The sequence below is a fragment of the Ptychodera flava genome, chromosome 2 (assembly GCF_041260155.1).
Source record: "Ptychodera flava strain L36383 chromosome 2, AS_Pfla_20210202, whole genome shotgun sequence".
Classification (NCBI taxonomy): domain Eukaryota; kingdom Metazoa; phylum Hemichordata; class Enteropneusta; family Ptychoderidae; genus Ptychodera; species Ptychodera flava.
In genome coordinates, this window is record NC_091929.1 from 28,164,771 (window position 1) to 28,236,859 (window position 72,089).

A 72,089-nucleotide genomic window follows, 5' to 3' on the forward strand; every position below is an offset into this window, starting at 1 on the left:
GAGACAACACGTTCCTAACATGCACACTGTAATGTTCCTATTTGTTCGTTTATTAAACAGTTAAAAATCACCTTCCAAGAACAAGTATTCTGTTTACTGCTGAACAACGACAGTTGACGCCTGTTTTGTATTCCGTTGATAAGTTTCAATGCTACAAAATACGATATGCTCTTCTTGGTTCACGAGCAAACGATCCTTCGCCACTGCGGCACACAATGCAATTCTTCAAGTTGTTTACGACAAACTGAAAATCACCAAGAATTCTTCAACGCTCCCCGAGCTATGCACTGATCATTTATGCTTGTTCGCGACTGTGTGTCCCAGAACGGGTAATTATTTCACAAGTTTGAGACACGCACACTATTACCTTAAGGTAGTACGCAGCTCGAAAGGGAAAAACTTAAATTTGTTCAAACTTTCCTCGGGGAATCTTTCAATCACACTCTTTCAAAATCAAGAATAAAAATCGGGGTCACCGTGCAAATTTTGGTACCAGAGAAACAAATTACCCAAGATTTACCGATATTTAAAATTCAAAATGGCCGCCATCACTGTGTTAACTCTATGGAGAAAAATAACATTTTCGATTTTCAAAAAACTGAGACGATAAAAATTCTTCTTACACCAAGAGCTTTAAAATGAACCCCCATAAGTGGTAGATTAGAACAGAATTGTGAAAGTTTGAGAGTCCAAATATCTGTCCCCAAGGCGCATTGTACAATACGCAGGATGTTTTTATAAGATTCAACGATGCTCTGGTTGCAGTGGGAATGTTGTCTTCACGATGAAAAGCGATCACTACGGAGACATTGCTCTACCGGTGACCTAAAGCCCAACTATAGGCCTATCTGTATCTTTTTCTCATCGTTTTTCGAAAAGATACTTAGAAATTAAATGCAACTTGTGAAAAAGCGATACCGAAGTATGGCCACACAGGTCGTTTTTTCAAACATTGGCGCCAAACGCACAACTTGGATTTTAACAACTAAATGATTTTCCGAGTTGCAACTCAAATACGGCCATTGCAAACATACGAGTATGAGTCCAAATTTGCCGATTAAATCCACCACCACGGATTGAAATACTGACATATTCAAAGGCAGTATGGCTTAAAACGGGATCTGAAGAACCTCCTGTGGAAGATTGGATGGTATTTTATGTTGAGCAAAATCCAAAAAGACTGAACTGATGGAGCTTTAAGGTAGAATGCGCCACGGGGACAGACATTTGGACTCTTATTTTTTTACAATACCCAGTCATATTTATATGAAAATAAAAAATCCTTAAAATTTTCTCATAGAGTTAATCATGGATGGTAGCCTACCGTGGCCATTTTGAATTTCAATTTTTGGTAAATTTAAGGTAATTTGTTTCTCCGGTACCAAACTTAACGCGGCGACCCTTGATTTATTCCTGGCATTAAAGAGAGAGTGTTTGAAAGTTTCTCTGAGGAAAGTATAAGCAAAAGCGGAAGGTTTTCACTTTCGAGACGCATACTACCTTAAGTTAGAACGCGCCTCGGGGACAGATATTCGGACTCTCAAACTTTTACAATTCTTTTCTGATATACCACAGGTGGGGTTTATTTTAAAGCTCTTGGTGTGCGAAAAATTTTAGCTGCTTAGTTTTTCGAAATTCGAAAATTTTATTTTTCTCCATAGAGTTAACACAGGGATGCCGGCCATTTTGAATTTCAAATATCGGTAAATCTTGGCTTATTTGTTTCTCTAGTACCAAAATTTGCGCGGTGACCCCCGATATTTATTCTTGATTTTGAAAGAGAATGGTTGGAAGGTTTCTTAAGGAAAGTTTGAGCAAAAGTTTAAGTCTTTCACTTTCGAGGCGCATACTACCTTAACACAGAATTCTCACCTGTTGCATTGCGGTTCTGCAGCTGTCGCGGTTGTTAACCTCAGACGAGCTTTATTGTTCTCGTTCGCCCTTTCATGTTTTTCTCATCTTTTTTATTTTTCCCTCTCCGTAATCACTGAGCTGGCATTTTCACATAGCATGTATTTCTAAAGTCGCGGATAAGAACTCTTTTTAAAACGTTTTATTTGAACAATATGCAAAATGTCAGTAAACATCTTCATGCATGTTGAACCAAATTTAACTCGTTTGTGAAAATATGTATCTCGTATAAGTTTATACCATGTCGTCGATCTCTTCCTCGAACTCTTTCAACGGGGGATTCGGGGTCCGTGGAAGCCAATAAACATCCAATCGATAAGAGTTACATCCGTAGCGCCTGCGGATCAGCCCACACTGTCGCATGTACGTCCCTCCAGCCGGCATTGCAATGGATTGTTCGATAAATAATCCTATTCGGTGATTCACCTGTGTTCAAATCGAAACTGAAGTCTCAGTGAGAGTAAGGCTTAGACATAAACAAGGAAATATTTATGCCCTTTCCTGGAAATAGGTTTTTGTCGGTCGTGACTCAGGTTCTGTTACGCTCAGCTGTCATCATTAAACCGAGGAGGTGTATTTCACTGCTCACAGCGAAGCCAAGAAAGAGCAGGTACTACCTGTCTATAGGAGACTTCCTTTCTATCATCTCTGTCAATCACCCAGTTTATCTCCCTGTCCCTGTCTCTATTTGTCTCTCCGCCTGTTTCTGTCCCGTGCTCTCTCACATCCCTTGAAACATCCACGGCAAGAGCGCGTCAGGCCTGTAACCATGGTTGCGAAATAGATTGTGACGTTATTGCAATGAAATCTATCAAAGTCCCGGAGAATTTACAACCAATCTCAAATACGTCAAAATTTTAGATTGGTGTCCCATAAGAATTGTAGCGATCACCATGGCTTCTAGGTCAGTGTTATACTTATGCAAATTTTTTATATATATTTCGTCCTATATTCAAAGCCTGATACCGGAATGTCGAGACGATATGCTTCAAAAATGAGACTTGTTCTAGATAAGTAAGGAGGGTAAAACTGCTGTTTAGTTTACTGTTGAGTGAGCTCTGAAGAGGGCGGAAGATCGAAACACGAGCGATGATTCAGCATTTCAAGTGACAAGATGTGGTCCACTTAAAAAAAATCAGTGAATGACGTCATAGGTAACTCACTTGCAAGTGTAACCCCCATAACATTTCCTTCAGAATACGTTATTTGCTGAATAACTTCATCGATCATTCATCCCTCGTCGCTAAACTTAAAGCCAAGTAAAAAACGTGACGACAGTGAAATTACATCATTCCTGTAAAACTATTTCCCAGGAAATTGCATAAGGTGAAAGGTTACCGAACGGTCATGAAAGGACAGGGAAAATGGCGCGCAATGGCAGGGTTTTCATCGGAAAGGGTCGTCTGCTCACAGTTCTTGCAAACCATTCATTTTATGAAGGCAGCGTCGCGTAAATCTTGGAGCTGGTCATTAATGGAAAAATACGAAAAACCAGTGAAATAGGACATATAGACAGAGAGACAGAGACATAGACATAGAAACAGAGACAGAGAGACAGAGATAGAGTGGCTAGAGTTATAGACGGGGAAGATAGATTATGGAGAGAGAGAGAGAGAGAGAGAGAGAGAGAGAGAGAGAGAGAGAGAGAGAGAGAGAGAGAGAGAGACAGACGGACAGACAGGCATGGAGACAGACAGACAGACAGCCAGACAAACCGACAAGCACATATTGCGAATATTCACTAAGGGCTGTATTAAAAGTCATATACTGTACGTTAAATCTGTAGTTGCCTCTCTCACTTGATAAAGATGCGGAAAAAATGGTAAAATAACATAATTTTGGCATTGATTGCTTATATGTAGTGAGATGAAATATTACAAAGCTAAAACATACGCTTATTAGTGCTATGACGCAATGTATTTACATTCAACTTACGCTTTTATTTGGTGAGTTTTTGAACTGACGGAGTGTTGATTAGTCAATGAATAAAAAATACTTTTTGTATTTTGTTTGAAACATTTTACATGAGAAACGTTAGCTAAATCATTTCTTTATGTTCAAGATGCTAAACCAAAGTATATTAATATCTGACTTTTATGATTTCTCTATTCAAATGATAATGAACGTTTTAATATGACTCGAGCGAGTTATGTTTCAGAATGTTTCTCCTACGTTTGTTGGCTCCCTATTTCAGATACCATTCTAACACCCCCTTTAAACTCGTTTTTTCATCCCCCACATTATATAACGATGCTCCCTTAATAGCCCCTATCGAGGTGGCATCAAACGCGTCACTTAAGCTCATAAACGTGAGGAAGTTTAGGTGTAAAGTAAATTAAATATAGTATATCTGTTTATGTCTATCTCTCCGCCACTAGATCCCACTCTTGTCTGCATGTAAATTACTGTATTAAACACTTTTCAAGCTCACAAAGAAGTCTGAATTCCCGCCCCCAGTTTGATTTTAAATCGCCTTGGTGTCACTTTCTCAAACACATCGTGAATGTGTAGATTTCAGTGACGATAACCAGAGCCTGGTTTCGCTATCAGACTCTCTATGACTGACATTTCGATATCTCAAAGAGCTTGCGATTTTTCTTTTGAAAACCGTTCTACTCTTTCTCCCCCGGGACGTCGTGCAATAAATCTTCAAATCGGAAACGCAAGCATCTCAGACATGTTCCACTTTAAGCGGCGGTGCGTACAACAAATATATCACTTCCGACATACTTACGTGAAAGTATGTCTCGTATGCTAGGCATGCGCAACTGTGTGTGGCATGGATCGCGAAGTCCGAGTTACTATATGACTAGGTTATAAGAGTGTGGGTACAAATTTCGGAATTTCAGAAATAATAGTTAATAAGCAATCACCCTAATTTGTCAAAAAAAGTGTTATTAGTTTTTAGAATTCACAATTTTTAGTACGAAAATGCTATATGCCTACGACAGGACGTCGGTACCGCACCTCATCCTTCTGAGAGATAATTCCTCGGCGGCCGGTAGGCGCGATGTGCGTTCCCAGACCACCCTTGCCTGTTCGGCAGCCTCTTAGTCTGTTGTAATAACGAGCGACAATTTAGACGCCATGTCTGTTAAAATCTGCAACACGTGTCCGTCCAGACAGAAGTACTTACTGAAATACCTGACAAACACGTCGGGGGTCTAAGTAAAATAAGTATTGGCAATTGATGATTAATGGAGTTTCGCGGGAGGCACTTTCAAAGAGGCTAGAAAGCTGAAACGCGCGTTTCATTTCACGTATGTGTGTAAACGTCGCCTTTCAAATACTGAGTCAGCGAATCTATCGCTTTGCCAGCTCCGCTTTCAGAGTAGTAAGCTTATTCAGCTTCCAACCCGGGTCATTTTATAAATGATTTTATCATCAGTCTAAATCAAGTATATTTAACTTTTATAAACGATTTTTGTGTGCTTCTTTTACTTTATCAAATAACTGCAAAAAGCGAGATTTCGTAATTAATGTAGTTCGCGTCTCGAAAATGAAAAAAACTTCAACTTTTGCTCAAAGTGTCCTCATGCAAACTTTTAACCATTCTCTTTCAAGTTAAAGAATAAAAATCGGTGGTCACCGCGCAAATTTTGGGAAATAAATTACTCAATATTTACTGATAGTTGAAATTCAAAATTGTAGACATCCGTGAGTTGTCTCTACGGACGAAAATAAAATTCCCGATTTTCACAAAACTCAGCCGGTGAAAACTTTGTTTACTTCACAAAGCTTTAAAATGAGCCCCCACAAGTGGTGGACCGAAAGAATATGTAGATGTTCAAGAGTCCCGATATCTGCCCCAACGGCGCAATTTACCTTAACTGAGATGTGTATTACGTTTGGGCATTTTGCTTCCCAGACAAAATGCTGATGAATAAAGAAGTCCATTGTAGGTGCGGACCGGGAAACCGTCTTTGGCTCTGCAAGGAAACAGTGATGTGGACTCGCGTTCTCCCTAAAGGTAATGTGCGCCTCCAAAATGAAAGACTTAAACTTTTGCTCATACTTTCCTTAGGGAATATTTTTTAACCATTCTCTTTCAAAATCAAGAATAAAAATCAAGGGTCAAGTGCAAATTATGGCTCTAGAGAATCAATCAATCAATCAATCAATCAATCAATCAATCAATCAATCAATCAATCAATCAATCAATCAATCAATCAATCAATCAATCAATCAATCAATCAATACTTTATTCATCCCAAACACTGGGCAATTAAAATGGTGACTGAGAAAACTTACACGCACGAACGAGAAATCTACAAAAGAGAAATGAATAAAAACAATTTGAAACAACAGACAGACACTGGATAAAAAGCTTGACATCATTTCTTTTCATTTAAAAGCCGCACTGCGGTTGGAATAAAAGAATGTTTGCGCCGATTTGACCTGCAAGCCGGGACTGAAAACGTCGACCGGAAGGAAGTAAAACAAACTCTGAAGATAGAACATGGGTTTTACATGATATTATAGAGTGAGCCTTCCGGAGCACCTGCTGGTTATAAAAACAAAGCAAATTTCTCTCAGGAGTACCGATTATGTTGGAGCATATTGAAACGATCTTATCTAATGAGTTTTTATTTTTAACGGACAAATTATGCATCCAACAAATAAAGGAAAAAGTTAAAACACTTTCAATGAATGTTTTATAAAATAGGGATAAAATATTTCTATCAACTCTAAATGAATCCAGTTTTCTCAGAAAGTATAAGCGCTGCTGACCCTTTTTCACTATGGCATCAGTGTTGGAATCCCATTTTAATTTATCATCAAAAATAGAACCCAGATAAGCATAAATTGATACAATGTCAACTTCTTGATTATATATGATGGTCTTCTCCCTGCTGTGCCCACATCTCCTGAAATCGATGACCACTTCTTTTGTTTTCGTGATGTTCAAATTACCCAAGATTTACCGATATTTCATATCAAAATGGCTGCCATCCTTGTGTTAACTCTATGGAGAAAAATACAATTTTTGATTTTCGAGAAACTACGACGGTGTAAAGTTTTCTTACACAAAGAGCATTAAAACGAACCCCTCGAAGTGGTAGATCAGAAAAGAATTGTTAAAGTTTGAGAGTCAGAATATCTGTCCCCGAGGCGCGTTCCACCTTAATGTGATCTTACTATTAAGTTGTCCATCTCGTCGACCACTATATTGACGTCCTATATTTAACGTCATATCAAACCGCTACTGTGTAAATTTCATGTTACTTATTACTGCTAACTGCTCTAACCTTCGACGTCATATGAGAAAATTACTCCATGAACGGCTAACTTAAAAACGTCATAAATATTTTACGATCAGTTACAAGGGTTTTTGAACTTGGCTTGCCGTTTCTAGGACAAACTCAATGTTCACGAACGAAGCGTTTGCAAAGTCGCCCATTAAAATTCTTCGCGAGCAGATTTACAATAATATTTGCATATAAACGTTTGAAATATAAGGTACGTGAGCCTCAAAAGCGAGAGTTTTAAAGCTCTGCTCGAATTTCACTTCAATCCAGAAATTTCAAAAACTGTGCTCTTCGCGTGCAGAAGAATTATATAGGAAATATAGACTCCATGATCAACTAATTGTTTTGAGTCGGTACATAAAATTGTCTCGTTTTTGATTTACAAAATCATACCAGTCTTTTTCAACAGTGTTTACGATCTCTCGCTTTCATGCATATCATTAATCACGGCCGATCGAACGACCACTCGTTAAAGGGACAAAGTCGCCCATTTTTCATGAATTTTGTTTGATACTAGATACTACTTATATTGTTTGACATGTTGAAAGATACTGAATGAATTGGTGACCATGCATATATTCGACCCCGGTTTTAGACACGATGCACGAAACCATCGCGAAAATGAATTAATGGTCATGACCATCAATTCATTTTCGTGCTGGTTTCATTTAATTCGTCTAAAACTGGGGTCGAATATTTTTTTATGGTCACCCATTCATTCATTATCTTTCAACATGTCAAACAATATAAGTAGTATCTAATATCAACCAAAATTCATGAAAAATGTGTGACTTTGTCCCTTAAACGTCTTGTCGTTGGCGAATCGGAAAACAAAAACACGTATTTCGTATAATATCGTATCGTATATGCACAGCGCATCTTCGCCTGCCTTTACGAGTCAAATCACGAAAAATGAGCAGTTTTGTTTCTCAGGCCTGTTTCATGCGAACTCGCCGCCAAGAGCGACGATCCAATTTCTTGCAAATGAACTCTATACAGATCAAATCGTGGTAATTCAGCGAGGAAGCGCCCATAGGCTTTAATGATGTGTACACGCACCAGTGTTTAATAATTCATTTCCTGTGTCTTGTTATTGTCATTTGCCCCAGGCGGTTTATCAAGTCTATTTTTTTAAACAATTAGAACATTCTATGACATTTCGAGACAGGCACTTTCAGAGCATCGCTGGATATTAACTCGACTGGCAGCTACAAGCAATACCCAATTCCTAAGTTTTCTGACAAAATACATCCAGTTAATTTTAGCTATTTTTAAAATAAATATCATCATTATATATATTAACATTGACGCAGTCGTCTTCAATGTTCGTGGATATTTTTTTGACAATGTGAAATAGGCAAAATGAAGAATTTGGATTGTTGCCGTGACCGGACGAAAGTTTTAATCCTTTAATTCTGTAATAAATAGGGTGGGGATGATTATATCAACCTCTCCGATGAAAGTAATGTAATAACTATGCATCATCTAGTTTTTTTGTCGATATCTTGACGTCATCTGTCAACAAAAATTTATGTTCAAATCGTGCTTTACAGATTAGCGATAAACATATCAGCATTTTCAGACAAGGATAGTGAGGCAGGACTGGTGGGGACACTGATCGAGTGCGACGGAAATAGATGATTTAAGATCTGAAGACAGCATAACTGTGTAACAAAATTTCATTTGCGCGATATCGTAAAATGCAGTTAGTCAAAACCGAAATAAAATTTGATTCATCGCATTACTATCGATTTATCTCCTTCCTGTATCTCGAGGCAAACAACTGCTTCATCGTCACTGTATCTCCGAGTGTCCTTCCACCTGCTCGTCTCTGTAAGTTTGCCTCTATCTGTCTGCCTATCTCCGTCTTTGCTGTTTGTCTCTATCGGTTTTGTGTGCATGTATCCTTTTAACCTCTGTCTGACTGACTGTCTTTTCCCGTTTATATCTCTCTCAGTGGCTCCCGGCGTCGCTCTCTATCTCTGTCTGTCAACGATCCCTTTCTGTGTCTACTTCTGACCCGTCTGCAGGCCTGTCCTGAACTCTCTCTCTCTCTCTCTCTCTCTCTCTCTCTCTCTCTCTCTCTCTCTCTCTCTCTCTCTCTCTCTCTCTCTCTCTCTCTCTCTCTCTCTCTCTCTGCGTATTATTGCATAAGTCAAGAATGATCCACAACGTCGGAGATTTTTTGGACCATTGGCAAAGCAAGTGAAATATCTGGAGCTGGTGTGTCGTCACAAATTGTGTACCCATGATTCTCTATAACACTCAGGTTAAGAATAATGCATCTTGTTTGTCTTGTTTGCTCAAGTTCGTTATTTCTTTACTTTCTGATCAATCTCGATTTGAAGTTCTAACCACTTCTACATAATTAGTCATTGACAAGCAAAATGTCTTTTGTCGTTTACAAAATATTACAGAGTCGAATGTAGAGATAAACTAACCCTGCCAATAATTTGTATGAATATCTGAGCGGTTCTAAATAATGTAGTTTTAAGTTTCGAACCACGAAGCCAATTCTATATCGAGCCCAGTAAGGCCTGATCTGTTTCTAGTTTGGGTGCTTGTACGACAGATGGTGGGATTCTGTTTTCAGCTATCAAAACATATCATAAACAGTTAAATTTAAAACAGCGACGTCATCACTAAGTAATAAATACCTGCCTAGCTCGTTACCCAGGGGACGGTCTCTCTGACCACCAGGTCTGTTGTTTACCGTCGGAGGGTTTCTTTTTGCTATGACAATCGGTTGACGCTTAAGTGTGTATTTGTGTTGTTTGTCTGACTCGAGTGTGCTTTACAGTGTGTGCGCACGTGTTACGTTCTCTAAGGAAAGTCTCAAGTGCACCATTGTATAGTTCAAAGGTACGGTACTCTGGGAAATGCAGTCCTCCAGAGTCCAAAGACAACGAGCATATGCTAGGGTCGCACATGCTACGTCATAAGCGATTCGTTGAATGGTGCATCCGAGGCGTCGAGCCTACAATGGCTTGTATTTCTACAAGACAGCGCACATCACAAACCTGACGCGATTCCCTTTCTTCAGGAAGCAATAAAATAACTTTTTCCCTTCAAAAGATATTCCTGCAAGTTAGTGTAGCGCTTCGAAAGCAGAGCGCTCGACTCAGAGGACAACTGACGCCAAAATTTTATAAAGATAAATCGAGCTCTTACCACAAAAATCATTTCGTAACATGATACAATACAATCTTGAATAGAGTTTAGGATAAGAGAATCCCTGATGTTCGTTCGATTCGCATCTCTCTTGCCAGGCCTGCAAAATGTCTATCTGTTGTTGTCTATCTGTTGTCTGTCTGTCTGTTGTCTGTCTGTCTGTCTGTCTGTCTGTCTGTCTATATCTATATGTCTTTCTGTCAGGTCTCTCTCTCATCCTCTCTCACCCCTTCTCCAAGATAGTCAACACCGTTTACCCTAAAAGTGAATGGAATTCAACAAGTGGTTATTAAAAAAAAAAAAACTGTAACTTTGAAAGTCCGAATATATGTCCCCGAGGCGCATATTACTTTAAATAAGTGTGTTGCACTTTACAACAGCGTTTGCGTGCAATTTGTTTTAGGACTTTCTTCCTTTCCGTAGTCAAGAATACAAGTCAGGGATCATCACATTAATCTGTTCATTACAGGATCAAATCACCGGAAATTTTCTGAACATAAAATTCAAAATGGCCCTTAATCTCTTCAAGAACTCTATGGGAATAAAATTGGATGCTTTTTCTATATTTTTTTTACAAATCAAGATTGTCATAAGTTATAATCAAGTTTAACAACTAGTGTCAAATATGGGTATACATAAACTGTAGACGAGAGAACGGTGTAGATGTTTTGCAAGTCGGAAAAGCTGTCTCAAAGGAGGTATTTTGCCTCAAAATCGGCATTGACGTATCTTATTGCGTATCAACCTTCAAATTATACGACGAAGGCGCTTCGTCATTACCTCGGTTAACGAAACTCCATGGACTGTTTGTTTTGAAAGATTTGTGGAGGCCTTAATAATTTTTAAGTTGCATTTAAAACTTTCAAGGTATTATTCCCTGGTGATGACCGGTAATTTGCATGGGGCGTGCGTTGCAAGTAAACATATTTTTCAGTCATTTTAGTATTTTCGTCCTGAATCAGAACTATTTTGGGCATTGCCATCATAATCGTCACGCGTCATCATCGTCAGCATCAGCATCAGCATCAATACAATCATGTTTAATAACGCATGAATCAATTAATCCATGAATACATACCCATAAGTCAACGTTCACGAAAACACGTAACCAGGCCGGAAAAAATTCTTGTATAGCTTCTAAAATTCATGTAACCAGTGCAGTTAAAGGTATACAGTCACCTGTAATCTAAATATGCCCATATATGGTCAAAGGAGCGTCCCTTTGTATTCATAATGCCCATATGAGGGCGCTGTTTTTAAAAAGCGGCCACCCGCTTAAAATCTGTGATTGGTTAGATTTTCTCTTTCCATGGTAATTGTGGCAAAATTAAAACAGGTGACAGTATACCTTTAAGTCCAAACATGACTATGTACATCACTCTGAACGGTAAACAAATCATATAAATACTGTGGACCATACCCTTTCAAACATTTAAATGTTTCAATTGCGGTGAAGTAGAAATTAAGAACGAGCAAGTAAAACTTTTTTTTATCGAGTACTAAAGGCACACTCAATTTTTTAAAGGCGGGCGTCAGCGGTTCAAAGTGTCAACATACAAATACATTGTTACTCACGCAAGTTTTTACTCGAATTGTTTCCATGTATTAAATATGAGTGCCTATTCAAATATGAAAGCACAACATTCATTTTCACCTCATGATTTAAGTTGCAATGAGATATTCTGCAAGCAAGTAGGTGTTTCAGGCATATCTCACAAAATTTCAAGCATAGCTTCGTTGACAAAAGAGCAATAAGGTAAAGTTCTATTCAAATACACTGTGTTTTTCCCCTTAAAGCCTCTAAAAACCAACTCGGGTGGGCAAGCAAAAACAAAGAATTATATTACGTAGGTCTTACCATCTCTAACGAGCCTTGATTGTGTTTGAAGAAAGTGTCGAAATGCGACTGGCAACAAATGTGTGGATCCAATTTGACATCAATATAATTAAAGTACCCTCAGTTCAGCCGGGAATTAAAATAGCAACGCCCGTCCGCATAGTTGACCTTAATTTCTCTATTTTGAATGATGTAACCTATGTATCTGATCTAAGTTCAATTGGAAAATAGCGAACACTTGAATATGTCCTTGCGTGGATCGTCCTGTGTTTCTTTGGAAGGCATTCCGACTTACAAAACGGAAAGAATGTCGAATCGGTGTCTGCAAAATGGAAAAGTCTCGCGCTCAATTTCCACTGGTATGCCACTGAGAGAGTTATTTGAATAACCTTGTTGATTTCGGTCTGGTTCGGCTTTTATCTCCCGTCTGCCCGAGTTGTTTATTCGTTTAAAAAATTTCTCCCGTGGTTCTCCGTGTCTGGAGTTCACATACATGTATGTGTGTGTCCTGCATACACCGTGCTTTCGAAATGGTGCCTCACGATTTCATAATAACTGCGAACGATTTAAGTTTACTACTTTCTTCATAGACTGAATGTGTAAAATTAATAAAGTACCATTTTTATCTATTATCTGTCACTGATGATTCATTTTTCTTTTGGTTCTGTTCTGTTTATAAAAGCAGTTTATTGTAAAGATTCCTTCAATCACCAAACTATGTAGAAATGCCTTTCTTAAACTTGTCACAATGTTTTGTATGATTGGGTGTGCCGGTTATAACTAACGCTCCTACCCACAAACGGATTGAGTCTGGACTAGGGATGAATTTGTTGATAATGATATTGCATAGTGTACAAAATTCATTATTTGCGAGGTATTTCTAAGAAAATGTCAAATATTGCAGCTGTTATAATTTGTATCAAGGGTGACACATTTGGTGAACTCTGAGAAAAAGAGGGAAATTTCGCGGTCTAACGTGGTTGTCGAGCAAATATTCGCATTTAAATTTGATCATATAAAAAAACTGGCACCGATCATTTGCATACAGACGACAGAGAATATGGCTGACAACATAAACACAATTGAAACAATTTTGGGATAATTGGATGGTGAAGTAATGTTGTTAGGTAGGATCCTTTAGTCTAGATTTTAGCTTGCTTGATTTTATCGATTGTTTTTAATTACACTCTTTCCTCTGTGCGTTATTTTGTATTTTCTGCGTTTATTTTAGTTCTTCCAGTAATTTTCTGTAATGTACAGACCACTGAGACAAGATGTGTAGTGGTCTTTAAACAATAAATTATTATTAAATTATTAAATGTGGTCTCATCTGCTTTTCTTTTTACATTACACGCTTGTTTTTATAAGTAATTTGTATTATTGCAACATTAAACTCTCTGGCGCCTAAAACTTTTGAGAAATTAAAAGATTATGAATATGTAATTATCCCAAATTAGTTCTAATGGTGTTCATAGCTAACATTTCTTCCGATGCTTCGAAGGTCATATTCTCAGCTCATGACCTTGTATGAATTGCGACCTCTACCGGTGTGCCATTGATATTTGCTTTCTCCAAGTTCAAATGATTTTTATGACCAACTTTTCTGAATATTTTTTTGACAAATTTGGGCTGTTGAGAACCAAGCGAAATATTTGCAGGTTGTCCGGAGGATTTTGGAAAACGAAATTTACAACATTACACGAATCACCACCCGCCAAAAATATTTGTCGTTTGGCAATATGGGAAAACAAATCACGCGTACGGACAAAAGTTTGTAAATCATTCGCAAACTCGCCATCATATTTGCTACCTATTTACTAAAAATGGCATATTTGTCATGTCTTGCAAAAAAATTTTGGTATTCATTTGACACTGTCCTGTTTTGTTTGAATTGTCAGGACAAATAACGAAATGTAGGTCGTTCCATAACATTTTCGCACGACAAAGAAGCCATCATCCCTTCTTGTGACGTCATCAAACCCAACAAGCGGCAACCGAGGAACTTCATTTATTAAGCAAGGTCTTATATACGTATATCAGACATCACTAGCAATGGTACTTTTCGACAATCGTAGTATCAGACGATATCAAGTGATAATCATCAGTAATTTGAATTTTAGGCCCGCGTATATTTTTGATATATTTACTCATCTCCGCTAACAATCACGTGACTTCAGCTGGATGACAATTTCGCAAGTCAACCTACTGACAGTGATTACTAAATTCAATACAATCAAATTTTGAGAATACGTCGTAGGCAAACAAATAAAACGAGTTTATTTGAAGCACATTGCGTGACGTGAAATTGTGACCGGCGCAAATGCCATGCGCACGTGCTGCAGAACGTTGACGAAAGCAGTGCAGTTTATAATCCGTTCAGAAATCGAAGTCTAATACAGAATGGTCGTCTCAGCCACGCCGTATCGATAAATGCACACACACACGACTGGAAAATTCTCTTCACGTTTACATGCACTTTTATTCCGCTAATCCCAGCGTGCCTTCAAAAATGAGCTACCATGATTGTCGCTTAAATGCGCGCAATAACAAATCGCCTATCAAGTGAACCGGAAACGAAGTCGACCCCGTGGCCTGTGGTAATCCATCAGCCGTAAATATAGATGTCCTCCAGCTACAGACCAGCCAAGAGTTATTTAATCGTTTGGATGACTTGGCAAAGTTTCCTCTATTTAGCAGGCGAAGTCCCATTTACCTCATCCCTGGCGAGGCACGTTTAAATTGTCCTTTGATATTGACGTAGTCTGCAAGTTCTCGCACTGGCGGCCTTGGAGACTTTTTGAGACAGTCTACTGTATGTTTTGCAATGATCTTTCGCGAGTTCTTCATCTGATATGAATAAATTATTTTCCCCAAAGGCGCAACATCTAAAATAAAACTATATCTCCGGGTATATCTATGTCATGATATATTATCTATGATCTAGTGTGTATATGAGTTCCATACAGGGCCATCTCTCAGCTTGCAGTTCACGTGAAAAAGTGTTCGCAATCAATTTCATGGCGGGCTGGCAGTGAGTAGGGGTGGAGAAAGAGCGAACGGGCAATTTTTTATCATTAGGGGGTCAGCTTGCTGTTCGGACAACTTTTGAAAAGTCTACGGGTGTAGAGGAGTTCCAAAGATTTGCTAGGGAGGGGGTCGGGGTTGAGGGTTGGGTACAACATGCGTCGGAAAGAGTGCAGTGGAGAGGTTTCGTTATGAACAGGACCGGCAAGAAATTGGTACTCAGTGGAGAGAGGAAAATTATAAGGCGAAAGGAAACATAATTTTCAAAAAGTAACAGGTAGTTTGAAACAGCTTTTATTTTCACATACAAATTTCAACTTTGCTTATTAAAGATAGCATGCGTCTCAAGACTAAAGGAAGTTAAATTTTGCTCAAAGCTTTCCTCAGTGAAACTTTCAACCATTCTCGTTCAATGTCTATAATTAAAATCGGCGGGGAGGGGTCATCATGCACTTTTTTACCCTAATATTTTGAATTCAAAATGACCGCCATTTCTGTATGAACTTTACGGGAAAATATCCAAGTTTCGATTTCTAAAAGACTAAGTCGGTCTAGGTAGTATGCGCCTCGAAAGTGAAAGACTTAAACTTTTACTCAAACTTTCCTTAAGGAATCTCTCAACCGTTCTCTTTCAAAATCAAGAATAAAAATCAGGGGTCACATCGTGCAAATTTTAGTACTAGCGACACAAACAACCTAAGACTTACCGATATTTGAAATTCAAAATGGCCGCCATCCCTGTGTTAACTCCATGCAGGAAAAATAAAATTTTCGGTTTTCGAAAAACTGAGACGATGAAAGGTTTTCTTTCTCCAAGAGCTTCACGATGAGCCCCCACAAGGGGTAGATTAGAAAAGAATTGCAAAAGTTTGAGAGTCCGAATATATGTCCCCGATTCGCGATCTACCTAAAAACTTTTATTATTCGAAGACCCTCGCAAGTGGTAGACCAAAAAATGTATTTTTTATGTATTGTTTGAGAGTCAGAATATCTGTCCAAGAGGCCGATTCTACCTGAACGTTCCTAAAAAGGTGATATACGTAAACAAACTTTGGATATCTTTTCTCGGAATGTACTGTATGGATGCCGTGAGCAGTATGGATATCATGACCTTGAACATCATACATATTATGCTCAGGTATCTTCCATTGTCAATACTACACTGGGAATATCTGAAGGCATGTGCGACGAGAACACCGAGGACACTATATGACGTGTAGTGCAGACGTCAATGCCGGCACATCCGAGGATTCTAGATGTGGTTGAGCTTCAGAAGGGATTTCTGTATTGTCCGCTTTCAAGGCGCATAGGCAAGTGTGACGCGAGACTTTTCCAACGTTTGCATCGATGATTGCGACGCGACCTCACCCAGCGACCTTTTCTGTCTCGCGTCCATGGGGAGTACGTTTCCATCAATCCCTTAACGGTGAGAATCACGGTAACTTTAAAGGAACCATGAACTGCAACTCTGCGAAATTTGTCCAACCTCAAGGTACCTCCAATTTCCTCAGATACTCATTGCAATCTGCAAATTTAACGATACAGTCATTATCTATGCCTCAACAACGTTGCTTGTGGCAGAATAGGCAAGAAATTGAACAGATTTTTGTCCGTTTTAAATTTCCCGCCATTTTCAAAATCTTGCTATGTTATGTGAAAAACGGAGATTTTTTTGTCGTCGAGTGAATCCCTTTCCCGTCCTTTCATTGGGTTGCACCATGTTGTATTTGTAAAGATCCAAATGTGTACATGCACCATTTACACTGTTTATCATGTAGTTGCATGGAGGCGGCCATATTTGTGTGCGGCACCCGTTTATTATTTGTCTTACTGAAACCTCCCCATGCAGTCCCCCTCAGTGGATAATTATACTTGAGTAAACATCTCTGAGTAAGAACATTTCTATGAACTAATTTTAATCTAAATGTAAAATCATGAAATTAATGCAAAAAGTTGCAGCTCATGTGCCTTTAAAATAGTTCAATGCTGTCATATTTTGTATCTAGATTACGTAATTTTCAATTCTGTTACTCTCAATACCAGGGTAAGATTACAGTAGCTACTTCTCTACCGACGAATTAATCGAAACCCTTAATCAAGTGTTGTTCCGATGCAGGGCGCCCTCCAGAGAGCTCCGAGACTATCCTTGAGTCTGATCTGGCAGCTGGTACGAAGGGAAAAGGCGATGTTCTGGCTGCTATCATCGTCAACTCAGTGACCATGGACAAAGTTTTGTCCTCCTTTAACATTGTATATCGACTGACTTTCTTTGAGATCGACTGCAGAGACAAGAGACAAGACCGACCGACCGACCGACCGACCGACCGACCTTCCTACCTACCTTCCTACATACATACCTACCTACCTACCTACCTACCTACCTACCTACCTACCTACCTACCTATCTACTTACCTATAGCAACGTACACACTGTTTCCACCCGCTGACACATAACTTTATAATTTATAACACTCGCTGTGTAAATATAACGGTTTATATCACAGGATATATAGTATGCTATACCAAAAATTTTGTGGTATGCAGGACTAGATTTAACTGAAGACACATTCATCGTAGCCGCCGCTACTTTATACTCGACTGATTTACTCAAAGTCAGCTGCAAATCACGCCACGATGCAACATTTTCTGTTCTAGATCAGTAATCATTATATTGTCGTATCATTATATATAGTGAATGCTTTTGTTAGATTCAATACTCTGTGTTTTATGTCATCCTACGATAAAGTAAGTAGGTATAGAAGGTTTACAAAGATTTGCTGGATATATTTGTAGCAGCTTGATAAGAAAAACTCACCGCCAACTTTTCTTTGCGAGGGAAATTGGACAAAATGCCTACTTTAAAGTAGATAGTTCTAAACACAGGACCGTGTTCTATATAATAATTTTCACTGCAAAATGTGGTGTCGATAACTCTGGAAATTTATACTTAACGTTGTAACGGGGTCTACATAACCTACATCGGCAGTAAGATTGTTTCTAGAGATGTCGGGAGGAATGAAGTCATAATTAATGGCCACGACTGCACACTTTTGTGTCAAAGGTCGACCATATTCGTAAGGAGGAACACTCGAAGTCACTTCAAACTGATGTTACTCGATCGCTCTGCCGTAAGTTAGTATCGAAGCCATCGCCACGTCGTGTAGCTCCGATAACCCCGACTTTTTTCCCAGTCTTCCGCCTCGGGGAAAAGTGCTCGGTGGATTTTTTTTCAGAATTTTTACAGAGCGTCTCTTAGATTGAGGTCGATTCTGCTTGACTTGGAGAACGCAAACACAGTTATCAATCTTATAGCCGCCTGAATTGAGAATACAATAATTTGCTAGGACACCCTGGTGGGGTATAGGTCACGCGCCTGAGCTGAACTCGTGGTAATAAAGGAGAGATCAAGTTGTGTGTCCTATCTGATGTACAAAAGAGCAAAATGTGGGGGTGGCAGTCTTTTCTATACGAGTAAAGCTTTAGAAACGATACTTTTCTCAAAAAGATTAATGTTTCCCAGTTAGAAATGTTGAAATGTCATACAGTTTTGGAAAGCTTATATCTTATGAAAGTCCATGAGATATATTTCAGCCATATAAAAAGAAGTTAAAAAGCAATTGTAATCATTGAAAACCATGGCTATAAAGATGTCTTACAATTTCATGAAATGCTTGTCTAAAATTTAAGTAATCCCATCGACAAAAAACAAACTGTAGACGAACGTCACAAAAGTGTCTAAAAACGAGAAATATCGTCCCAGGTATATAGTAGTCTTTGACGGATAAGTAATTAATGACTATCCTGAAGGTATCTTAAAATTTCATGTCACGTAATCTTTTCTCATAAAAAATGACGGCGCGATGAGTAGCACCTGTGTACTTGGATATGTCCGCGTCAGTTGTTTGTGTATGTGTTTACACAGAGATATTCATGGAATACATTGAGATATTTATATAGTTAAGAACTAGACTACCAATACCTGAGTATGGGGGGGGAGAGAGAGAGAGAGAGAGAGAGAGAGAGAGAGAGAGAGAGAGAGAGAGAGAGAGAGAGAGAGAGAGAGAGAGAGAGAGAGAGAGAGAGAGAGAGAGAGAGAGAGAGACAGAGAGACAGACAGACAGAGAGACAGACAGACAGACAGACAGAGAGACACACACACACAGAGATAGAGACAGACAGACAGACAAACAGACAGACACAGACACACACACAGAGACAGATAGAGACAGACAGACAGACAGACAGAGAGAATGACAGATAGAGACAGAGAGACAGAGAGAAACAGAGACAGACAGACAGACAGACAGACAAATAGACAGACAATTAGAGGGAGATTTTGAGACCCAGACAGAAAGACACATAAACAGACAGAGGAAGTTCTCCGGAGGTAGCTAGCCTTTGTGGATTTGACGGTAATTTTGCACACGTGCCATGCGTCTTTGCTGACGTTCAGTCCCCAGAATGTGACTTAGAGATATCTTGACATCTCTGTGTACAGGGACACGTTAAGGTGCTATCGAAAGCAACACCGATGGGTGCGGAAATGGGGAAATCCAGTAAAAGATAAAGAGCAAGCAAAGTCGACTTCTTGACCTGCATAATAGCAGTCATTGACTTCTGTAGATATCGTATCGTCTATGTCTCTCCAACCAGTGCAAAACAATCCTTGATGGGAGCAGCGACGCGTAAAATTCAATCAAGCCACCCCGAGAGTGTTGACGTATTTGCGTTTATTGAAATATCGGTCTTTTAATTTGTGGAAGTATTGTATTTGTCTGGTGAGCTCATCATCCCGTTGGCATTTTTATCACACATAACGTCTGTCGGCCGTTCTCGAATGTTATCATGTATTCAGAATATTTTTGCATGGAACGGCTTGGGCCAATAATTGTCGTTATTGTGAGAGAGAGAGAGAGAGAGAGAGAGAGAGAGAGAGAGAGAGAGAGAGAGAGAGAGAGAGAGAGAGAGAGAGAGAGAGAGAGAGAGAATTGGAATGGCAAGAATAAGGTGTCACTATTCAAAGCCCTAACACATGCAGACAGCCAGAGTCAAGGGAAATGGAAGAGAAAGAGGTAGAGAGATGAGGCAAAAATTTCCGTTACTTCAAGGAGCGTTGTTTAAAGTTGAAACGACACAAGTTTCCATTATCATTTTACATCGTGTAAGGTGGCAAGATATTTCACTGAAGTTAGATGACTCCAAAAAAATCTTAAAATTCGTTTTTGTCGATTGTAAAGGCATTCCCTGACAGATTTTAGAACTGTTGGAGCTACAGTTGTCGAAGGCGAAATTATCATTTGAGTTTGTCTTAAGTTATTTGCACGGGAAAAGTTACAGCTGACATAGAAACTACATTTTCGGTTATATGTCTGTTTCTTTCCTCCATCATCGCCATGCAATTTTTCCAAAGCAGTTGACAATTGTGTTGATTTCTTTGAACACTGAAGTTGCCCTCCGCCCTGAAAATCAAATTTTGGCCAAAAACTTTATATCAATTCGTAACAGCCGCCTGTCTATAACTTGGCCAACACTATCTTATCTCATCCGAAATGTTCATAGAATTGAAGTAGTCTAGAAACGGGGAAGTGAATCGTAACGGTAGGTATGTCATGGTGGCTTGGTTCTTGGCCTGCCCATAATGCTGTTTCTGCTGAACTGCTTTACATTCAGGTGTGAGTCCCGCTGAGTAATTCCATCAGTCTATCCACCCGTCTACAGAATATATGTTTCCCATCTCATGGATTAGGAAAAAATTATAAACAGCAAGCACGAATGACCAACATACACACAACACCCCTCTCTCACTCACACACACACACTCTCTCTCTCTCTCTCTCTCTCTCTCTCTCTCTCTCTCTCTCTCTCTCTCTCTCTCTCTCTCTCTCTCATATTTACTCACACTTTCTATTTCGATCTCATCTAAATATTTAAAAGCTTCATTTGCTGTAACCTGTGGCAACATTCAGTTTCTTTTTCTTATTTGTGTTCTGCTTGTGAAAGGCTATTTCTTGTGCTTCTCCAGATTGTGTCGAAATACCAGGCGCGGAACTCACCATTGAGCACAGCCTGTGTAAAGGTAAAATGGTGTATTTGACTTGTGAATTTTGATCTAGATTTAAATTTGTCACACTGCACGATGCGTTGTACTAGTATTTTGGGTGGCCAACGATATTACTTAGTATTTAGACACACTTTATGAAGCAGGCAAAAATGTAGTTCTAAAACAAAACCCATAAAAGATCACGAGCGTTGCAGCTTTCCATCAAGTAAGAAGCTCGCTTTCTACAATGATGCGCTTATAAGTCAAACCCCTATATCACCCAATCGGTCGGTAACCCTGTACACAGAATTTTGGTCAGTCACGCTACGCATGCGTAAATGAAAGAGGCAAGTACGCATGTCAGACAGCGGGGCAACTCAAATATCCCCTCAACATTCTTTCCTTTGACAACGTATAATTATTAATAAATTTCCTTTCCTCTTTATTGAAAATCTTGAGAACAGAATATGCTGGTTATGAACATATATAAGTGGGATTTTTTACAGTACATATAAAACAGACTGGAGACAGATATTTCAACAGTGTCCGTGTAGGTTGATATCACATTGCTTCGTTCGGGATTCAATCACAACACAACTTGATAAGTCTTGTAGGCTCAGTAAAAAGAATAGATAGCTGATGCACTGCCTCTGTGAAGGGAGAATGCGGGAGTTGGAATGTCTCATCAACTTGAGCACAATTAATTGTCCATATTTCTTTGAGTGGAACTTGGGCGACGCATTCATTACGCCAATCGCGAACACACAGGGAGTTCCTCGTTGAAGTGAATACATTCGAAGTTGAGCTGATTAAAACGGGGAGAAGACGAAGAAGCTTCCGGCAAGCACTCCGTTTGTATCGAAGTCGTGACAATGGTGGACTTGTACTTGGTGCCAGTCTGTTTTATGGTCATGGCGACACAGCTTTGCGCGATTCAACAGAAACGTTTCTCTGTAGTCGTATTCAAACCTGTTGCATGTTGTCGCAGGGTGAGCTGTAGGTGTTTGATTCGTTCTTCAGGACTGTCACACATGTTGATTTGCAGACGAAACCGAAAGGCTGCGGTAGCTTGCAGCTGTCTACTAGTCGTGGAAATCGCCGTTCCCTGAACACTGTGCGTATACGATGCCGCGGATTCTTAGCGCTCAATTGGTAGCAGCCTTTACTCAAAGGCTGCAAACATTCATTCATTGTCCCGCGCCGTCTTTTTGTCACCCGCGGGAAACGTGCATCTGACGGAAGAATTCGACAGCTGTCTCCAAAGCACTCAGAACTGTCCCGTTGCAAAAGTTCGAGTTTTTGCATAGGTTTGACGATGTTAGTTGCGCATGCGTACGAGCTGTTGGTACCAAAACTGACCCAGTGGCCTCCAGTTCGTAAACTACTTCGAGATGCGTCCCTTGAATTTGCTGTGTCTAGTTGAGTTTTCTTATAAATTAAAAATAAATTTAGTATAACTGCCGTCGCGTTGTCAAACCACTTGACACAGTCAACAATTTTTAGAACTGCTCATCTGATGTAAAGTGTTTATCTGTTTTTTAAAAATAAACATTAGTTACATCTTCGTTCAACGTAATGATTCACCGATAAAATTAATATGTAAATCGGATTCGTTTTTTGTTCCCTAGAAGAGGGACGTTGGGAAGGTCTTTGGATAAAGTTCATTGCACATGCGTAAATTGAGAAGTTGCTGATAGTCTGGTTCCCTGACCCATTTCCCCGGTAGAGGGCGTGGGGAAATATAGGGTCAGGTACCGGCTAATGTAAACATGGACGCTATTGGGTTAAAACAAAACAAGCTGTGATTGGATGAAAGTAACAATTGTAACTTTTCTCATCTTTCTTGGGTTTCGCACTCTCAGGCTAACTTGACACCAACTTCTTGTTTGTACCACAAAGCCGTGGAGGTAGAAAGAAAGACTTTCTACCTTCATGATTTAGCCACTGTGATTTAGCACACCTCTTAATACTTTTAGAACGTCAACATGATGCATGGCATTTTTCACGAAATTCTGACACCATTCTATCCATCGAAATCAATCGTCGTTCGCAGTTCCAACAAAGTTTGCTTTCAATTAGCTGTGATATCGCAGCATTACTTGTGGCGTGTATCGAACGTGCTCGGGTCATTGGGGTCACGCCACAGTCGGCGATGACCTCAATGACCCTAGCGCGTTCGATGCACACAACAAGTACTGCTGCGATATCACAGCCAGCCTTCAATCACCTCTATTTCCCCGTACTTCTGGATTAATCCTTTAAGTTTATGTTTCCCATCTCGTGTGCCAATGTTTTTGGTTCGGATACCAGTGTTCGAACATAATTCTGATCCAGTCTAATTTTGACCGGCGTTTTCATGGTAGCAGCCATATTTGTTGTAGCACGTTCTGTCAGGTGACTAACCTCCGCCATCTTGAACAAAATTCTGTTCAAGATGGCTACCCGGTACCTGACCCTATATTTCCCCACGCCCTCTACCGGGGAAATGGGTCAGGGAACCAGACTAAAGTTGCTGACAGTGTGCCGGTGCGCATTTTTTGATTAACGATATGGTATGCTATTGCGCACTGTCAGTGACCTTTGACAACCAAGCTTACACTGCGCATGTTCAAATATATAAAGATGATATGACAGTGTGCACGAGAGCTAAGGATGAAAAATCGCGATGCACGAGCACCTTGCAGAGTTCCACAGAAACAGCGCACCCTCAGCGGCAGCATGGATGGCTCACGTGGTCTATTAGGTGCTGCCGTTATCTTTTTGATTAAGCAAAGAGAAGAAATTGTTGAGTTCACGCTGCCTCTCGGCGCAACAGTATGTCATCATTTTTTGTAAATTGCATCTTCTATAACAGCAGTCTTCAAGCAGTCCTCTTTTGACTATCGTGGGCACGCTCTTGGTAAAACTGCTGGCCTCTTCCTTCCCTATAAAAGCTGTAGGGGAATACAAGTAAAAGAATGTGAAAAGTTAAAGAAATCACACACTGGAAGTAGGCGAGGGGTCATTTAAGTAGCACGAGCCTCGAAAGGCTTTAACTTTTGCTCAAACTTTCCGTAGGATAACTTTAAACCATTTCCCTTAAGAAATCAAGAATAAAAATAAGGGATCACAGTACAAATGCGAAGCAAATCGCCCAATATTTCCCTAAACTTCAAATTCAAAACGGTCGCCATCCCTGTGTTAACATTATGGGGAAAATTAAGTCACGTTTTGTATGGGAAAACATTAATGGGTCAATATCAGGAAGTGAGATAATGTTTTAGTTATATGTATACTGTACAGACGTTGCCTTATTCTGTCAAAAATCAAAGTATTAACCCTGTGAGCGCCACGAATTGTGTGTAATATGCCATGACATTATTAATGAATGCATTGTCATCCGGATTGAAATTTCTTTGCCAACAGTAATTAGAGGTTATTACCCAATATCGCCTGTTCCTGTGTCGTATCAGCATGAGTGTCATTTGTGCTGCGTCAGACACGAGACGAAGTCGAGTGTCTGACGCAGCACAAATGACACGAATGCTGATACGACACAAGGAACAGGCGATATTGGGTAATAACCGATTTATCATATACCCATGCCCATAATTTTAGGGAATTTTTACTAATAGAACGAAAAACCTTAAATTTTGAGGCTTTACTTTATTACGCCTTGCGCATAAATATCAGAATGTTTATGTGAACAGGCTTCATTCATAAAGTATACGACGAAGATGTCAACATCACGCGCGACATCGCTGCAAGTCGTCCATATCTCAATGAAACCCAAGAAGAAAGACACCGGGATACAAAAATCGTCATACAGAAGGAACATTTTAAGGTGCAATATGCTACAACTGTAACCGATCAAAAACTGCTGCAGCTTTAAATCTATCCTGATTTCGGTCGTCGTACGGCACGGAACTCGCGCTGAGAGGGGACGCCATTTTGTTAGTTTACCTTTAGAGTTGCCATGTCAACAGTCGTCGCGCGCGCGACATCGCTGTCACGCCACGCGCTCACTACCTGTTTAGTGGAGACCGTGCACAGTGCCGGCGCCGTGCGAACGGCATAATGTTTGCTACAACTTGACCAAAAAATACCATGGGAAAACATTTCAAGACTCAACGTGATATTTCCGTATTTTGCAACCAGAAATACCCGTGTTCCTCGAAGCCCTTCAAGTTTTTACGTCGGCGACATCGCTTCGCAGGCGGGGAGCGGCAGCCATTTTGTTGTTTACGTTGTTTACCAACAAACTGCTAATGTAGTTCGGGAAAACTCTAAAACTGATGACGTTCATCGTGCATATCTAGACGTTTACCGTGAAATATCACGGCTGATATTTTACGTTGAACGTCACTAGGATGTAGCAATATGGGCATGGGTATATGATAACATTCAATATTAAACACGTACGTGCCGTACTGAAAAGTTAATCAGTCGGCACCGAGACGATTTCTGAAGTTGGGTAAGAAGCTGTTTTTCACTGGCAAAACTATTAAAATCAACGGAAGGTACGTCGAAAGTTAGGGCTACTGAAGTCATAGCTATCCTTCGATGCTATCGGTCAATGCTCCATTTAGCCAAATTACCTTGTAGTTTAGACGAAAAAAAATGTTAGAGGAGGGTAAACGATTTAGCCGTGGGACAAAATGGCGGTTGAGAAGCGATATCGTTTGAAGGGCGCCCCCATACTGCAATATCGACTCACCTTGACGTTCTGCTTCATTTGTTGACCTTTCACTTGGCTGTGCATAGCAACCGCGACATATACCCTGCATGGTTTCCACCGTCCTCCCACAGTGCCACTCTCGCCGCAACGCATCGCTGGTGCACACTAGGAGTACTGTTACCACGGAAACTACCAGTAGTTTTAGACTAAAAAATGTCGTATTTTTGTCCATGATTACCTGGAAGAAAAAAGGGGGAAACAACAAGACTGTCGTCATTAAATTTACTCGCAGTCTAATTAGCGAAAATTTGGAGAGTATGACGCACTGTCAGAGAGGTAATGAATTTGTCACAGTAATTGACTGCACTTGAAAGGGTACCTTGAAAAGTGTAGTAAGGCGGAGTACTTGTATTTTAAAAATTGACCAGGAGAACAGAGATGTTCTGAATATTTGGACCTTCCGACTCTAAATAATTTCTCGATTTTTTCAGGTGATAGTTTGGTTCAAAAATGTCCTAAAGTTGAAATCAGAAACATGTTTTTACGACGTAGCCCATCCCTATTTTATTAGCAACCAAATAGTTTGTCTGAACCAGATCAAGGGAATTTTTGAAAGGAATAATAACCAAAAAATGCTGTTTTATTGTGTACTTGTTCGACCTGAGAATAATGTCAACATCTCTTTCGATAAGCACAATTCGGAAGCACAGCCAATCAAATCATCTCATTGACAGCGCCACCATAACCTCGTTTTCAGAAGCCACATTTGCATAATGGAACGGTCACTGCCTTCAGCTGAGTGTCCGTTCCGACCAGCGAGTCAATGTCTTTTCAAAATTGTGATGAAAGACTAGCAGCTCCTCGATCTAACCCGAGAAAAGTTCTCTGAAATTACCCATGACAGGTATATGCATGGAAATAATATTTACAAAAATTCTGAAAGAGGGGAACGTAGCACAGGTCGACAGGTAAATATTTATAATCTTAGAAAGCAGAAAAGTTAGCTAACCACTTCCGTCGGTTAGAGTGCATTGAACTTCCCTCGATGTGCATGCTCTCATGTGACCAATCCACACCCCTTCTACAACGTGTGACGGAGGTGCTGAGATCAAACCCGTGATCACTGAGTCTGAGATGAAGAAAATATAGCACGACTGTTTTCAAAAGTATCTTTCATCGTCAATACAGAGAAAATTCTTAATATAAATTCATGTGGTGTTACACTCGGCAAAGGAACTCAATTCCACTTCAACAAGAACGTTGAACATTAGACGGACGCACATACACAATCTGCACAGACGAGTTGAATATAAGGTATTCAGACAGCATATGTACATTACAACGAGCAATAATTTACAAACAAGTAAAATAAAATACTGAGAAAGACCGCATAAAGTTACCGCCGATGCTGTTTTGAACACACGCCACAACATGGTTTCTCAGTTAGTAGTGGGTGGGTTGTAAATGTAGTAGGGTCGTAATTTTCAGCCCTAACAAGACACTATAATTATACGCGCTAACTTCTAAAGTTTTACACGATGCTATGACGTCATACGTACACACATAGAACGGACGTAATGTATTAACAGCTTGGAAAAGTTCAAAATTTATGTCCATTTGAACGAGAGGGAAAACACACTTTCCACGAAAGCCATGTAATTTGTCACCGGATTTTCCTTCACACCTTAAGAATTGTTCCGGGTTACAAAGTAATTGATTATTTAGATACAGTGTCTCCTCAGGGGAGTCACGTGACCAGCCTAACAAGCGTTCTCGTGAATATTACCTGGCTGAGATTAGCTCACGTGATCAAAGTTTGTATCTGATATTTATCTAACCGATCGAATTGACGTGTTCAGCTGAAAGGCTACAGGAGCAGTAAGTGATTCTAAAGTTTCCGACGCAGTTCAGCTTGTAGGCTATTAAACCGCGCGACAAGGCTATTGATCTGTCGCTATGCTTGGAAATATATTCTTGAATTTGATATGGGAAAAGACTCCGAACTGCAAATCAATGTGAACGGCTATTAGCATACAGCTGCTGCATAAGATTTCATTGAAACGATGGACGAGGGGAAAACTGGCGAAGCGCTCAATCGATTAAAAAACAAGCCCGTCTGTAGCATTCGAGCCATTTGCCGGCGGTTCCGTTTCGGAGGACGATCATAGAAGACCGTTCAGATAGTTTGTGCATTCAGATTGGCAAAGAAACTTACTCAGCCGAAGAGTTCGCCTCGATCAAACATTGTCGAGACGCCGACGCCATTTGGCGGGAAAGTGATCTTTTACGGCCTACAAATTTGTCGGGGAAGGCATTACACTCTCGCAAAAAAAATACGATATAACAATTACATGTTATGGACGTAATTAAATTTATGAAGTGTTTATGCCGCATTTCGATTCAGTATTACTCACCCTCTGCCCTTTTTCGCAATTTACAAATAGTTGTTAAACGTTTGATGGCGAGTAGAAGTCATTCTCGTTTGGAAGGCGATCAAAGCGGCTACATAGGGGTCCTAAAACCCGCTAATTTTCGACGCTGACGCCACTAAGCGTCGTCAAGGTGCGGCGCGTGTTTTACACGCTAGGGCGTCAGTACCGGCAGTCGTTACCAGTCCGGAACGTCGTCGTTTGTAAGAAATGGCCTCCAGAGAGGATGGTGTTTGTTCATACAAGGATGCGTTTACTCGGCTAAGACGGTATGCGTCCCTGGTGGTCGCTAACGGATGAGTTAATCCTAACTAGAGCACTTGGACCCTTAACGACTGCTCTACAAACGGACGCACTTATTTCCTATCGACCTCTTTTTAAAGATCGTATGACATTTTAACACTTCAAGACTAGCGAAGGCAGGAATATCTGACAATACAGATTAGAAAACGTCCATGCACAACACATAACGCAAATCACACACACAAATACAAATGCGTTGAAACGGCTTTTAACGGCTTGGCCAGGACAATATTGGACAACGGAGAGGGCATGTCGGAAAAGTTGACTCACAAACCAGACGTTAGAACCAGGACACTGGACTCGAGGAGGAAAGTAAAGACAAACAAACAAAGGCAAGTATAGCCGGACAGCGAGTGGATAGAAATTGTCGGCGACGATAGCTGACCTACATAAGAATGAGGAAAAATATATGGAAGTGTACGGGAATCGTGATAGGGCAACCTGGGAGGCAGGTTGATCACGATGAGATATATAGAAATATCCCCATGGGTTTACACACGCGGGGACATGTTACCCACCACAGAGAATTGCATATCGCTGTTATATTCCTTGCCTGTTTTTAGGGGTCCAAAAATGCACTAAACTTGATACAATACCAACCACCCTAGGACGATTAAATTTAATGGCAACCTGATATTCTTTCCATTTTTTCCCTCTAGTTTTTCACCCCCGCAAGTCTTCCGATAATTGGACACCTTAAACCGGGACCATTATATATGACCATTATGAATTTCATGTAATTAGATTCAGAGAAAAGGTTATGTTTCGAATTACCCTTCTTGTCTGCGGATTTACGGACGATAATTTTGCGTCAACGATACCTGTCACAGAGAATATCGGACAAAAGACGAGTCCTGTCGTAATCCTACGCGAATCGACAGATCTCCCATACATGGAATCACGGAGGAGTCCACGCGGGGCCTGCTGAGACGGCGTGGTACCAATGAACGCATGGTGGCTCTATTACTACTGATGTCGGAGGAAACTTTATACGGCAGATTCGTATTCCATACTATCCTCTGTTTGCACGGGCTAAAATGTCTTATCCTTGACCTACATATATGAGTGCATAAAAAATCCCAAACTAATTTCCCCTCTGCTCAAAATATGAATGTCAACTTAAGCGACCCTACAGGAGTATTATCCGAGCTATATTCATTTGCACATTTTAAAAAAATTACTTTATGTACCCTATCCGCCCTTTGCCCAGCCCAGCCCGTGTTCCCCACTTTCAAGTAAAAAAGAGCTTTTCCGCACGGATTGAATCAGGTTAAAGTGGTATACGCCTCAAAAGTGAAAGACTTAAACTTTTGCTCAAACTTTCCTGAATGAAACTTTCAACCACTCTCTTACCAAAGCAACAACAAAAATCGGGGGTCACCGTTCAAAGTTTGGAACTAGCGAAACAAATTACCCAACATTTTGCGATATTTTGCGATATTTGAAATTCGAAATGGCCGCCATTCCTGTGTTAACTCTATGGGAGGGAAATTAATTTTGGATTTTCGAAAATCTAAGCCGGTGAAAGTTTTTCTTTCTCTAAGAGCTTTAAAACGAGTCCCCTCAAGTGGTAGATCAGAAAAGAATTGTAGAAATTTGAGGGTCCGATTATCTGTCCCCGAGGTGCGTTCTCCCTTAAGAAAATCGGGAAATAGTAAAAAAGGCTGGGAAAGGAGTTACAACTCCAGGATTGGGACAGAAGTGGTGCGCTAAGTCAAAATGCCCAAGCAAATTCACCCATACCCGAAATACCACCTGTAACAAATTCACAGCGGTTCACGAACTCTCTTCCTGACGACAAACTTTTGATTTTTTTGACAGAAATGACGCACGGAAAGCCATTACGAAAATGAAAGGCCCTGGGCCTTATTTGCGGGACTTATGGTCCTCTGCGGTGTCATTCGGGCAGGCGAAGGAAAAAAAAGCGACTTACCCAGAAACCATGCACACGAGTCTGATCAAAAAGTCGTAAAGAACGTGCTTTGTGAAGGACCTTTATATATACACACACACACAACTTCAAGTGACTTGCTCACGGGAAGATTTCATAAGTGAACGGAGATCATATTTCTTGTGGCAATTCAAGTTTACTTTGAGCCCAGTCGGACTTATGTAACCAAATCAATAGCGAATTAAATGCTCACTTAGAAATCCCTGAAGTGGAACCGTGCAATGCTGTTCGAGTGACGACTGGCGGCGCCGACGCGAGAACACCTCTATGGCGTAAACAATCTGCCGCGGAGGTATCCCAGCGTGGCGAGGTCTCGTTCAACAAAAAAGTACACCGTTACTCGGTAAGCACGACCACACCACGGACAATTAACGCAAGTGTTATCAAACACGAAGACCACTCACAGACACTTCCAAACAGAAAATGATTTCCCGCAAACAAGATCGTAATTTACACAAGATACTAAGACATAACAGCCGGAGGTGAATAAAAACAAGGGAATGCAAAGTTTGGCACGTTAGGTAAGTTTCTGGCTCCGCGCTTTTAACTTTTATTTTCTTAAATGCCACGGTACGATGGTGTACGTTACACTATAAGGAGATCGATTAAACGCACTGTAGGTGCTCTATCGATTTGACGTGGAATTTCAAGAGGGTTCGTCGCGGCGACCGACTCGAAGCGTGTCTGCCACACTTGTGAGCCGACAGACAAATCATAACAGTTTCCCAATATACGGATACTCTGCTTTCATCTTTGCGCGAGTCAGTCGATCTATTTGTGGAGCTTTGATTTTCTTGAAAGCTCCGGTGATTAATCAGGCATATCGTTTTCAATGAGTGTCTAGAATACTGGTGTGTATTGTAAATCGACTATTCTCAAGTATTGGCACAAGACAGTCTGATACAGTTTGTTTATATGAACACCTGATCCGAACGAATTCGGCCTTCCTCTCTGTTTAATGACTGTCGTCTGACGGCTCTCTCTCTCTCTCTCTCTCTCTCTCTCTCTCTCTCTCTCTCTCTCTGTCTGTCTGTCTGTCTGTCTGTCTGTCTGTCTCTCTCTCTCTCTCTCTCTCTCTCTCTCTCTCTCTCTCTCTCTCTCTCTCTCTCTCTCTCTCTCTCTCTCTCTCTCTCTCATTCTCTAAAAATCCCAGCATGGATTCGACTACCTTTAAACAGGTATTATTGGACCGACAGCGAGATGTGCGTCCACCACAAGGCCGATGAACTAAAATGTTTGGCTTACCCGAGCATGGCCTGACGATAAAAAGATGACATGATACTACTCATAGTCCCGGTAAGGAATGTATTGTGAAGTGTGAATTACACGTATGCCACACTGGATTGAAAGAGTAACCTATTTAAGATGTCTCATAACAAGTTCACCAGAAACGAATAATATTCTCGTTGTAATTTCCTCCGTTTCCCACTTTCTCTCTCTATCATGAGATTAAATAACGGTTTTGGAGATAGCAATACACTTCGGAAAGGTGACAAAGCCATGCCTTTTCCCCTCTGACTTGACAAAATAGATATTCCAATGAGAATGCCATCTCGTGGTTTTATATAACAGTCTCACTAGCAGCTCCCAGTCAGCCGTGGTTTGATCAGAGTACATATTTAAACTTGCAAGCATCGTTGCAAACAAAACATTTGACAATTAGGAAGATCTATGGGCTACCTTTCCATCATAGACACTCTACGATTATGCCCATTATGGGCATATTTCGTGCATTCTTCAATGACCAACACTGCGCGTGCATTTATGAGCATAGAAAGATATCGAAAAGACCGTTATTTTTTTGCCCTCGGTGTGGAAGTAGACACAAGACACTCAGCTGAGCTGAATTCTGTGTTGCTGTTACACACTACAACCTTTTACTCCTGTTTGAAATAATGCTCAAACTCGCTGAGTACGAAAAATGCAAATATTATTATTTAGCTTTTTGGTAAAATATAAATGTAAGGTTGACCGATCGAAAATGCGTCATACGAATTTAAGAATGAATGTCATATCTACGTAATGTTCACGGTCAATATCAATACTGTATTCAAAAAAAGGCGTTGAGAAGGCTGGCCGGCAAACTGTTTTGTAAGCATTTTACTACAACGCATGCGTACTGGCAGTACTCTTCTCACCACGACAAACTGCATTAACTCCTAGAGCACTTCCCCTCATAAATATTGATACCTTAAATTGGTCTTATTGCGTCACATACGTCTTACAGTTCATCTCAAAATAGATGAAGTACATCACAAGACGGATGCAGGAAAGAAGTTGATAAGTAGGTACGCATGCGTGTATCGTGAGGCAGTGTCCATAGGAACACGCATGGACTTTTGAAATATCGCTAATAGACTGTATTGGCTCACAGTCCCTCCAGGACAGCGATTGGCTGGAACAGATAGCACCATACAGATAATACCACGATGAAAGTATATTTAAAGTCTTGAATTTCAAGAACGTACACTGCAGATGTCCAATTGTCCTTAAAGTACAGGTTGCCAGACAGAGAACCGGCTTGTAATTGGACAATTATTCCCAGGAAGCAGATTTCCCCAGTAAAAAGATTGCGTCATTGCGAATACAATATCGAATCTTCTGATACTAGTTGATCGCATCTGCCGTTTTCCACATCGCTGGTCCACGACGCGTATCAATTTCGCTACGCAGGGCCGCCTCTTTCAGTTCACTAACCGCTCCCTATCAATAATCTAATTTTAGCATGCGCAGACGTTGACGGCGAAAGTGGCTATCGCGTCCACGCATCTCACTTTTTTATTGTCTACACAATGTCTACCTTCTATTTGATTGCGTTCATTAAAATCGCAAAAAAGACAAGTAATGAACGCAGTTCGCCGTTGTCATAGTGATGATTGGCTATTAGATCCCTTTATTATTTTGGCATATGCGGTCAATATTTCCGAAGCAAAGAGATTCACTCAATATCTGATAGGATAAGGCATATTTTTGCTATTTCCTTTATATTTATCGAACTTTTGGAATGAGGCCCAGTTGAATTATTTTGCTCCCGTAGTCGACTCTACGTTTGAAATAGTTTTATTTCTTCACTACAAACATATAGAATTTCTAAAACTTTTGTATCGAAGTTGTTTTTAATTACTAGTCCTGCATATGGGAAAAGCATACGTTCATTTTAATATCACGTGTACTAATTAGATACCGATCGGTTGTAAAAGCTGTGTCAAGAAAGATTTGCTCCGTCATTCTGGTTAAGATTCCATCAACGAGGAAAAGTCGACGAAAAACTTCTTGTGGGATACAGACAACCATATCGAGGAATTTACATCGATTGAGCTCATTATAAGAGTGATCGTACACTTGATATAAATGTCGCACACGATACGAAATATGGAGACATGGCGGAGTTCGCGGTTTTAACTCTTGCAGTATAGAACGTATTTGATTAAACGTCCTTCTCTGAGATTCATTGAGCCTTAAGGTAGAATGCGCCTCGGGGACAGATATTCCCAATTCTCAAACATTTACAATATTCTTTTGGTCTAACATTTTTGGGGACTCATTCTTAAGCTCATGGAGTGAACAAAGTTTTCACCGGCTTATATTTGTGGAAATCGAAAACTTCACCCCCCCCACCCCCACCCCGAGTTAAGACAGAGATGACGGCAAATCTGAATTTTAAGTATCGGTAAATATTGGGTAATTTGTTTCTCTGGTACAAAGTCTTTCACATGACCCTTGGTCTTTGTTCTCGATTTGGAAAAGGAATGGCATAGTTTTCCTTTATTTCGAAACGCGTACTACTACGTTAACGTAATATTGAAGAACCACCTGCGCCTTTAACGACGATACCTCTATCTGTAAGTGGCTACATTAAACAGACATTACAAACCGAATGACGGTGTTTAAGTTTCCAACTGATATCTTGCAACATACACGCATACGTAGCTACAGTACATACTTACAGTACATACATACATACATACATACATACATACATACATACATACATACATACATACATACATACATACATACATACATACATACATACATACATACGTACATACATACATACGTACGTACATACATACATACAAACATACATACATACATACATACATACATACATACATACATACATACATACATACATACATACATACATACATACATACATACATACATACATACACATATACATACATATATACATACGTACATACATATATACATACATACATAGGCGTGCTAGTATTAACTAACGCATCAATGTATGCATTTACTAATGCATCCGTGCATGTATATATGCAGAGACACACATACACCAGACGTACGTTTCTTGCGATGCTCAAGAAATGCAAGAGATGAACGATTTAGTAATCACGTCCATGAACCATGAAGTATCAATACAGCAGGCAATGTGTCCAATACAGATACGTGCATATAGCAAACACACATTAGTATTGGATAGCGATATTTTACAATCTACATACCAAATGGATATTAAAGACCTAAACTGCGTCACGGTATTCTCGGGTCATCCCACAGGGGAAAAACTGTTGGAAAAATCAATTTGCGCTCTGTAAGTAATTTGAATAGCAAGACTGCCAATGTCCTTGCATATGTATCGATCAAAGGTATCAAGGAAATTCTCCTCGCATCTTCTCACATTTGGCAGTCAAGTAAGAACTCTTTTGTTGCACTCGATCGCAAAGCATACAACAAGTTACTGAAAATAGAAACAGAAACTTTCAGTATATAGCTAGCTCTTTGCTTTTTAAGCCTGTCTTTATTTCTAGTTGTCTGTCGTCTCTGTCTATCTGTCTGTCTGTCAGTCTGTATTTCTGTCCGGTGATGAAGACGGAAATGACGGTCCAAAGGCAAATTTATAAGTTACAGCAAACAATGTTTGTCTCTAAACTTTTACATTGACAGAAATGTGACTATTTATATACATATATATGTGTACATAGATAGATGGATACATACATACATACATACACAAATAGATAGATACATATATGTAAGTATGTAAGTATGTATGTATGTATGTATGTATGTATGTATGTATGTATGTATGTATGTATGTATGTATGTATGTATGTATGTATGTATGTATGTATGTATGTATGTATGTATGTATGTGTGTATGTATGTATGTATGTATGTATGTATGTATGTATGTATGTATGTATGTATGTATGTATGTATGTATGTATGTATGTATGTATGTATATGTAGTATGTATGTATGTATGTATGTATGTATGTATGTATGTATGTATAAAAGAGTTCAAAGGTAAAGAAATACGCAGAAACATTAAACTGAAATGTGCTTATAGGCCTGCAAACACGATATAGCAAGATCTATCACTAGTTTGTTCTGTAATATTAATATGGTATTTAATATCATGTAGTAAGACACGTCCATTCCGCTTCATGCTTTAGGTAAAACTGATGTATCAGGGTAAATACACGAATCAATGATCTGCTCAGGGGCATAATGGTGTCCTCCTCAGTTAAGTCACTAGGTTAACACAGTATGGATCACTTTAGCCCCAGGTATTCTATATCGCAGATAATTCAATATCTAGAAGACTTCGTAACGACACCTTGAAGAAAGATCATACCTATTATCGACGATTTTCTTGTCGACATTAAAAGAAGGCACCATGAACATTGATTTTGTTTGCAGATCACTTTTTGACATTCTTGCGTGTGAGATGGTAGTAGGTCCAGCACATTTTAACGTTGGCGGACTTCGATCCGTGGTCTGTGCTTAACTTCCTCGTGCAATTGATTGAAAATCGTATGACATTTTATTTTACAACCTGAGTTCAAATGCAAAACCTAGATCCGTGGATAGGGAGCGGTTGCTTTCAGTCTGCCAGTATTGCAGTCACAATGAGCATTTGGACGAATAATATAAATGATACGCTGTACTTCGAAATATGTAATGTTTACTCTTGCATCTTTTAATCTTTTTATGTGATTTTTCTATACAATGGATCACAATTTTTTGTACTTTCATCATATCATTTTCAACATTTATATGGTTTTCCTGAACAGCTGCTATTCATAGATCTTTACAAAGTAAATGAAACTCCAGTGAATCTACACATACTCCCTAAGTCGACGGATTTTCATCATTTTTATCTATAGACGATGACTGACAGCAGTCTCAACCAACTCTGGTGCACACCAGGCTTGTAATAACTTTGACACCATTTTGAAAAACTTACAAAACTCAGCCTGTCAATGTTGTTCATATTATCGTATTAAAGAAAATGGCGCGCATATCTTGACAAGTATTATTAAAGCACAATAATTGCATATGGCGCGTAACTAGAAATGTATTGTTAGCAACTTTAAATGCAAAACAATAATGATCATATCGGTACATTAGCTTCAAATTATACTATGGAAAACATGTTTGATATCAAATTAAAATTGTGCTAAATACGGCATTTTTAAAGCATCGATTCCTGTTTCTCTGTTTATAGAGGATGTTGGTCATAAAGGATAGACTTCTAAAAATACTAGAGATGGTCTCGTCATTGATCTGCATGTTTTCTCGACATTTAAATGTCACGAGTCAAGTCGTCATAAATTGTGATATCAAATCTCAGACATCACTATTTAAACGCACTGTTCATAATTTTCTTATACCATTATTTGTTTGTTTAGTGGTAGTTAGGTATTCCTCTCAACACTGTAATGCCAACTTTAAAACTAGCTCCATTAGCTTAAACTCTAGCGAATTTCCAAGTAAGGTACCCCGCGCCTCGGAAAAATTCGATTTTTTTTTTCACAAAAATTAGCTGGGGAAAGCTTATTGACTGAACGAGCTCAAAAATGTCCCCCTCCTTCAAATGGTAGACCAAAAACATACCGTAAAAGTTTGAGAGCCGAAATAACTGTATAGATAGTCTCTTGTGCTCTCTCAATACCACGCTGACACACCAAGTGTTCAACGTGCCTGAGTGACGACTGTGTTTGTGAGTGATGTTCCACATTATTGTTGGTAACTGAAATTGTTGCCGCGACTATTATTCATTTCAACAATAACATAATATATTCTACAAAACGTACGTTTTGTAAGAAAATTGGTTGCTTTCTAGAACAGAAATAACAAAAATGTTATTGAACGTTTACATTTACTGAAAATTTTCTTCAGACCACTTTGCAAAAAAAAGTCCCCGGGACATTTCCCCTCAGTAAAATGGATGAATATCCTGTATGACGTTACCTGAGATCGTTTGCAGGCTTATTATGACTTTTTGATTCACCCGACTGATTCAGGACCATAATTCGTGAAGAAATGGCATCATTATAGCCGAGATTAATTATTATTGGTAAGTCATTAACTTGCTTCAACCGATTAATCGTATAACCTTTATATAATCCTTAATGTGATTTTACTAGTAGAGACGAACTTTGCCATTCAATATACATATATACGCTATTGCCTCGGGCAACTCAAAGTTCATGCGGCAGTTTGATAGTTTTTAATTTCAGATTTTTCAGGACACACATTGCAAGAGAAATTTCGCTGGCCTTTTTTGACGATATTAATATCGCTGGTTATCCAGGGTTTCTGTGATTTATTCGATGACTATCGGCAATTACTGAGAACTTATGAAGTATTAGAAAGTCCCTTGCGAGAGTTGGACACCATGGCAGTTTGGTTTTACATGCACCTTATATAAAACAAGTGAATTTGTGTTCCTTTCCGAGCAGTATAATGGCTTCCAACACAAAGAATTGTGCGTGTTTTACAAATACAAGAAATGTATTTTACATACAAACGATAAAATATTCCAAAATTCATCGAAAGTAACAGCGAAAGGAACCTTAATGTTTGAGATATCAGGAATATTGTGACAAGTGGGATACATTTATTATTCGATGTTGCGTGAACAGTAGCCGAAAAAAGACTTTCAACACCACCAACTGTTGGCGTGGTACTTGTTGGTCTTTTCTCCCGCGTATGATTTGACATACACTACTATTGACGTCACGACAAAGCGAACTTTGCAACATTTGACCGGACACATCATAGAACCCCACACCTGCCTCAGGTGGATTGTACATTTTTATTAAGAATCTCGATTTATAGAACCAGTCAGTTAGAAATGTGTTGAAAAGTGATAAAATACGCAAAACCAGTTCAATCAGATTGACAAACCTTTCGTCAGCTTCCAAACAACCCTGTTTGAATACCGATTGGCGATTCTTTCAAAGCACAGGACAAAGTTGTTTAGACTAATACTGGATATTATCCATTTTCCATGCTTGTTAAAGAGAAAATCCGGAAAGTTGACCAACCAAAACTGTCTGGTTTCGGGCCGACCAAGTATTGTTCAAATTTGAGGATCCCTTTTTGAGTCCAAGACGACAGACTCTGTAAGGAGTCGATGTTCCAAACGGCAGTCTATGTGTATGTGAAATAAGGCTTGCAAGCCATCAAACGAGACTAGCATTTCAGAGGGACACCAATGCCCGTCTACACGAGCACACTGTGACATTTACTCGAACATATATGACCAGTCACACAAGATTACATACAAATCATTTTGTATTCGCCCATAGGGTTTTAAGAACCTTTGTTAACTTCAAAAGCAGATTGCTCATCACGAGAATTACCTGTGAAGGACGTCAATTACCTGTGAAGGACGTCCTGTTGCAGAGAGTATACAAGTTCCTAAAATCTGACTATTTCTTATCATGTGTTACAGATTTTTTTTCGAATAAAGTCGACGTCGACAGCTGACAAGAAAAGACAATCTCTCGTTTCCATGGTTACGTCAACATTTTGATTTTACTGGGTTAAGTCAAGGACAAAATGGTATGTTTTGCGGAATTGATGTTAAATAACAGTTTAATGTGAATCGGTTAACTTAATACTTGAAAGCTCCATTAGCCTTCACTAGTGTGTAATCTTCGGGGTTTTTTTTGCGGTTTTGTAAATTATACAAAGTTTTCTCTTGTGTCTCCGAAAGCCATGTCGAATTGTTCAGTGTTAAGCTTGTCAATGCAGCTTTTATACGAATACTGTCTGATGTTAAAGCTGAGAAATGAACTTCAATCCGGACTAGAATTCTTTTGTCAAAACTGACATTGCACGCTATGCATTGTGTTTGCAATGTTTTTCATCATACTTTAGATATACTGATAAGAAAAAAAATTCTCTGACCATCGTCAATTAAAGGTTGAATGAGCCACGGAAACAGACAATTGGACCCTCAAACTTTTCCAATTATTTTCTGAGCTACCACTTGTGGGGGTTCATTTTAAAGCTCTTGAAGTAAGAAAAATGTTTACCGTCTTAGTTTTTCGAAAATGGAGCATTTTATTTTTCTCCATAGAGTTAACACAGGGATGGCGGCCATTTTGAATTTCCAATATCGGATTCGATAAATCTTGGGTAATTTGTTTCTCTAGTACCAAAATTTGCACGGTGACCCCCAGATTTTTATTCTTGATTTTAAAAGAGAATTGTTGAAAGATTCCTTGAGAAAAGTTTGAGCAGAAGTTTAAGTCTTTCACTTTAGAGTGGCATACTATATTAAAGGATCATTGTAAAAGGAAACCCCCTTTCAAAGCTGTGAGTATTATCTCAATAAATTCTTTATCGCACAAAGTTCCGTGAGATGAGTAGAGCTGTTACTGTCGAAATATGTTTGTGATTCTGATTTTAATTTGCACTTTCCTGATTTATAGGCAAAAGGGTTCATTTTAATTAAATGCGTCCTTAAAGTTCATTTTAGGCATTGAAAAGCGGAATTCATCAAACAAACTATCTTAAAACCAAACAACTTCGTTATAATTTGTATCGACATATATTTGTCTATTGTTTTAGTCAAAAATAATGAACAAGGCAGGTACATAAAATACAGATTTTTATCATTGATAAATTGTCTTATCATTCGATCTACCCCCTTTATTTGATGTGCAAAGGAGGACAGTGCACAAATGTTGTAGTATAAATTTCCTATTTTCGACAAGATCAGAAAATTCCAAACTAAATGAGAAAGCTTTTATGCAGATGAACAGTTTGATTTTGTACAGACTGACACTCGGCCATTCGAAAAGGTCAAAAAGTACAAAATTTGCAATTTGAAGAACTTTGAGTATCTAGTCAAGCACACGATATATCCAACGCTCAAAATTAAAGACTTTACATTTATTCCCGAGTGATGTAACCGTCGCCTGGGCAAAAGTGGTTTCAACAATTTCGCTGAAGATCGTCATCACGTTCAATTAAGGAAGTGTTTGCACATGCGTGATCGTTTCCATGGAGATTAGCCCACAGGTAGCAAAGTTTCGCTGTCTGGCGTGGTGGCTGTTTAACTCCAACGAATACAAGAGCCATCCATATGTTTTACCTCATCACGTAGGTATTAAACTTTTGTGAGACGAAGTTAATAAAACAAGGCAATCTCAACCTACACAAACTATTACATGATGATAATATGGCTGAAGTTACAGGTAACATTATATGATAAAATAGGACTTGTATATTAGTGTACTCATTTCTCAACATAGAAGACTCGTCAAATTACGCTTTTGGCACGTTCACAGCAGAAAAAAGGTAACTTTGAATAAATTTATGCTATTGCTTAATAGAGTAATTCTTCTTGAGCTATGAACGGTATGATTCACTATTCCCAGGCGGTCTAACCTTTCAGCGAAACACCATTATATCGATATGGTCGTTACGTCTTTAGGAGACAATTTTTCCGATCGCAATTGCCCTTACTGGATTAAGTTTTGTAAACGTCTCCACTCGTAATACAGCCGTCATTTTCTGATAAGTACTCTCTCGCGCTACACACGCACACGTCATAGGTTGAATGGCCCTAGATTTGTCTTAGTCATCAAGCCTAGAAGGCTGTCAGATTCCACTCACTCGTATGCGTGAAGGCGTTGTTTGCTTATACCAAACACTTGTTCTGTAAATACATCAATAATATTGTATGTTTTAAAAGACCGAAATAGTCGTCTCCATAGCAACGGATAACTCCTAATGAAGATTCTTATTACCTGCAGTTGTGTACAAATATTTTTTACAAATATCATATCGTATACCATTTTAAGAAGCTCATACTAATATATTTATATGTATTTAAATATTTACATCCATATGTATTTATAATTCTATAATTGTATACAAACTTGCTTATGACAATATCGTCTTATATATCTATATATATCATCATATGTATATATATACATACATATATATATATATATATATATACACATATTAAACTGCTTCTTACATACGTTCTCGTGGAAAATTATATATATATAAAATTATATATATATATATATATATATATATATATATATATATATATATATATATATATATATATATATATATATATATATATATATATATATATATATATATAAAAGCTTACATATTCCCATTTAGGTACTGAGTGCTTGATTAAAATTGCAGAGCGGTATAATAATCTGTTACTTAAGTAACATGAATCCTCACACTCCTCTAACTCATTGTTGTGGACGTGCATAAAACTTAAGGTACAACGATATATACTTTTTACTTGAAGTGTATAGATGTTTATATATAAGTTATTTTTTAGTCTTGTTAGGCATACTTTAGTTGTCCCGCTTGTCGGAGACTGTTTCGCGTGCGCTTGTGAAGATGTCAAAAAATTACATCAATGAGTTCTCCGACGTAGATAAGTCCTAACACATTGTAGCGCACACGTGCAACCTCTCTATCAAGCAAGCGCTCTGAAATGCTATTACAGTCGCAGGATTCTGGATGAGAAGACTCATCAATATCGCTAGCATCAACGTCGACTCTTGGGATCATACATCAAAGATTTTATATTTCTTCTCGAATATTTCGGCCGACTCAGACGAGATGGAAACGGGGGTGAGACACCCACAGAGGGGGAAAAGATGAAGGGGTCGGAAGAATTAGAAAACTGCCGCCACGACCTAAGGCTCTCTCTGGGCGCTTCCAGAATGCACCACTCCTCTTCTTCTGCTCAACTTCACATTGAATATGGATGAGAAGCGATAGGATCCGTCTACGTCCATTTATCGGCGCGTTATGTCCTTGGTTGCGCTGCTGGATCGTAGATTGCAAATGTTTTTTCTATGTTTATAAATAGAATTTCAAAACCTTGATGGCCCAACCCCTGGGGCCTTACCGACAAATGTATCTTATTCATGACGTTACAATAAGTTGATTTGACCATCTTGTCTACTCATCCGTAAAATCTGACACGAGCAGAATGTAGCTAAAGTTGATGCTATAGGTGGGAGTACAGTAAATTGTATGTTTAAGGTAGAAGACAGGTTGTCGGACTCAGCAAGTTTTCAATAGTTAAATAGTTCAGTGATATTCTTCTCAAGAAGCATGGATTAATTTCGAAGACAGTTAAGTAATATCTGTTTCCACCGTCTATTTTTTTGTGAAAATCGTGGATTTTATTTTCCCTATTGAGTTAACACAGAGATAGTAGCAATTTTCAATCTAAAATATCGATAGGCTATATGTAACTTGTTTCTCTAATACATATATATATATCTATGCTCGTCACTCCAATCTTGTATCGTTGTATCGTTGTGGCTAAAAGTTTCTTTGAGAAAAGTTTGAGCAAACGCCTGAAACTTTCAGTTTCAATGTGCATACTATTTGGGTGGAACGCTTTCTTCGTCGCTTTGTAAGCAATACCGTAGTAATAGTTTAATGCTATTTTACCAACTATCTCCTTCGCAACAATATTAAGGTAAGCATTGGTATTATTTTTGTAAGATTTTTATAACTACCAAAATGTAAAATCAGAGTTTTCCTTCAAATCTTCTATTAAATCAACGTCTTCGCCCCAATGTTCGTGGTCGTGAAATTACACGACGCAACATTATCAACAAATTTTATGATTAAAGGATACGCCAGGACTTTTATAAGTATGGTAAAGTAATTTTAAATGCATTGTTTATGCAGACTGAACGAATGGCCATTACTGTTTAGACAGCATGGTAAGGTTAACGTGAACGTTATCGATACTGTTTAACTTTTTCATGTATGTATATATTTCATGTGTATATATATATATATATATATATATATATATATATATATATATATATATATATATATATATATATATATATCTCTTTATGTATGTATATACGTATATATATATATTATATCTATATATATATATATATATATATATATATATATATATATATATAATATATATATATATATACAGAGAGATAGAGGGAGAATATACAGATGTCCTTCCATGATGCTAATTTGTATATTATATATATATATATATATATATATATATATATATATATATATATATATATATATATATAATATGTGTGTGTGTGTGTGCATGTGTATGTATGTATGTATGTATGTATGTATGTATGTGTGTATGTATGTATGTATACACTCGTTTTTATATCTGCAGGCATTAACTCGCATGCACGTATCAAAACATAGCTTACGGTGTTTCTTTGACAGTGTGGTATCACCAAAATCGAAAACTAATGTTTAAATTCAGATAATGATAAACGATATACCGTCTTCTTTGGTCACTCTCTATGTGACAGATTATGCCAAACCAATTTTTAGAAATACATAGAATGGTTCCTAGTGTTTAGCTTTTAACAAACTTTCGTTCGGGATACATGTATTTTACACATCGCCAAGTCTTGGTGGGACTGTTCATACAGGACGTGTAGCGATAGCTTCCGAGATACCAAATCGTTGGGCGTGGTCGTAGATTATTGACGAGAAGGTCTGCCAATCGAGACAGTGCGATTGCCGTCAGTGTATAGTCAACGATACTATTACCTTATGAGTCTTGCGTGCATTCGAGAACATGTAAAAGTTAAAAGTGGACCGCTATCGGAAAATCTTAATTTCCGCATTAATGTTATCAACGACTCACGAAGGATGAGAGACGGAAGATGGCTATCTGTGACAAGTATAAGACACAAAGAACACACAAACAACTATTACCCTGCAACATCAATCAGCCATCCTCGTTTGCGTTTCCGACGTTAGTAATTAATTGGTCTCCGTAGACATCACTCTGGTAGACACTTTTTGTAGTCTCTAAATGGCCTTTAAATTCAATCCGACGAGGACTAAAATTAATAAACACACCGGTAGTCTGATATATATTGAGACAAGAAACAGAATCGGGGCTTCTCAAATGACTTACAACAAATATCTTATTTTGTTCAACAACCTAATGAAAATCAACACCGATCGCTCTTCTAACGTCGGTATTATTCTTGACGTTTAAGATACCTTACAAGCGGAAGTTTGAGAATTGGTCGAGTCTTCGCCGTTGCTTAGCAACCATGAAGACGTGACCAACGCGCATTTATAAGGCTTATTTATTTAGTCTTTCATGAAAAATTCTTTGTTTGGAACCGTAGGGGGCTTTTGCCACGGTAACTTGTTCTTATGAAGCTGGTAACAAGGCCTACAGCTCACGCAGAGAAAGAATGGATATCTGGAAAAACAATTTGCTCATATTTTACAAACGTATGGGGATTAAATAAGGACTGTCTATCCGCTGTTCATGTTTGTTGAGACAAACTCTATTTGTGTTGACTCTTGGTGGAGATTAGAATTTAAATTCCTGAGGAAAGTTAAAAATTAGTCAGTTTATAAAGAAGATAACCGACGTAATATTTGTAAGCAATAAACCAAAACCAAAAACCGGGTATACTACAAGTTTTTGACCATAGACATGGCTCTTGAGCGATAGCGAGCGCATGTACAGAGCGAGGTGGTCAAAATCGAGTAGCACACCCGTACTTGAGGGGGTTTATTGCTATTATAACGTAATAGTAGTTTAAAATTCCGGTGTTTATCGTTAATTGGCTGATATTTTTCTGAGAGAGAGCCCGCGCACGTTCAAACTGGGGAACCCACATAAGTATGTCGCGAATACAGAATAGCTTTTTCACGTCGACTGATGAGATCGCTATATTTGCGCCATCGATATACTGCCATAATATAACTGCCAATATCAACAAGATATCAAATGAGCATCAATATCTGAGGCCTCTCGCGGACTTAAATGTAAAAGCCCACGATTTTGATGCAAGCATAAACAATTGCATCGAGCACTTAAATGTTTGTGAAATCAATATTGCACAAAAGAGACGAGCGTGAATACCTTGTACCATCAGTTTTGAAGAAAAGGGAGTACACATGAATATTGCTAGAAGTCATCGAGAGAGTAAACTTGTATATCAGTGTGATCGTGCACCGATAGATGCAGTGTTGATCTGTCTGCAGGAACATTTACGCGGAATACTCCCCGAGGAAGACTCATTTTTACAATAGTTCTACCGCTTCTGTCAACTCAGTTAGAAGCACGTGGAGTTGACTAACTTTTCACAGTCTTGCTTCTGTGATTATAAATTAGATTTCCCTGGATAAGTTTCGTCCCTGATAGCGGCCATTTTCATTTCAAACATCACGGTCAGTTATGGGTAAGTTGTCTCTCTACTATCGAAGTTTCCACGGTGACGCCCAAAGTTTTATTGTTGATTATGAGAGGGTACGGTTTGACAATATTAACGAAGGAAAATACAGCAAAAGTTTAGCACTTTGAATTTCGAGTTGCGTACTACCTTAAACTTGGAAAACGGTATAAAATACATTTTTACAACTCCATGCCTTTTACAATGTACAGCTCACTTGTCATTAAGGTGGAACGCGCCTCGGGGACAGATATTCGGACTCTCAAACTTTTACAATTCTTTTCTGATATACCACTTATGGGGGCTCATCTTGAAGCTCTTGGAGAAAGAAAAATTTTCACTGGCTTAGTTTTTCGAAAATCGAAATTTTGTTTTTCCATAGAGTTTTTTGCCATAGAGTAAACACAGGGATGGCGGCCATTTTGAATTTCAAATATCGGAAAATCTGGGGTTATTTGTTTCTCTAGTACTAAAATTTGCACGGTGAGCCCTGATTTTTAGTCTCGATTTTGAAAGAGAACGGTTGAAAAATTCCTTAAGGAAAGTTTGAGCAAAAGTTTACGTCTTTCACTTTCGAGGCGCATACTACCTTAAAGGCACCCTAAGGCGAGCTAGACCGCTGACATTCACATGTGCCACACAGTCCTCTAATATCCAAATTATATGTATGTACGTGGAACAGGTAGCTCAGGGCAACCAACCAGTCGAATTTGAGAAATTGTTACCAGAGTTATCATTTAAATATACGATTCCATGGTAAATTTAACAAATTGAAATCTAAAGGGGAAGTGGCATTTGTTCCATGCATGTAGCGCTGCTAGTATTTGAACCCCCCCCCCCTGCGCACACCATTGCCCCTCTCCACACTCCATCGTGTAAAATCTCCGATAGATCTCTTCCCACTACCCTGTGCACTGCAGTACAAAGCTTCCAACTGCCCTGTATCACTCCTTAGTAATTTGGCCCCGTACCCTGGTAAACCCCCGTAACAACCGAATCATGTTCACTGTCCGCCCACTGAGCGTATGGTGTCGGCTGACAAAACGAATAAAATTTCACCGATGAAAAATTGCCCGCTAGCTAATACGAGAAATAATTTGTCCTCGCCCACCAATAAACCACCTGTGATTACCCCCAAAGAACAGCTTCTTTGGATGCCCTTGATATTTGCTGCCTAGCGGTTACCTAAGCGTATCCTATACTGACATTTTTGCCGAAATTATTTTTGGATAATGGCAAAAGTGCTTTGGGGAAGCTTGCTGCCATCGCTCTCATGTCTAAGCAATTTACACAAACCATCGGACTTTTCACCTACTCTTTTAAGGTTTCCCTATCTGATTCTTTTCACATTCTTTTCTCGATACCAGATTCAAACCTGGGTTGCATAGTGCTACCGTGGTCACTAAGAGATGAGTCCCTGCTTCAGTGTTACCACACATGAAAAAGACAAGTACGAGTACGAAAATTAAGGTAGAACGCGCCTCGGGGACAGATATTCAGACTCTCAAACCTTCACAATTCTTTTCTCATATACCACTTGTGAGGGTTCATATTAAAGCTCATGGTGTAAGAAAACTTTTTACCGCCTTAGTTTTTCGAAAATCGGAATTTGTAATTTTCTCCATAGAGTTAACACAGGGATGGCGGCCATTTTGAATTTTGAATTTTGAATATTGGTAAATCTTGGGTTATTTGTCTCTTCAGTACCGAAATTTGCACGGTGACCCCGATTTTTATTCTTGATTTTGTAAGAGAATGGTTGAAACATTCATTAAGGAAAGTTTGAGCAAAAGTTTAAGTCTTTCACTTTCGAGGCGCATGCAACCTTAAGTGATATTTTACGATTAACCAAAAGTATGAGTGCCGATGAATAGTTTCATATAAAAATTGGGACATTATATTTATTTCCAGAGGACATAACTCTATTAATCATTCTTTATATTCATTCATCGCTACTGCACTGAAGTACTTATCGTTCTTTTAGGAAGTTTTTGTGTGCCGGTGTACCAGTGATGAGGGCTCCCTTCAGAATTTGACGTAATGTCGTCTGCATCGCCGAGTAAGTACGAGATGGATATATTATCACCTGAACTGCTTATCGTGCCAAAAGGCGTAACTCGAGCACTGAGAGCTAAACTGAACCATCTAATGTAAAGAAAGGCGCATACAAACGGTGCCTCTGGAGCTTTTAAATAAGAGGCGAACGCAATTTCCTATCGGCTGCTGAACATGAACATTGCACCTGGCATTTGCGTTGCTGATATTTCAAAAACATCGCTTTCATATTTATATAAAATGAGCCATGAATTTGTCTTTATTAAACGTTTACACGCTGATCGTTCTTAATAAGCTTATGCGAATTGTGATAATTTTTTTTTTGAATGTTGCTAGAAAGTCTGTTTTTAGTCGTTATTCTTTTCATTAAACCATGAACATGACCGAATTTCTGACACGCGGTGTGCTCCTTTAGCACGTATTTCTGTTTTTAAAGCCAGTGCCTTTGTTTAATTTCCCAGGTGTGTATCGATATAAAAATCACAGGGGAACAAAAAGCAGCATAAATCGTTAATGATAAGAACGTAAACCTATTTTCCTTCAATTATATGGCTCTGTTCAAAATCTACTAGGAGGTAACATCCGATGACCTTTTCGAATTTCTTCCGTCATACTACAGAAATACAGATTCGGTTTTCATTTCTAACAGCGTAGGATTAACGCAATACGTTTATTACCCAATTAATAATTTCTAATTTTATGGCTGAACGTTTGGAATTTATTTTCGAAATTCAGCTAAATCTCTTCTCTATGCATGCTTAATATCTCGCAGTCGTTCAGCTTATCACGTGACGTCTGACTTTTCCGCATAAAGAGAAATTAATAAGTCTTCAATACATACGCATCATATACATAGATATGTAATATATATATATAAATACATATAAGTGAATCTGTCAACGATTGCGCAAAACAGTGAATGTGATCTCAGAGGTAACTTTCCAGTAGAAATGAGATAAGTTTGTTTTCTTCGCTTTTGTAGATTTTCAGAATTTGCATGTCTTCCCTGTGACAGGAAATTTAGATGTTGACCACATGCAAAATATGCGGAAATTGCATTCGGCTAATCGGGTTACGTTCAGTGCGCCACTTTACCGCTGATCTAGGAGGGGGGAGAGAGAGACAGTGAACTCGCCAGATAACACGCGACGAAACAGCGCTGCGCATGCGTGACGGGAAAGCTGCAGGGGGAGAGGCAAGACATGTTGCAATATTTAAGAGGACACAAACTCCTTTCACTTTACTGACATTTGTTTGCTGTCGGAAATTTTCTGATGACTTTCACGGTTATCAGCTGCGTCGAAATGATGACATCGTCTGGGGCGTCGATTTGAAAAGGTGGCGGCACTCACAACACCAAGCCCTTATGAGCGCATTGTATCAGCGTTCGAGACAAGAATGACACAACAATCCCTTCAAAAGCGTATCTAGTCCAAGCCATTCAAGGAGAAAGATTGCAGTATACCACAGCATGAAAAGTTTAACTGGTTTTACATGTTGTGCCGTCTATCTCTTTTATAGACTGTTTTCAGTAAGCTTTATGAGATAGAAAGCAGCACGCCTTGCACGTCAGATGAATACGATAGAAACTTGACACACATAATTTTGGTGTGTTTTTTCTCGGTATCTGCGCATGAAAATCGAATAAATTGACGGGATATATCGAATTGTGATCGTGATGAACTACACAACACAATGTCCTGTAAAGCCTGCTAAGTGCGTCATTCGGCTCATTCGCCGGAACTGACGAAGACAGGTTGACTTTTTGCAGTTGAGTATCTGAACAGAATTTCTCAAGGGGAGCCCAACCTACTTGAGGTTACCTGTTTGTTTGTTTGTCTTTGTGTGTGCTATGTGGGTTAACGCGTGCGCCAAACACCAACCGACTGTGTACATTATGGTTGTATATTCGCGGGAAACCTCACCGGTACAGCGGGATGAGTTATCATGCAATGCAATGCGGGTACAAGACAAACTATATATCCACATTGCATTCCGACATATAGCATGCGATGCGGGTCTAACACCAAGACTGATCCTTCCTTTTAAACAGCCTTAAGTCCAAGCCTCGCCCGATGCGTGCTTTAATTATGATTAAAATCTTATAATTACATAATTACACCCATATTCATATAAGGAAATTTAAAAATCTCGTTCTTTACTTCAGCGACTTTAACTAAAGTATTTTTACTGTATTGCAATTAGATTAATGAACACGACGGACCATGTTATCACTCAGTTCACGAACGTGCGACGGGTTTTAACGTCTGTACACGGTATCCATCGACAGATCAACTTTTGATGATACATAATTTGCCAGGTATTTTATGAGTAGGTGTTGGTAACTATTCCTGTGGCCTTTAGAGCGTACGTACTTTTCATGTGTATAAAAGGCGGGAACGAGACAGTCAAGATTATTATGCTATCGAAATTTGTAGCACTTTTGGCGCGTAAAGCCGACCCGCACGACGTCCATTCAGACGCTCAAAAAACGCAGTGGGAGTAAAGTGATACTGAATAAGAGAAAAGTGAGCAAAGGTTGAGAATACTGATTATGGAAACACGGACGTTCCTTCCTGCCTTCACAATGAAAGAGTCCCTGTTTCAAATACCGCTCAGCCCCGATTTATCGGAGATAGTAGTCATTTCTCACGCTCTCTTCTCGTGTGGGTGGTTTCTCGCTCACGCTGTCTCAGCAAAAATTGTCCCGCTCGCACTCCGACAGTGTAACTCAACCATGGCCCCAGAAGAAAGCGTATACGACCAAACCGGCTGCCGTCTGGTTTGCTGTTGGCTGTAATTGTCCTGTGGTATTTTCTGTACGGTTCTACAGACGAAAGGTTAATTTCTTTCCCTTGTGCCTTTTCCTCGATATTAAAACAGATGTTTGGAGTTCATAAACTGGCGTCTCGGTAGCGCTTAGACCGGCTACTTAAATGCCTTCATTAATGTGTCCGAGCCGGAATTCAATATCCGACTTTTTGCGCCAAATGCAAAATTATCCGAAGCTGTATTTTAAGCCGTTTTGAGAATTAACTTGTTAGCAATTGCTGAGGTCAGGCCACACGGGATTACTATTGGCCTGGTATGTTAGCCATGCCGTAATTAAGGAGGTTGATTATAGACTTTGCGATTACATTCTGTAACCGAAGGCGAATTAGATTGAGATGTCTAGTTGTCTTGAAAACAGTTTGTTTGCATTTATTAGAGAAAATTCCCTATCGGCTTTACAGCTATTTAATTTCTGTGCGGCAAAGCTTACGCGAGCTCGCAACACTATGAGCGCCTGGGCGGCGCTCACGTGTAATATATTGGAATTCCTACGCGATAAAAATTCAACGCTAAGTCTGTGCCGTTAACTTTGCTAGCTTCCCGGGAATTTTACATTCTGCAGAGGGCGGGATTGCGACATAAATTAATAACTCTATGAAGCACATGTTGAGTTGATAGGATAAGTTGTCTGAGTTGCAAAGTGCCGGAGTGGAGTCATCTTACCGCAAACACCTCACGTAAAGTTTCGAACCGTGCCTGTTACCACTAACACACCCACACACGTTTCCCAGAACGGACACACGACACGCAACCGAACGTCACAGAACTTAAAGCGCGCGCCGCGTAGGTCCTCACGCGAATGCTCCTCTGTACATTCGCCTGGCGGGTGACTGATTCCCGGCGTTAAAATATGCTCAGGTCCGGTGGCATGAGCATAACTGCCGATTAGGAAACTGACTCATCATTTCAGAATCTCTCTATGAAAATTATATTCCGCCGCTAGACTTCGGCTGGAGATGCCACCCAAGTTTTCGCCGAGCCCACCTTACAGCCGAGTATACGGTTACAGAAGCGACGCTAGTCTCTCCTACATAGGCGCAATGCAAGATATCGAAGCGTAAAGTCTGAGAATCTACGCTGATAGCGGGGCGCCGTACACCTGACGACCCCTCTTTCGAGGTTGTTCAGCATCACCCAGGCTGTTCGGTCAGAGGCGCAGAATTCTGTGCACGACTATTGAAAGGGGTCAGCTGTGGGGTGCGAAAACTGCGTGCGGTGTCTAAAATTGAACAGTCTAGTTGACGCCCGCATATATACACGATTTAAGAAAATGCGAGTCTTGAAATAGGCACTTGAACGCCTTCATCTCATCAGAAAATGGCAAGCAGGATAAAGACGAACAATTTTACGACTGTCTCCTTTGGAAGTACGCGGCAAATGCAATTCACATGGACTGTCATTGAAAAAGCGATTCCAAACTAAGGACACTACGGATGTAGTTTTTTCTTCTCTCCCTCTCTCTCTGAAAGTACCAGCAAAAATAAGTCGATATCATTTTCGACTGTCAGTAGATGAAATAAGTCTGCTGATTCGGCTTACCTGTAAAATAAATAGTACCTATGGAAACGGGTTGATTGAAGAAAGACAGGGTAACGCTACCAGAGATGCGCCATGAGCCACACAAGACACGAGTTCCGTAAGAAGGGGGTTTATATAGCGCACAGCTGATCGGCAAACCAAGACTGTGAAGCTGTCTCGGATTGACGTCATAACCCCGGCGCCTGCGCAGAGACGCCGAACCATGATTTGTTGAATACATACCTGGCACGCTGTCTGCCTGTGGGCAGAGCGAATCTGGTGATTCCCAAGACCCTTGAGCGAGATTCACTTTCCGAATTGTGCCTTTTGGCGTGGCTATAATTAGAACATCAGCCAAGCAATCCGACAAAGCAAGACGGTGATCAGTTTTCATATTGCTTCAAAAAAAAGAACGCTTCAAATTGGTATGAACGCTGTTCAAACAATCTTAAGGAGAAGTCCGCCGCCACCCACGCGACGCGTCATCGTAATTAATGAACTTTTAGCCGTTCTTCAAAGGAAAATTCGCCGGTGTCTTTGGGAATATTTGCCTATTGACATGGAGCTGCACCTAAATAGACGATTTTATCATGGAGAGGACAAGGCTGTTTCTATAGATCCCGGTATCGACCCTCACTGGCAGGCTAGGAGATATTAATTAATGAGCCGCAGAGACGAAATTATCATTCCTTTCATTCATTTTGCGTTGTTCTTGAGACTACTAACGTCACACGTGCAGAATCTTAGGGTTAACGATCTCGACTCCCATAATTGATTTATTTACAACACCGTGTTATCAATTATACAACTTGATCTATCAAATAATTAATATCTCTACCCACAATTCCAGGGATCCAATCAGTCTGCAAGGCTTCATTCGGTCTCTTTGCCTGCTTGTCAGCCCATCGACGGCTACATCCAGCCATTCGTCCACCCATTTATCAATCCAACATTCAATCTATCCGGCAATCCATTTGACTGCGTGTCTGACTGTCCTATCCATTTATCAGACTACCCTATCAATCCACCCATCCATACATCCATCCACACATTCATACGTGCATCCACCCATCCATACGTCCATACGTCCATCAATCCATCCATTCTTCCATCCATACATCCTTCCGTCCGCCCTACCATCCATCCATCCATTCATTCATCCACCCACCCACCAAAGTATATATAATTTTCACGCAGTGAAAAGAGTGGTATATAACTACTTAGTAAGACAATTCACCATTCATGAAACACGTACATCCCTTCCCAGTTAATCCGCTTGATGGAAATTTTAAAGGAAACTGCCATTTTTAAAACCACGGAAAACGTACCTCTTACACCATTCTAAATTCTGGTTTTGCTTGCGACGAAAACACATCACCACTTAATTCATGCTGTATGTCCCGATATTTGATTATTTGAATTTCAAAACGAAGCGTGCGCCATCATAATCGAAAACTTACTCGAAACATCTGCGCCAATAATTGTTGGGAATAAAGAGCATGCGTCATAGAAAGCCGGTCTCGGCGGCATGACCTACAAATTCATGGCATAGACCTGTAACAGGAGCATGTATTAATTCTTCTCTCTGATAAGCTTACTACACTGAATCTCGTCAGTTACACTTTATGCCTTTGTAATGCCCTTTTGAAAGTCTTATTTCGTTATGGCATACATAGATACATAAATGCATAGACACATGCAAAACATACATACATACATACATACATACATACATACACACATACATACATACATACATACATACATACATACATACATACATACATACATACATACATACATACATACATACATACATACATACATACATACATACATACATACATACATACATACATACATACATACATACATACATAGAGTGATACATATGTGTGTGTAAAAAGTTTGAGATTCGTGTTTCATGGCACTCACTTCGTTCGATTCTAATTAAATTACCAGCAAAGCTGTCTTAACTACATAGTTTAGTGTATTTTCCAGTAGTTTTGTCCTGTTTGTGAAATAGCGTTTCTTGTTCTACTCACAAAATAATCTCGAAATGCCTGACATTCAATTTGTCAATGCACGGTGTATCTGACGCGTTGTTTGTGGCAAGGCGTATGCTTCGTGTTGCAACACATTCCAGAAACGGGAATAAGAAAAAATGTATTAAATTTTGTTTTACAGAAGCGGGATAATGGAAATATTCTCAACTTTTACATCTATATCTGCTTTCAAATGACGTATTACAACATTTTATACAATACTTATCTTTTTTCACGCATCTTCAGTTGCGTACGTGAAATGCTTAATGAAGTTCAATGATGTCTTTTCTAGGTCAACTCAAACCAATCTTGTTGAAGTTAGTCACTGTGTTTTTATAATTTCCCACTTCACTGAGGACAACTCAGACTAGCTGATGCACACTTTATGGAAGGAGTATTAGAATATTTTGACTTTTATCTCAGCCAACTTAGACCACACATATTTTCCCATTAATCGTAGGACCTATCGTACCGTAAGATTTGTACATTTCCCTTAAATGGCTGGATGCGATTGGGTCAAAACGTTACCGAGAACTAAACATCTTCGCCTTATTTTTTAGCCTTCTAGAGTAGAGAAGAACATGGTAATCTTGTAGTCATACAACGAGACGCCTTCCTTGAGCACTGTATTAGGTCGTTTACACTAACCCAACCAAATTATTTCTAACCTTCCTTATATTGAAGACATTTATGTGAAGATTAAATATGCTTTTCTATTGAAATTGTTTGACATAGCGTGCCACAGGCCGCTACACGAGTGGTAATTTTCGTGCCAAATCCGGTGTAAATGTTAATTTTGATCATTTTTTTCAAGGACAGGGCGCTGGATGAATGAGAGGGATCAGCTGTATGTGAAGTTACTTCCTGTTTGACAGAGCCGTTATATCCGTTTTGACAATCGTCCCATGGCGCTTTCTCCACAATTTTCATTTCAGCGCATTGCTTCTGGGATGACTGGAGGTGACCCTCAGATTCCGAGTGTGTGGGCTACGCTACACGTGGGACAGCGGCGAATGGTCTGACCATTGCAGAACTATACATCGTAAGTGTAAATTTTTTCGTGTTAACAAATCATCTTTCGCTCTAGTTCTTTCAAGAATGGGAACAAATTAGTCTTGGAAGTATGCCTATTCGAGTCTCGAGTACGCCATGTCAGACTTGAATTAGGTCAGCTACCAAAATTAATTTTCTTTCACCAAAGCCGCGCTCATAATCACGTGATCCTTAGAATAGGCGCGCCGATTGCTGACAGGTCGCGACATGCTGCGACGTAAAACCTCACGAGTCATGGATGCCCGCACATTTGAATTTGTTGCAAAACTATGCAAGTGAGGCGCCAAGTACGATTCCGGTATCTGAGTGTCCGCGCCGTAGTCTGATGGCAAACCTCACGAGTCGTAGCTACTTGTATCTATAAATTTGTAGCAAAAATATGCAAACAGCGCGATTCAATCGTGCGATAACACTTTCACCTGCCGACAGAGAGAGAACGCTGAGTACAACGAGTTTACGGAGGGTCTATTTAACCCAACTAATATATTCAAAATAATTCAAATACATTCACAGATTATTTATGGTGCGTATCTTGCGTGCCTCGTGGCGCCTTCGTGGTCCACACTGATATGCTCATGTTTCATTTGTCTGGCTGTCTAGGGTGATTATTTTAGTGGAAACATATTTAATGAAATTACCCATATTAATGTGATGTTTCTTGATTCATTTTGCGTTCTGAAAATCAAAAACTGACTTTGCGATTTGACATTCATGTTTGGAGTGAAGTGCATCGTCACATGTGCACAGCCTTCTCTTTGATATATTGTTTAGAAAGAGTTCATAACGTATTTTTACTACCGAAGATGACCCCTTTGAGGGTTTACTTCACAATGACCCAATTCGAAGGAACTGTCGGATATTGACCGAATGTGTCAGCGCTAATGCTTGAGTTTGGATTTCAAATACATCGTACTTGCTCCATGTATGGTCGTCTGATCGGAAGATTACTGTTATCACTGTGGCAGTGGTCCATTGGCAACTTACGCACAGTTTGCTCGCGCAGTAGGTGGTGTCGTGTGCAAAAATAACCGCAGACGACAAAATCTGACATTATTGAGTGAGAGTCAAAACATCAGCTGACGGTTGAAAGTTAATCCTGGTTTAATGAAAGAAGTCAACTACAGACTTCGGTTATCGACATCTTTGTTAATCCATGTTCCAATGGATGACATTCTTGGATTTGGAAAGGTGAGAGGGCATGGGTAAATGTTGCTTAGCTGACGCTATCTCAGACTTTTGCCTGAGTACGCAAGATCATTGCGCTGCATACACCTGCCTCAATATCAGAACATGGTTTAAGAAATATTGTCAGTAGCAGAGGAACCTTTGCAGCAACGCTTTTGCTCATAACAACCTGATTAAACAAGCATACATAGATTTCTGCAAAAAGAACCGGAAAATAGAATATTGATGTAATTGATCATGATTATTCTAAATGATATGTGATTAAAAATTCAATACATATATAATATATGAAATGCGAAATGCTACAAAATATTGGAAAGGTTCATTTACGAAATGTACTTTACAAATTTTGGAAAGATTGATTGTTCTGTCCTTCTGTACTTATCAATCATAGAGAATGGCTGTCTTGTTATTAATTTTTTGTAAAGTCAGGGATAATGAAATATTATTAACAATATGACATAAATTAATTCTAAGACTGATATTGTGAATTTGCAATGATGTATGCACACATGCGTAGATGCACATACATACATACATACATACATACATACATACATACATACATACATACATACATACATACATACATACATACATACATACTACATACATACATACATACATACATACATACATACATACATACATACAATACATACACTCTTATTGATTAATAACACTTATTGCAAACTATTTCGTTTCACAAAGTATCTAATAATCATCTGTTGCCATGCTATGATGTTTTTATTTAGATACAGTTTGATAATTCTTGCTTGAAGTACAGGACCTGTTTACAACAGACTTATATAACAAATATCTGCACGCATGTTCTTTCGCTTCAATATACGTACGCCATCCGTGTACGCCATTGGTTCATAGGCATGTGGCTCAAATCTTTACACTCCGAATTCTTGCGATTTGTTTTTGTATATATGGCTTGTGGCATAATAAGTTAAAGTTATGCTTGTCTCACAGAGGTATTTCAGAAACATTCCCCTTGTGCTTATTTCGGTAACACATCTATTTAGATGGTATACAAAGAAGAAGTACCTTAAAGGTATACTGTCACCGGTTCCAATTTTGCCATAGTTTCCATGGAAAGAGAAAATCTAACCAATCACAGATTTAAGCGGGTGGCCGCTTTTTAAAAACAGCGCCATCACATGGGCATTTTGAATACCAAGGAACGCCCCTTTGACCATATATGGGCATATTTAGATTACAGGTGGCTGTATACCTTTAAGGAGCAAAGAGCACTTTCGTCTTGAAAGAGAAATATACATTGTGAAACATTTACCATAATTTCGAGCTGGACAACTTTAGTGACCTTGAACTCCTAACGGACGTTAACATTTCTTGTGGTTTTGCCCTAGCGTGATATGGAGGCTACAATCTGTATACACATAAAACAAACAACAGACGCCAGGTTTAGGTCGTAACGGGATCGCGTGGTTCTGCAAGATGAATTTTACCAGATAACTCTAGCTATCATTTGGAAAGAAGAATGTTGCAATTAAAGGCATACAGTCACCTGTAATCTAAATATGCCCAAATATGTTCAAAGGGGCGTTCCCTGGTATTAAAAATGTGCATGCGAGGGCGCTGTTTTTTAAAAAGCGGCCACCCGCGTAAAATCTGTGATTGTTAGACTTTCTCTTTCCATGGTAACTGTGGGAAAATTGGAACAGGTGACAGTATACCTTTAAAACAAATAAGAAAATTGGTTCACAATAGTATTTAATACGTTTGTAAAAGTATGTCTCGTTCATTGAAATCATATCTAGCAAAACGCTACCTGAGCTTTAAAGCTTTAAAGTGCTTTGAGTGTAGATTGAGTACTTCTAATTAAAACAAAACCCTAGAAAATCACTTGGCTTCTGGATGACGTTACTGTCATTCAACCTGAATATTGCTGATTAGTCGCAGTCTTGTTCAGACGCAAATGCAGAGTGCACCATCCATGAGGATAATATAGTCTGTGTCAAGTGACGTTGTGATCCGATATTCTTCACTATGAGTGGGAGATGACGATTGAAATTCTCAATTAAGAGGATTTTATTACATTTATATTGTCAATATGGTTCTGCCAGTCTTTTTGTGATTATTGATTTAACTGTCAACCTTCTTCAGTGTTTGCCCTTGAGTCAGTCATTCAATTTCAATAGTACAGTGGTAAACAGGCTGGTCTTGGCCAGGTGGTAGGAAAACAGACTGGTCTTGGCCAGGTGTCGGAAAATAGACTGGTCTTAGCCAGGTGGCAGGGAAACAGGCTGGTCTTGGCCAGGTGCAGGAAAAGTGGTCTTCACAAGGTTGCGGGATAACAGACTGGTCTTGGCCAGGTGGTGGGAAAACAGACTTTTTTTGACCAGGTATAGGAAGCAGACTAAGTGTTGTAGCACATTTCATATCACTAAGATATGCAAACGTACTTTCTCCTCCATTATGGTCAATTTAATATATCTTTCGAAATATCTTGCAATAACTTTCACTTTTTGTAATACTTTCTTGCATTTTTCTGGCAAATCACTTAAAAAGGCCTTTTTGCAACTTACAAACACAGCTTGAATGTGTGCAATAACTAGTATCACTGCTCAAAAAAATAGTCCCTTTTGTAATTCATTTGTCAACATTAACATTAGGTTTAATATGTTGTTTTAGGACCAATACTTTGTATAGCGATATTTCAGTGAGAATACCTTAGAAAGGTAAACGTTTGCTAGAACATATATATTTAAAATATCATAAAAATATCATTGTTAGTGTTTTTAGGTTTAAAACTCTCCAATGAGTTTTTTTTCGGCACAAAAACGCGTAAGACACTATTCTTGCCGCTCTCACAGGTGAGGGCATGCTAAGGAAGTACAAAAAACGCTTACAGTGATAATTTAGTGAAGGGAAACTATGGGAAATGAATCGAAATGAAATGAGGCAAGTACATGGATAAAATCGATTAGTGTACTGAAAATGTCACATTTTATATTATGCGTCGATTTGATGTTGATTTTCGCGTCATTTTTCAGACATCTGGCACAGCCCCATCTTCAGATTGGATCCCAGGGCTACAACTGTAGCAACAGCAATCGATCCACCCAAAGGGCATGGATGGCACAGATTTCAACCGTAATAACTTCAATACCTGCTACTTATGTAGTGCAGTAACCGGATTAATTATTTCCAGTTCGATTTCCTTTGCACAGTTCAAATGTGACATATCAAATCGCGATTACCTTGACGTGCATGAAGGTCAAGAGTATTATATAACCATGCATACATACATACATACATACATACATACATACATACATACATACATACATACATACATACATACATACATACATACATACATACATACATACATACAATATGTCTGTGTTAGTGAAATTTATAACTAACCTGTATTAGCAATAAATAATGTTCGATACGTTAAATATATAATGGCAACTGCAAGAACTTTTCTACGAGACTTAAGGGATCTTTACAAATTTATGATATTTTGAATCAAATATGGGAAGATCTGACAGGTTGTTTACACGTCAGCTGTTCCCGGGAAACCCTCATCTGTCAAGGATGAAGAAGTATTCTGTACATAAGCTGTCTAGACAGTTTTAGTCGAGACTGAGGATTTTCGAAGTGAAAAGAAGAGTCGCAGGTCTACTCCGCCACACTTCTCGTTCCGCCCTCTCAAGCCTTTCGGCTTTCTTTTGGTTTTAGATATTCGCCAAGGCCGTAACCTAACCAAATTGCCGAAGGGCAAAACCTAGCTTAGCTAGAATTTTGAGAATTTACATAAATTTACATGTTGACATAGTGGACAATTCGGGGGCAGCAGGCCTCCCCAACAGGCTAAGTCCTTGCTTTCCGGTCTGTAGATGGTGGTTTTTGAAGCACCAGCTGGTAAGACATTTAGATCCAAGTCATCCTGCTAAATGTTGAAAAATTATCCATGTGCTGACACTTCCATTCCTTCCACATTTACACATCTCTCAACACACACACACGCTTGACATTGGCATTGCTGTTAATGCATTGTGTTGACAAGGCCAATGTATGTATATAAAATATTTCAGTGAGAAGAGAAATGGTACATGTTTTCAAGCAGAAAAGCACTCAAACATTATCAAAACTATCATTGTTGGTGTTTTCAGGCATAAATATATAATGAGTCTTTTGTGGTACATGCCATATCACCAAACTACGTCTGGTCGTCTCTACATTGCAAACATTTTAGGACTTTGAAAGATGAATCATTTTGATTTTGAACCCACGTTCCCCGATTTCGATTCGGATGCTCTACCAATTGAGCCTATTGATCAGCTGATCAGCTCAAGTTTAAAGCATGTACGAGTTATTTTTTCAAACCCCAAAATCGCTGTAGTGTAGAGAAGCTCAAACGTAGTTGAAGTGAGATTTTTCTCATTAATTTCTACAATAATTTCCGCTACGCGATACTTTGGAACCTGTATTATTACAATATTAGAATACTTAAATAATGTCGGTTCCTCAAAACTACTTTTTAGTGAGAAAAATTGATGTAAAATCTGAGTTTCTTTAATTATTCATCAATAAAATGATGATAATTTACTAACAATTGAAATTTCCTCCGACATTTTCCCCGATTCGACTCTTCATTACTTTTAATTTCACATTTATATTCCATACGCCCACGATTCTGAAATATTCTGAAATATTTAGTTGCTGATTATTGATATTGAAAAATGAACTATCGTTTACCAGTTTATATTGATATTTTGACATTTCACAGATACTGCATAAAATATTTAACCATTTCCGTACGATATATATTAAAGCACCATTATATTGCGTCTTCTCAGTTTGGTCGAATCCTGTGACATTTTGGTTTCTCTGACTTTTTCCGATTCGTCACAATGGGTGCGTATAAAATGGTTTCGTCACAGCAATTAATATGAATAATAAGGAAGCCAAGTCTTACACTCATGCCTTGCTTGCTTTAAGAATCGGATATCGTACCCCTCCCCTCCCCAATTGCCATGTCGTTTGATTGTGAGTGACGTTTCCCCGTCGTTTATGGAATACATGGGTTGTCGTTGGTAATTATATTTGATGATGCTTGTTGATCTCCATCAAGTGAAGCTGGTGTTTTGTGAGCTGCTTCCTACAATCAAAATTTGGTTCAACCACCGAGGTATTAGCGCGTGTCAACAACAGTCAGCGTAAAAGTGCACCTATTGTTACTGTTTAAAATACCGACAACTTGTCAATGAATTCTGTACCGTGTTAAAAGTTATGAACCCGGTTAAGTAGACCGCGTCGTCCTTCACTCGGAAGTGCGTGGGTTCATAAGTCTCGCTCAGTAAAAATACTCCGTTAACCGACCCAGAATCGATATTGTGTAGAGTATTTTAGGATTTCAGTACTCTACTACAAAAATTTCAATTTAGGCGAAAATTCACTTTATCTAAGAGATGAATATTCATGTCAAAGGTATAGTTCGGATAAGTTACAAAAACACCCATTTTATTATCCCTTTATTTATATGTGGTAATAAACCTTACAACATATATTGGTTTGTCAGCAAACTACTTGGGCTACCCATTCTAGTCTTTTAAACTAGCTGCAATCAAAAGAGATTCTCTGCTGACAAGGAGAAGTCCCTGAATCAGTGAGTGAATGAATGAATGAATGAATGAATGAATGAATGAATGAATGAATGAATGAATGAATGAATGAATGAATGAATGAATGAATGAGTGAAGGGGACGTACGATAGATGGATGGATTAACGAATGAATGAATGAATGAATGAATGAATGAATGAATGAATGAATGAATGAAATGGTGAACGTACGGATTGATAGATGGATGGATGGATGAATGAACGATTGATTGATTGATTGCTCCATTGATTGGTTGATTGATTGATTGGATAGTTGAACACACAGATGTATGGATTAATTGATTGATTGATTGATTGATTGATCGATGGATAAATTCATTCTGTGTTTATAAGACCACAGTTTCTCTTTATTTTTTGAAAGCAAAGAAGACACATTTACTAAAGTGGGTCAATAAGCATTCGTTGTGTGATGCAATAACGTTTCTGTTCAGCCGACGGGTGGGAAAAGACACGGCATACATTCAATTTGCAGATTGTTATATGCTAGCCGGATAAGACACATGCAAATACACTCTGCAACAAACCTAACATCAAAGACATGTTCTTTCCGGTCTAGCCTTCCTGGTCCACTCGCATTTCCGCGCAATGAAAGATATTATTAAATGAACATAAACAACAGCGCAAACAGTAATTTTCTTATCAAGATCTTTATCAAGTAAAGAAAATTAATGTTTTATCTAAAGGAAATAGACATGCGTACATTTTTATTCTCTCTCTCTCTAACGTTAAGATAGCTATTGATAATGATGATTTAAATTCATTAATGCATGGGCGTATCGATGATATCGTATTGAGTAGCTTACCTCATAACTCATCGTAAAATATGAATTTCCCGAGCGAACGTAGCATGCATTTCCTGTCAATCCCATGGCACCAACTATATGAGCCATTGATAAAGTGGTGAGTCGAACATTTACAAACAAATGACACATATTAAACAAATGATTTGTCATAATGGGCGATGAAATGTACCTATAAAGCATAAAATGTAAATGACGATTTCACACAGACTTGCTCATAGGCTACGTGCTCACGGAAAAAAACCTACGAGAATATTGTACCTGTCTTCAAGTGAGTCATTTTACGCAATTTCGTAACAACGCCTCGTTGATTCTATTATCAACGAAAAAATACGTTTCTGACTTTTTTAATGCGACGTGGGCGGAATGATCAATTATGTCTCGTCTTGACAAAGACTGGTCAAATAACGTCTTTTACCCTATGTATTGTTTGAAACAGATTAATACTTTATACAGTTCCATTTTTGATGAATGGGTTTATATAAGTACAATTCTCGGAATGAAAGAATATTTATAGTATATATATATATATATATATATATATATATATATATATATATATATATATATATATATATCTGTGTGTGCATGTGCGTCATAAACAGTTAGTCGAGATACATTAAGTAAGGCGTATTTGTTAAATAAATAGACACTGTATATATAAGAGTTCAGTGGTCAGGTCCTGGATGTCAGAAAATGTTCTCGGCTTAAATGATGAGGAAAACTGAATTCGTAATATTTTCAACCGTTACCGGTAATCAGCCTGAGAACGGGATCAGAGAAATTAGGGTTTGTGATACTTTGATTCCTGTTCACTTTAAGGCTAAGAGCCTGGGAGCCGCTCTCGACTCTAGCCTCACAATGAAGCCCCATGTTGGTCAGATCTGACGTTCATCCATTTTCCATTTACGTCGTATCGCACTGATTCGGAAGTACCTTTCTAAGTCTGCAACGGAGCATTTGCTACAACTCGTATTGATTCAGGACTTCCCAAATGCTTAATTATTATTCAACGTATTTGAATATTGCTGCGAGAATTGCCACTCGTTCTAAACCTACTTCACATATCACACCGGTATGTAAGCAATTACATTTGTAACCTGTTTCTCAACGCATAATTTTTAAGATTTTAATTTTCAGAATCGTAATTTGAGATCTGCCGATCACATACTAAGAAATATGGCAATCGTGCTTTCAGTGTTGCGGCCCCCGTTCTTCGGAACAATCTTCCACTTGAGGTCCGATGCTCCCTTACTCTCTCTTCTTTTAAATCAAACCTTAAAACTCACCTCCTTAAATTAGCTTTCAGTTAATCTTTGTACCCTATGGCGGTGATATAAGTTTACCAGGTGAGTTGGTGTACGAAGTGGGTTTTTTTTTGACATTTTAGTGTGAACTTTTCTCGTTTTACGTGAGTCTTTTACATTTTTAAATAGCAGTGTAATTTTTAATGTAGCGTCTTTGATCACATTTATCACACTGGATATCGCCGCTCTATAAATAAATCATTATTTCTATTATGAAAGCGTGTGTCCAAATACATTCTATTTCGTATGTATCTACATACTTATCTTTTTTATAGACTTCATGACTGACACACTTCGTTGACTTTATCAACACTACCCTCACTTTATAAATATCAATTTGTTGTTGAAGATTGCTTAAGCAAATTGTTAACTTCCTGCAGTTCCACTTTTGAAACAAAGGGACACTTTCTGGACAATAATCTTTGATAAAGCCAATGGAAATTTTGCTGTCACTTTATTGATTTAAATCGAAAGAGACTTTGCTATATATATTCCACTCAATTGTCAAACCAGTACGTTTTATTATTTACAATATATTTTACAGGATAGCGAATGTAACTTTCAAGAACCACACGAACACGCAATATCTCAAGAATTGGCTTTCAATTAATACAAGTGTTCTTAGATGCTTAAGTAAACTATTTATTGACTTTTGGTCAATGTCTTACAAAGTCTCTTAGATTAGGCCTTCAACCATTTAAACCTGTTGTGCTATGTCAATCATTTTGATAGTTTCTCCTGACCTGTATTCTCAAGTTATGTACTTCTATTAGTTTAATTGTGTCGTGATTCTTCTCTTATTGAGGAGGAACAAAACAACAACAACAACAACAACAACAACAACAATGACGACGACGACGACGACGACGACGACGACGATGAGCACCTCTAAAGAGGAACATCTTACGCCTGCAATACATATACGTCAGGATGTCAAATTTGTTCTACGTCAGAATACTGCCGGTTGTGTTTTTGACAACAATGTGATCGTACTATCACTTCAAGAAAATAAAACCTATAATTGAGGCTGACATTTTTCATGAATAGCTGTGTTTTTTTCGGGTTGAATTTAAGGACAGAGTTCAGTCTTCGGTTATGATACCCCTACGTGTGTACAAAAATAACAGGTGGCCGACGGCTATCAACGAGATGTGCGTGTCTAGCCTAAAGCGTCCAAAACAACATATTTGTGTGTGGAATTCTATAGGAAACATGCAAAATGTAGACCTCTTCCCGCAGTAACCAAGATATAGGAAGTCGTCGCCATTGCCTGTTCCCGTGTGATAGCAGACCGGACCACACAGTCGTCCGCCAAGCGTGCTGTACCACACGTATGCAAAACCGCCATTTTCGTGTTCTATATCTCAGGCCTTGTATTCGTCAACGACAGCGTGTTGTTGGTTTTTTGGTAAGGCCGTTTTTGGCGCCATGAAGGTACAACACTGTCTTGTGTATGTCTAGATGTATATTATGCGACGGCCATAATATCCACCAGTGTTCCAAACAAGAAAATTGTGGCCGCCTTGTGGTCGAATGCTCCTTCGTCAAGGACAGTAGACTAAATTGTCTTACTAGTTGCATGTTTGCTGAGAAACAAAAGTATACTAATGTTCCTGTAGTGTTTAAGAGAGGCGACGTTAAGATTATACCAGTCAATTTTATGTGTAATAACATTATTAAGCCCTAGTTATATTGGATGGCATACATCTACTCGTATATTGTTTCAACTTCAGCGTTTAATGACAACTAGAATCAAAAGCGGGGTTGACCTAAATATACACGACAGAGGAGCAACGTCATTATGCGCGTAAAAACAAACAATGTTGTCAAAAACTTCTAATTAGAGATTGTTTACATCAACAACCAATGAAAATGTTGATTTGGGAAAGTGTCTGTATCTGTAAATACCCATCACTCATCTATTTCTGGTTTTGTCTATTTCGCTTTTTGCCAAGTCATTTAGCGTTGAAGTTCGAGTGAAAAAATCGAATGAAATATGAAGTGTTAACGGTATACAGTATTTGATTTAATCAGCATCGGTCGTTGCACCCGTAGAGGAGTATTTTTTCCCCATTTTCCATAATTTTCTATATTTAATCAAAATATTTTAACTGCAATGATTCTTTAAACACCAAAGGAGTGAAATTAACTCTGTAGGCAGGACCCTGAAAATAGAGTTTTCTCCAGTTATCCTGTATTCGACCATGCATTGTGTAGTAAACTATGAACATATCGTCCAAAGCGACTGACAAAGTTTCTACGTTAGATTCAATTCACTCATTTGCTCGAATGAAGCCGTTTCCGATTGTTTCCTAGGGTGTTTTTTCATTCCTGCAATTGTACGGACTCACTGCCGGGTATGATAAATGAGGTCACACGCGTTGAACCTTGGCAGCCATTCATCAAACGCCTCGGATGACCTTGGTCGTCCGAGCCGCCACCGGTCGTGGTTCACACCCTCACAAGCCGCCTGATCCATGCGTCGCATTACAGGGAAGAAATCACGCAAGTATTGGTAGTGAAATATGTGTACATCTGACTGATATTGGAAAAGCAATAAATTTTAGCTCCTGGACTAAATTCGTCAGTCTCAGAAGAAGAAAAAAACACGTTTGATAAAAATTCTTCTTTTTTGGACAATATGTAAAGCCCCCTTTCGCGATAGTTCAGCTATCAATTAATCTATTTAAGAAAGCAAAATCCGCATTGCACGAATGCATCCATATACGGCTTTCGAATTTCTGTATACTAGAAATAGCATTTTTAGATTACATAGATTATTCCCTGAGCTTTGCCTCTGGAAATGGAACAGAAATACCGGGAAAATTATTCCTTGTTTGCAATTTTTATGTCTGTTTTTTCTGCTTGTACTTTCATGAACACGAAACAGTCCGAAGTACTTCTGAAAACTCAGAGTTCATATATTGAAAAATTTGTACGTTTCCTGAATATATCATAATGTTCCACTTTGCTTCGGTTCGGGACAAAATTTTAGGCTGGCTGAAAAGCGAACGCCTGGACAATGAGCTTTCAGTTCACTCATAGCTCAACAATGAACATCCGATGTAAATTGAAAGCCGTTGCTTAACCCTTTGAGCGCCAAAGTCAACTTTTGTCGCCTATATAAAATGTACCTCAGGCGAATTTTTTAAGGACTTTTGCCAAAATTCTGATGAAAACCTGTAGCCAATGAAATGTGATGTCCATTTGGTCCAAAATAATAACAAAATTACTGTAAAAATCATAAGAATTGTTAGAATGTTGCACTAAAATTTTGGTGGGAAAAATTACAACACTCTAAGGGTTAAAGCTATCTTAGCCGGGAAGAATAGTTACTTCGTTCCTTGGAATCTACGCTTCTTATTAGTCAATTTTCAATTGCTTTGTTGTTGTTGTTGTTTTAGTGTTGTTGTTTTAAATTTAGTAAATACTATAATTGATTAACTTTTAGGCATTACCATCGCGCTCATTTCGTACTTTTTTTGTTATCTTCTCGGAGCATGTAGAAATGTTCAGAATTTGTTCTGTCAACACTGTCTGTATATGTAATACATTTGTTAATTGTTGACAGCTTTTATAATCTAGACTCCAAGTCATCAGTAACAATGTAACTAACGGGAGTATGCTGCCGCTGTAGCTTTCCAAAAATAATCTGAGGAACAATATTTTTTCTGGCCAACTGCGGTCGAAAGAGGGTTTGCCCAAAATATAGTGTTTTGGGCGGGGAAACAGGCGTATATTCTTGACATTATAAAATCGATGAGAAATACTATAATAGTGTATGACGATTCTAGTAATTGGATCATCTTTTCTCCGCCGACTCTCAACAGATTGCAAGCTTCTTTCAGACTGCGACGCAAGCTGTTTAAATATGTTGAGATCGAGGGAATTTCACAGAATCGTGCCGTCACAAGTTAGAGGTAATGCGTTCAAGCAGGGGGAAAGTTGAACCAGTCCAAGATTTAACTCGTTCTGCGGTTTTCAAAGAATTCAAAACCCCAAATATGAAACCATTTAAACTTTAACTCCTCGCCTTTGGAAGAATACTAGCCTTTGTTGCACAAAGTTGTGACTGAGACCAGCTTGTAAGAATAGTTGAAATTCCAAGAGATTAGAGAGACGATTCCCGAGACGTCGCGGGCGTACTTGTCCCAGTGTCCATGCGGTGGTCGGTGATAAATGTCACCAAAGATGTAGGTCGGGTCAGTGAACAAGATCAAAGATAGCGCAGGCGAAAAACGCGCGTGGTTTCACACACTGGACGATATTCCCATGTCTTAAAATATGCGCCTTATTTCACCGTTCCGAAGTTGCTCGACTGGTCCAATGAGCTCCAGAAAAGATTGGCAGCATTTCTTGATGTCCGGAAGACAGTACTGCCAAATTGAATGCCAAATATTTCAGAACGCGATTGATCAAAAGGTCAAAATTTTCGGAAAATTTGCAGAAATGATGCATATTGCGATATTATAAGCTTTGGTTTTTACAATGTTTTGATAAAAAGTCAAGACCTATCTTCACAAATTACGAAACGTCGACGTAACGTTTGCCCTTGGGACTGCTTGGAAGGAATCTTGTCCACTTATTCCGGACAAAATGTCCTTTTCTCAAAGAAATCTTTGCTAGAATTATGCAACGATGCGGCTTGCATGACAGTAGGTCGTTAAATTCTCTCGTCTTTGGTTCCTTGAATCCATCGTGTTTTACCGAATCTGATCAAATATGAAATATTCAAAACCCGCTCGCTTTAAAAGTGACGTTAACGTTTAGATATACACTTAGTTTATATTTTACAAGGTGAGACGATCTGACGTCTTGCGTAAAAGCTTGACACGTATCACACGAGACCTACAGGGTAGCAACCTTAAATGTTCTAAACTAAAATCTACTGCTTCAACCTCTGTGACTGCAACCTTACAGAATCTTTAGGGATTTAGAGTGAGTCCACGAGTTGGTTTGAAATTATCATAATGATAGTTAATGCTTTGCTTTAGTTCCTATGCGCACAATTTCGGAGCGAATCTACAACCTCACCAACGTTAAATACTTGTCTGACGCATGTTTCTTCCAATTTAAGCTAGAATGCGCCTCGGGGACACACATTTAGACTATCAAATTTTTGCAATTCTTTTCTGATCTACCACTCATGGGGGATCCTTTTAAAGCTTTTGATGAAAGAAAAGTTTTTACAGTCTTCGTTTTTGGAAAAAATTGAAAATTCTATAAAATCCATTGGGTTAACACAGGAATGGCGGCCATTTTGAATTTCAGATATTGGAATGGCGGCCATTTTGAATTTCAGATATTGGAAAATGTTAGGTAATTTGTTTCTCTAGTACCTAACTTTGCACTGTTGCCCCTGATTTTTATACTTGATTTGGTAAGATGATGGTGATAAGTTTTATTGAGGAAAGTCTGATCATAAGTTTAAGTCTTTCACTTTCGAGGTGCATACTACCTTGGTAAATGAGCATGCAAATTAGAGTGAGCAGAAACACTCACGCTCTGTTGGGTAATAAAGGGATTTCTCGGGGATGGACCAGGAGATCTTAGGAGTAGTTGTTTGGAACGCGAATATGTATTTTCTCCGATCTAGATCTGATATACCGTGTTTGTATTGTGTATAGGCAGAGCATACACACATTTTCCATCGAATTATAACTTTTCTAACTTTCAAGGGTTTTGAAAAAAATTTTTTTGCATAATGGGCGGATCTAATATTTTACAATCAATTGCTTATTTAATTTTTGACAACCCTGCCCCAAGATTGGACGAATTCGAAGACCACCATACACTGCTTGCTAAGTGCAGGAAACGAGGTAAAGCGGTCTGTATTTTCAAGGTAACTTGACCACAATTAACCATGCTATCGCATAACTGGGCACGTTCCTGGATGTTCGCTGACCATTGCACGTTCCGAGGCTGTGACATCTCTGTAGAGGTCACCTCGGTGCATGCTTGGGGCGAGGTCAATAACTTTAGCCCGCCATGTTTGATTCGAGAGCACAGGCAAAGCAAAGCAACAAACTATAGTTCACTACTAAGATGGTTGCTCTGTCCTTTCGGCACCACCATCATCATCATCATCATCATCATCATCATCATCATTGTCATCATCATCATCATCATCTTCATCATCATCATTGTCGTCGTTGTCGTCATCATAATTATCACATATCATCATCGTCATCATCATCATCGTCGTAGTAGTCGTCGTCGTCGTCATCATCATCATCATTATCATTATCATCATCTTCATCATCATCATTATCAACATCATCATCATCATCATCAATTATTAATGTATTACATATCTAAAACTCCATTTTTTAATTTAATTTTATAACCGTTTAGCCAATTTGTCCCTCTAGGTACTTATCAGTTTATCTATAATTCGTCCAGGTGTTCTCATTCTTTTCACTTTGATGTTATTTACTTAACTTTGCTCAGACACACTTACTCGTTTCGTTTAATTAAAGATTTAGTCTACGCTGCGCTTTGAGGGACTGGCACAGTTTAAATATTTGATGTACATTGCAGTCACGCCGCCATCATCCCACGGCTGCGTAATTGACCCCAGGTAGTCAGTCAATAATTCCATGGGCCGTCAAACTTTCAAAGTTTTTGAGAAAAGACGTGATTGCCTTTCCACTCTATATAATACAAGGCCTTTGGTTATATGTGTCCAACGGACCCTAAAAGCTCATTTGAACAACAAAGTGACAAGGAACATGATTGAATGAAGAGTGAGTCGCGTCGGAGGTAAATTTACCATAGCTGTTGATCAGGTTACGCGCCAACTTGTGCATGCGCCGTTGGACACTCTGTCTGTGTTCGTCTGGTGAGGTTTTCGGGAGTGTTTTTTTAAAGAAACCGTTAACCTAGTTTGGTTAGGGTAGCTTTACTCAATGATTCAATTTCTCGACATTTGTAAATCTATACACATGGAGTAAAATTTCTCTGTTTGCTAATGTAATAATTTCCATTATTGTTACTTTGTTTGTTATCGCGGCTGTTTATCATATAATGCGGTTGAGACTATTTCAGATTAACTGCATGAGATTAACAATTATCAAGGATTAAATACTAACAGATTCTAAATCTCTTGTAATTATCTAAGTGCGTGCTTCACTATTGTTACAAAATTAATTGATGTAAGATCATCGTTTTATGCGAACGTAACTGAAATGGTGTAATCGAAAACAAAGAATAAACTATATATGCAGATTGCTCTCGTATTTCGTGATAGGATGGTGATGATGATGATGATGATGATGATGATGATGATGATGATCATGATGATGATGATGTCGACGACGACGGTGATGGAGCCGACACTGATGATTGGCTATTTTAAATCACACAACTAAATTTGATAACCTTCGAAGCTTTTTTTACCTTCGATGGTTTTAATAAAGCGTTTTATCTTTTTTATATTTTATAGGTCACTGAGTCGTCACTGGTTCAGTATATCAACGCCGCGTAACGTGTTAGGGCAGATATGAATCCCATAATTACACCATACAATACCGACGGCGAAACTTCGTGAATTGTTGGCATATG

At 38.9% G+C, this 72,089-nt stretch overlaps 1 protein-coding gene and 1 long non-coding RNA gene across 2 annotated transcripts in view; one reads left to right on the forward strand and one right to left on the reverse strand.

Moving 5' to 3' along the window:
- Positions 1 to 21,647: 21,647 nt before the first annotated feature.
- Positions 21,648 to 52,647, reverse strand: LOC139118459 (insulin-like peptide). Its single transcript, XM_070681757.1, has 3 exons — positions 52,496 to 52,647; positions 25,929 to 26,127; positions 21,648 to 24,165 (listed from the first exon to the last, which is right to left on the reverse strand). The coding sequence occupies exons 2-3, from the start codon at positions 26,119 to 26,121 to the stop codon at positions 23,972 to 23,974; spliced, it is 387 nt and encodes a 128-aa protein (XP_070537858.1). The 5' UTR covers positions 26,122 to 26,127; positions 52,496 to 52,647; the 3' UTR covers positions 21,648 to 23,971.
- Positions 52,648 to 65,657: 13,010 nt separating this feature from the next.
- The window catches only part of LOC139118454 (uncharacterized), an 8,178-nt gene continuing 1,746 nt past the window's right edge, over positions 65,658 to 72,089 (forward strand). Inside the window, exons 1-2 of the long non-coding RNA XR_011548729.1 lie at positions 65,658 to 65,960; positions 71,971 to 72,089. The exon at positions 71,971 to 72,089 is cut by the window's right edge and continues 167 nt beyond it. This is a non-coding gene — a long non-coding RNA (uncharacterized lncRNA). The remainder of the gene's footprint in view (positions 65,961 to 71,970) is intronic.

Excerpts from the sequence above, each read along its gene's own strand:
- LOC139118459 (XM_070681757.1), bottom strand. The coding sequence starts at position 26,121 with ATGGACAAAAATACGACATTTTTTAGTCTAAAACTACTGGTAGTTTCC. Across the intron at positions 24,166-25,928 it reads AAATGAAGCAGAACGTCAAG|CTTTTATAGGGAAGGAAGAG; the intron begins GTGAGTCGATAT and ends ATTCCCCTACAG.